The sequence below is a fragment of the Corvus brachyrhynchos genome, unplaced genomic scaffold (genome assembly GCF_000691975.1).
Source record: "Corvus brachyrhynchos isolate BGI_N302 unplaced genomic scaffold, ASM69197v1 scaffold19, whole genome shotgun sequence".
NCBI classification, from domain to species: Eukaryota; Metazoa; Chordata; class Aves; order Passeriformes; family Corvidae; genus Corvus; species Corvus brachyrhynchos.
Window position 1 is genome coordinate 5,670 of NW_008246061.1, and position 70,510 is coordinate 76,179.

General features: G+C 44.3%; 1 protein-coding gene and 2 long non-coding RNA genes across 3 annotated transcripts; all 3 read right to left on the reverse strand.

Annotated features, from left to right (window-relative positions):
• Nucleotides 1-4,216: 4,216 nt before the first annotated feature.
• LOC108449673 lies at nt 4,217-7,231 on the reverse strand. Its single transcript, XR_001865933.1, has 3 exons — nt 6,647-7,231; nt 5,905-6,012; nt 4,217-4,301 (listed from the first exon to the last, which is right to left on the reverse strand). It is a non-coding gene; the product is annotated as an uncharacterized LOC108449673 (long non-coding RNA).
• A 4,359-nt stretch (nt 7,232-11,590) lies between these two features.
• Nucleotides 11,591-32,408, reverse strand: LOC108449697. The gene is made up of 5 exons (XR_001865965.1): nt 31,665-32,408; nt 16,330-16,549; nt 14,960-15,171; nt 13,977-14,156; nt 11,591-12,305 (listed from the first exon to the last, which is right to left on the reverse strand). It is a non-coding gene; the product is annotated as an uncharacterized LOC108449697 (long non-coding RNA).
• A 34,286-nt stretch (nt 32,409-66,694) lies between these two features.
• HSPB8 (heat shock protein family B (small) member 8) lies at nt 66,695-70,373 on the reverse strand. Its single transcript, XM_017746547.1, has 3 exons — nt 69,522-70,373; nt 68,383-68,446; nt 66,695-67,448 (listed from the first exon to the last, which is right to left on the reverse strand). The coding sequence occupies exons 1-3, from the start codon at nt 69,898-69,900 to the stop codon at nt 67,289-67,291; spliced, it is 603 nt and encodes a 200-aa protein (XP_017602036.1). The 5' UTR covers nt 69,901-70,373; the 3' UTR covers nt 66,695-67,288.
• Nucleotides 70,374-70,510: the final 137 nt, after the last annotated feature.

Genomic DNA, 70,510 nt, shown 5'->3' on the forward strand with positions numbered 1-70,510 from the left:
GGGGGTTTTTTGGGGTTGTTTTGGGGGGGGTTAGGGTATTTTGGGGTTATTTTGGGTGGTTTTGGGGTGTTTTTAACCTCCCCGCCCCTCCCCCAGTGTTCGTCAGCAGTTCTGGGCTGGTTTTGCCCATTTTGGGGCGTGGCTTCGGTGCAGAGTGGGCTTCGGCAGGCAGGGCGTGCGGGGCTACAGTGTAGCGAAGGCTCGAAACAACGGCAGGGGCAGGGCAGCCGCAGACCGGCTCCCAGCGGGGGAGGGGAAGGCAGGGGTAGGAATCCCGGGGTTTCTCCCTGAGGCACCCGAGCAGACGGTGAAAAGGTCCCTCTTTTAGTAAGGTGGGGTGTTAGGGTCCCAGTGCAACAGCCGCTGCAGTGAGCAGGCTCCACTCACGGTAGAAGGAAAGCAGCCGAAAAAGCAGAAGCCTGCAGTGCTGACAACTTCCTTTCACCACGATGGCAGCCTCTCTCTCCGTCAGAACGCTGAGAACAACAGCCCACAAGCCCAGGTGAAAGAGAGTAGCCCGTTGGCCCCCTCCCTCTGTGGCCAGGTCTTCTGTTCCTCCCAAGGACCCAGCAATTTGTCACCCTGGCAACATATATGGGAAAGATTCCTCAAGAGAAAAAGGAAAACGGAAGGGGAACTCCCAAAACCCCAACACTGGTATATTGAAACTAGGACTTAGCTGGACTCCCCAGAGCTCACGTTAATAGAATGGTTTTGAATTTCCTTTCATCTGCATGGCAATACACTGGGAAAGAAATACTTTTGTGAGTAAAGCAGCAAATTTTTGGCTAGGCTGCCAGGCGATTGTACCACATGAAAGCGGGAAAAGTGTTGCATACAGTGCAGCTCACTACAGCCTTTTCAACAATTTGATTTTTGGTGTGCTGGTCTAGGAGATTAACCCCTCTGGTTTGCTGAAAGCTATCGCCAGGGGTTGAGTGAAAGAGCTCAATCTATGCTGCCTCCCCACTTTTTGCAGTTTGCAGACGTAATAGTGTAAAACAATGCCACCGAACTACTTGCTTATAGCCTTCCTTATGATGGGTTATGCAACTGAAGTTGAAAGTTAAGATAGTTTACAGCACAGACTGTATAATAATAATAGTAATAATAATAATACTAAAAAAAATTCCATTGAAATTATTCCTGTTAGCAACTGTCCTGCTTTGGAATAGATCTTGAATATTTAAAGGTCAGTAACAGCTTGCTCGGTCTCCACCAAATAAAACAACCTGGCTTTGCTTTACACAAAACCCACAGTCAAGGTGGAATGAATCCCTTGAGATCAAGATTTCCAGCTTCAAAGGGTAAGTAAACTCCAGGCTTGAGTTCTAAATATTTCAATTAAAATTCTGCTAAATCAAAAGTAAGACAACCTCTAGTTCATAATAGGACAAATTCTGCCTTTTAAAACACTTTACAGAAAAATGGCTATATTAAAGAGGAAAGCACTCTCATTTTTTTTTATATACTGCTTCCTCATGATGTACCCAGGATAAGATAAAATCATTGAAGGACAGCATGTTAGAAGCTATTGTAGCACAGCAGACAATCCCAGCCAGTCCCCAGGAGTTCACCTGTGCTGGGAAAGGCTCAGAGGTCACACCCATGCTGGGCTGTTTAGCACCGTCCAGGATGGGACCCTGGAACCCAGCAGTGCTGGCTGCTGCCATAGCCTGGGGTTTAGAGGTCTCAGCCCAAGGGAGAAGGTTGCCATTTATAGTTGGGATGGCTGGAAACAGGCTTTTAATAGGAGGACTCTGCAACTTGGTTTAGCATTCAACAACGTTTCAAGAGTTTATGATGATGTTTCTTTTCTGTAGCTCAGCTGGGCCAGAACTTAGAGCCCAGCCCTGCAGTTGCGGATAAGTAAATGAGAGGATCCCCAGAGGAACGGCTGTATAGCATCCTAAAATCTCTGCCTCTAAATTTCAGATTTGGAATTGCCCCCACCAGACATAATACATGCCAAGTAATTAAATCCAGTTTGGTGTTTGTAGGCAGATAGTGCATATATTTCAAATAATTCTGCATTCTTTTCTTGAAATCCTGGATTTCATGTGAATTTTAGCCTGGAGATTAAGGAAGCTCCTCTTAGAAGTAATGGATGAGTGCAGCATCTATGTAACTAGGTCACGGTGTACTTAGGCATATTTAGTTGTCTGTTCTTGTGTTCTTCCCACTTCAGTGGCACAATAAATAAAAGAGGGAACTAAGTTGGATTTAGCTCCTCTCAAAGGATGGCAGAAGAAATTTAATAGTGGAGGTTTTTTGCTGCATTTTCTAACAATGTTTGTGTTATGTTTTCTTTCATTTTGCATTTTTGTAAGCGAAGTGCAGGAATTAAATGCTTCTCTCACTTTTCATCAGACCATGATAAACAGGGAAATTCAAAGGATTCAAGATGATGATCCGGAAAGAGAAAGAAATTGCATTTCTTTCCTTTCCCCACAGAGTGTCCCCATTTCACTATTCGTTGCTCAACAGACAACCACCTCTGAGTAGGCAGAAGTCCATTTTGCAGAGAAACCTACAAAGGTTTCTTAAAAGTGTATTTGTCCCTTTCTGAAATGTATTCTATTGCAGTTAACACGGCAAACAGAAAGTTCCCTTTTACTTATCATAGAGGTTGTCTCTATCTCGGTGACTTGAAGATAAAATGAGGTTTTTTAATGCATATACACACACACACACACACACACAGGATTTCTTGTGAAAACTTTTGTTCTTTGGTGTATATACAGATGCAAATACAGTAATTAAGTTCCTAGACAATCAATATAATCTTTGTATTTTAATTGTTTAGGTACTAATTAATTTTTATAATTAGTTTTTATATATTGGATATAGAATTTTATAGTTTAAAACTATTGGAAAATCGTAGGTTTTAACACTATAAGTCGTGTGTTGTTGGCAAGAGTATCTGAGTGCATTGAAGCTGCTTTTTTTCTTTTATACTTGAGCATATATTTGTTTTAGATGTAAGCTGAAAAAATTAATGTGCAATCAAAAAAAAATTAATTAGTCTCACTAGGTTTCATAACTAAGAGCTTGCTTTGAACTTGAAAAATTTTGTTCCAGTATAGATATGACACCAGAGTGCCCTTTGTACATCTGAGACTTTTTTTTATCAGTTCACTAATAACATGTCTTGCAAAGCTTCGAAAAATGTGCTTCATCAGCCAATGATTTGCAATGTGGTAAGACAAAGGCATGATCGTTCTCAGACTTCTGTCATATGGAAGAAAATTAATGCTATGGGCTACAGAAAAAAATCTTACATTCTTTCATGGATCAAGTCATAAACCAATATATTTTGCACTTTTTTCCTACAAACAGTTTTGTAATAATTTCAGGTTGAAGTTGAAACATGAATAAACAATCAGTTAGATTTTGTTTTGTACTTTATATTATGTGGCTGAGTGGCTAGTGCAGAAGTTTAGACAGTCCTAATTTTTTGCTGATTAAAAGCAGAAACGTGGGCTGGTGTGAGGCCTGATTTACATCATCAGAACAGATGTAGCGTTCACCGGCAGGCAGAGCAGTTTGCACTGGAATGGCTTCAATGACTTGTGCTCAAACTGTTTCAGTTACAGTTACAACCACTCAGATCGGGGGAGATGCTCTATCCTCTCCATCTGACAGACCCAGAAGGGACCCGTTTAACACACTTTCCCAGAGTAGTATCAGCTGCATAACCAGCCAGGCTAAAAAGGCATAAAAAGCACATCTCGGTGTAACTTATAAACATGCACGTGTTCAGTTTTATTACCAACAAATAGAGGTGGTGAGGAGGAGAACAAATGAGTCTGGAGGAGAGGTGTTACTCCAGCAGACCAACAAACCCAGATCTTGAGTGTTGTCTCAGGCCTGACAGAAACTTCCTCCAGCCTTGATAAAGAGTGGTGCTGTGAAACATGTACAAGGTTATAGAATTAGCACTTAAATTTGTATAACGTGAAAGAAGGCCTTTTAGAAAAACGAATTATTGGGTTTTTTCCCTCATAGCAAGAGGGGGAATCAAATCTACTGATGCTGGAATCCTGTTACAAGTTAAGACTACTGCAATCCAAATTTCCTTAAATGTGTCCCTTTTTTCCAGCTCTGCACTTTCTACCCAGGTGGGAGAGACTGTTGGCTGCTTGACTTGTGTGTCCACATGCCAGGAAACCTGCCCAGGTGCTCCCGGATGCTGTACCTTGGCACTGCTGTTCTGCAGGAGCCTGCTGGTCTCCCAGGTCCGTGTCGATTGCACAGGGGTTGATTTCTCTCTGCCTGTGTGGGAAATCTTCTGCAACAAGCTGGTAAATCAGAGTAAAGCTCTGTGTGTATTTTCGAACATACGTAGCTTACGAGAGAAAAACATCTGTATTTTCCCCTGGTACTAGAAGTGGCAGAGTTACACAGTTTAGCCAACTTCTGGCTTTTTTTCTTCTGATGTCATGCTTTCTTTTTTCTTTCCTGATTTTATTTCTCTGAGATAGCATCTTGGCCCCCATAAAATCAAACAGAACAAAGCTTTCACTTTTTCCTTTTCTGAATTCCTTAAACATCAGTAAAGTTCTCTAAGGTGTTTATATTTTTTCCACTAGCACATTTGCATACATTCTTATGTTGTCAAAATGGGCTTCTATGCTCTTCTACTCTCTGCTCCTGAGATAGGCAGTAGATACATGTGAAATAATGCTATAAAAATCTGTTATGGTTCCAAGTCTCATTGCTATTTCTCCCCTAAAACTGTTAGGTAGCGTTGAATGTTCAGATGCTATGACAACTATTAGTAAAAAAAAACTTCCTTTGCCTTCTGGTATTTTGCACAGAGAGACTCTTTCAGTAGCCTTCTTTTTAACCTGAATTCAGAAGGACAAGAACTTAGAAGTTATCAAACCAGCTCCTCTATACTTAATAACGTGAGTCACATGGTTGAAGTTACTGTTATCTCACCAAAGCCACCCTTGTCACAGTTAGGATGAGTTATACTGAACAACAGTATTTGTTCACAACTGAGTACTGTGGCAGGGAGGAAGAGCTTTCTGTGTGGTTGGTTACTGTCAAAAAGAAGAAAATCATTTCAGAATGACAGAATCATTACAGTTCAAAAGGACTTTGGAGATCTTGACTTTGAGTCCAGCCTTAAGCACAAAGCAAGTTTAATGCCGAACTTGGGCCGGGCTATTCTGGGTTTTGCCCAGCTGGAAGCTCATTTCAAATTATGGGTCTAATTTTTCTGTCACAGTCTTCTGTGAAGAGCTTTCTCTCTTTTCTTGGTGACTTCCACTTAGGTGTTGGAAGGTTGCAAACTAGCTACCCCTAAGCCTTCTTAATTAATACCAGCTTTTGAGAGGAAGAAATGTTGGAGTAATTTTAAGGACAACCAATGAATGGTGAGGCTTATTGGGCGGTGAATAGTGTGTCGTAATGAGAACTTCTGTAGATTTTTGGGGAGTATTTGGGATGCTGGTGTAACAGGCACTTGAGCCAGTGAATTAGTTCCTTTCACACACCACATCAGCTATTTCCAGTGAGAGTTTAGAAGTGTAAAGTCAGTCCAACAGGATTCTCACAGACTGCTCACAAAAGACCTGAGCCAGTTAAAAGCTGAATTTGGATGAACAGCAAAACTGACGTAATTTTTTGCAACCCGAGCACTGGGTTAAATCTAAATTCCCAGCTCACACTTCTGATGCAGACAATCTCCTTGCAGGAACCTTTATAGGCTCAGTGACATCAATCTGCGCATCCATAATTACAGTCTACGTGCCATTACATAGCAGCCATGCACGAAGCTCGTGCAGCCCTAGGAGAATCAGTTGGGCCTGCAGCAAGCTCTGTCACAGAAAAGGCAAATCTCTTCACAGATAAGGCACCACATCTTCCTCCAAATATAGACAAGCTCACACCCACCTTGCTAATAACAGACTCCTCTTCAGTAAGATTACACAAAATCAAGCAGCACATTCCATGAGAATATTGGTGGTGCGCTGTACTTGGAGGTACACGCATCTGGGATCACTGCAAAGTAAGACAAATAAAACCGATGTCTAGGGAAGGGCAGAAATCGACATGAATTTAATTACTTTCTCCACTTTACTTTTGCATTTTGCATGTCTAACTAAATAATAGTCATACTAATATCTTAACGTTTACGTAAATGTAACTTTTTCCCATCAGAAATGTGCCAAACGCCACCTCCAATCTGAAATCAAGAAACTGGGGGGCTGGCCCATGGAAAAGGGCCAGAGTTCGTGTCCAGGCGCCTAACATCCTGCGGTAACCATTTCGTGGTAAGCACTGATGTTGCTCAGAACATACAGCAAGATCTCTCATTCTCACTAAAAATCTAAATTTAATGTATGTACAGGTGGGTTTTTAAACTCAAATTTATGAAGTAACTTGATGTATTATAAAAAAAGGTAAATTATACTGAAGGTGGATTTTTATCATCTTTCATTCCAGTCACATTCTGGGAATAAAGTGCCCTCACATTGAATTGGGATGTACTAAAAATGCTGCAAGGTTTCTGTGGCCTGTTGCTTCTCCTGTGTCAGAAAATGCTCCCTGACATTTGCATGCCAAGTGCTTTGCATGGAGAGAGCTGAGTTTGTACAGCTCATAATGTGCTTCACAACCAGTTTTGTGCCCTTACCCTGCTTTCTGGGCCTCTGCTTCCTTGGTATTACACTCTTGTGCTCCTTAATGAATGGCAAGTTCACTCTGTAGCTCTTCTGGCAACAAACCCTAAGACATAACCAAGTTCAAAATAATGTACACTGTGCCTTCTCCAGCATGTGAGACATTCTACAGGTGTTGATAAAACACTCAATATTACAGACTTGATGGGGCTATCCAGGTACAAAATTTATTTCTCTTGACCTCAAGGGAAAAAAAAAAGCTCCAGCAAAGTCTGTTTGTAAGAATGGTTTGTCACGTTGATCTTATAGCTGTGGAAGCTACCACGGAGCTGAGTGATGAGGGAACATTTCTAATGTTAGCTAGAAATGTTATAGAGAGACTACAGAAAAAAGCACTGGTGGAAATAGAAACAATTCCACTGGAATAAGATAGAACATTGCTTTTTCTACAAAGCTGCTGTAACACAGGATCTCTTCTGTTTGCAAAGGCAAGATCTATGGAGTATTTTCCAGAAAGTACAAACTGCTTGCACAGCAGTAAAATGGTTATTCTGCCGCCCATGCAAAAAAACCCCATACATATTATCTGAATTTACTGAATGCTGAATTAGGAAAGAAGAAAAAAAAAAGGGCATAAATTCTGTTCTGGTAAGTTGCTTCCCCTTGTCATTCAGAAACCCATCAGGTAACATAGCTGCAGTCCAACCTTCTTAACCACCTTTTTGTTTATGGACACCTTTTGACAGCTCTTCATGTTTTACCTGTAGGGATGAAAAAAAATATTCTGCAAAAACTTTCCAGATATGTAGTGATTGCTCTCTCCCTTCCAGAGAGCATGCTGTATATGCTGGCCGGAATGAGACATCCTAAAGAAAGCTGCTACTTCCTATTTCTGAAAATTAAAGTTTCTTCAAGGAAAAGCAGATTTTTTTGAAAGGTTTCAAGATAAGTACCCAAATACAGATGCCCCCAATTCATTAATCACTGTTGAAAATATAAACTTTGTTCTTTCAGCTGTGAAAAAACCCAACCATTAAGTAGAAGACACTAAATATTTTGTACATTAGATGCTTATAAAACCAGTGTATTAGAAAATAAGGTAGATTTGAACAAACTATGCAGAAAGTCTGTTTTCAGGGCCATGCTGTGCTAGTGGCCTCACTTTGCCATTTTTCTTTTAAATGTGGAATTTAATACATTTAACATCAACAGGTATCTAATTACATCTCTGTGTCTCCTTATCAGCATTCAGCACCACTCCAGCCATCCTCAAGTAGCCCCTCACCAGCTGCAGTTTCCAGATTCCCCCTCTTTGAGCAGATCTCTCTCCAAAAAATACCCTTTACTCTTTCTGCCTCCCACTGTAAGGTGAGCACTTTTATTCTCCACTCCCTTGAATGCCTGGAAAGCCAATTTAGCTCCCTGTTTTCCTTCAAATTACCATCTTTTTTTTCCTTCCCACTGCTGTTCCAATCTCTCATGCAGTAAAACACCTGTCAGACTCCTTAGCAGAAGTCCCAGGATTAGCTGTCAAATCCTACATCATCCTCTGAGGTTCTTGGTGTATCCTGCATGGTAGTAAGTGACATTTCACTGAGCATGCAACACCTTGAAGTTGTAATACCCAAATTCAAAATGTCCTTTTCCTATATCTTTGTGAAGCACTGCATACAGAAGAGGAAATGGCTGTTGAATAGCGGCTGTGTTAAATAGCAGCCCAAGCTATTTCTACATGTTGAAACTCAGAACCCCACTTGGAAGAGCCCAATACTTTCATTCATCTCCACCTGGAGAAACTGAAGACAAATAATCAAGCTTGTCTGTATTAATAATAATATTTTTGAAATATTAACCTCCATAGCTGTGAGCTAGTCAGACATTAATTAGAAAAGAGAAAAAAGAAAAGAAGGATTTAGTAATTTCACCTGACTTTGATTTCTATGCTTTAGTTAATCATCTGTGAAATGGGGTACTATATTTGCCTGTTCTGCAGAGATCTAACAATTATAAATCAGTTTAAGAGTCATTGATCAATCTCAAAGAAAAGCCCCAAATTCAGGAATAAGTTTTACAAGGAAGATCCTTCGCACAAATATTTATATCCTCTTTTAAAAAATATTTTTCTTAAGGTGAAGTCAAAGCTAAACTGCTGTCTGGAAAGCTTTGGGGAAAAAAAAAGTCCAGTTACTGTTTAATCTCTCATATAAGTCCCACATTTTCCTTCTCATTGTGAAGAAACTGTGTGTTGTCTGAACTGGTCTGCCCACACACATCGTTCATTACACAGGAACCATGAAAAATTAGGCTCGCATTTTGTACACTTAGATCCTATACTCCCTGTCTGTGGAAAATGAGATTTTTAATTTTTCTTTAAATGTCATGAAGAAAGCAAGCTTAGAACTCTAATCTGCTTTGTAAAACCTTTGACTGATTAGGTGGGGACTGAGTGATAAATGATACCTCCTCAGCAGTGACCTGTTGTTCTACCACAGCTGCCACGACTGGAGCTTCAACATTTACCTCTGTCAACATGATGTAACATTTAAACCTTTGCACAAATGCAGGTCCTCCTTCAGCCACCAAGCACTGAAAAATCCAATTTGTATAAGCAAAACTACCATTGGTCAAAAGGCTTTATACTGAGTTATGAATTCTTAAAAGAAATCTTTCTGTTAGAGTCACGCTCAGCTGTATCTACTGATTATCTGCCAGCTACAGAATCTCTTTCCCAGCTTTGAAATATAAATATGTGCACATGTGGGTTAGGGGTGTGTGTGCTCTCAAAATTATGTCTGTATGAGCTACACAAAGATTTGTGAATTTGGCATATGAGGCTACAAGGCAGCTGTACTTGTAATCCATTAATAGTTTTTCCTTCTATTTTGTTAAATTGTGTTTGCACTTGGCTATACGTCCGGCACTATATTGTAGCAATGAGTTCCTAAGTTTAATCATGCTTGAAAACACTTCCCACTGCTTTAAATTTTCTGCCAGATAATTTAATTTGGTGTGCAGTAAATCTGGTGGCAAGGGAACTTGTGAATAACCACTCTCTAATCACTTTTTTTTCATGCACTCCATGATGTTACAGAGACCTGTCATAACCTTGTCTCCAGCCATTTCTTTCCTGCCCTGAAGAGCCTCAGTCTGTTTAATTGGTTCTCATGTGGAAGTCATTCCATATCTCTACCATATCTCACTTCTTTTTTTCAATCAAACTTTACTGCTTGTGAAACCAGCCTGGGTGAATGGGAAGGACAGGAACTGATAAAGCACTTGAAAAATATTTATATTTTTCCATACCATATTTTCTTCTTTAGTTTCCTTGTCATTCTTAGGGTCTTTCTTGCTTTTTTGACAGCTCCTGAACAGTCCCAGAACCCTCCCCAAATGACTCCAAGAGCTCCTTCCTGAGTGGTAATTTAGAGTGTAGCAGAGCATGCTGTCAGCCTAATAATGATAACATAAATATCAATTAAAAGGTAATTAGCAGTACTAAATGGCAAATGTGCCTTTCTGGTCCAGTTTGACTTGGAAGGAGGTGAAAAGATTTAAGATCACCTAGTTTTGTAGTGAACTGCATTGCAGAGCCAATGGATAAATACGCTGTCAGGTCTATCAAGTGGTCAGAGGCAAAAGGAAGTTTGCAACCAGAAGCTGCAGAACCGGAAAACCTGGGAAAAATCCAGAGCTCTATTCATTTATACTCTGCTGTCAGCCTGTATCTGGGAGACTTGCTGACAAACTCTTCTTTATCCCAGTCTATTGGTCTGTCCCCATATGTAAAGGGATGAAAAAGCCATTCACCATGCACACCAGGACTGGTTCTCTCCTCCAATTTATCAGGCTAATTCTATATAAGCCTACTTTTACGCCTCTGTTATACATACACAGTTTGTCTTGACTGAGACCACAGACAGAAAACAGAACAGCTTTGAAGAGCTTTACCCAGCAAGTCAGAGCATAAACTGTTCACTGTTCTTACCCACCACTCATGAATAATTTAAATACGTTATGTCAACAGTTGAAAACCTAAGTTACTATTTACTTTTAGCAGTATAAAAGTTCAGAAGCAAGACATCTTTTACAAAATACCCATCACTGTCACACATAATTGATAGAATAAAGTCAGCTACTAAATATCACTTAATGGCTGGCTTTGTTCTGTAATGATAATGTATATGGAATTCCTGTTGAGTTCAATGGGATAACCCTCCAAGGGAAGGCTATGGGAATATACATACATCTATTGCTAAATGTATTTAATTTGCATCTTTATTAGCCAAAAGAGAAAAAGAAAGAAAACATGGATTTGGCTGGGATCTCAGGATTTTCTCCTGGTTCTGCAAGCTGCAATGAGAGGAGGATGCTGTGCTGCTGGTTTGACCATACCGCTGCCTGCTGACTGCACAGGGACAAAGTCAATCCAGGATTTGTTTATGGTGCATGACACAGAACTAATAACATTCCACTGAAATGGCTATTTCTTGAAAAAAGAGAAACAACAACATACAAAGGACAAAAGATCCCCAGCACCTCTCTTCTTCCCCTTGGAATCCAGCAGGTCAATATGGAATGGGTCAAACTGTTGGATTTGAGACCCGAAGCTTCCAAAAGCCAGTTGGCTTTTGAGCCAGAGCTGTTGGAAAAGGTGTTCATTGGAAGGAGGAGAAACCAACATGTCACATTCTAGTCAGGGAAAAAGCCCAGCTGGCACCATGTGGGCTCAGACACATCCAATTATTTCTCTAGCAGGAGCTTTTAATTGTCCCAGTGGATTCTAGACACCTCTCGAGGTTTTTCTAGTATTGATACACGTGAAATTTCCAGTGGGCTTATCTTGATGACGTGCGCAGTGCTTTCAAACCCAGGAGAATTCTGGCATTTATCCCATTATGGTGTGGATTCTTGGGGGTTTGGATTCTACAGGAGCTTCTAAGTTTTGCATTTAAGTAAAACCAGCGTGTAAGTTTAAAATGTTGAACCCATCTTTTTCCAAACCAAGATTATCTTCGGCATTCAGCTTGCTCCGTGTGCAAAGGTAAATATATAAAGACACATTTGCTGAGCAATTGATTTAATGAACTTAGAACAGACCAGACAGTGTGTATTACTGACTATTCCAAACTACAGAGAAACAAACATGGTACAAGCACTGCCATCTCCCTCTCTCTTTCACAGGCCCACTTTTACCTTGGCTGATTAAATTTTAATTTTGACAGCCTTTCTTTAAAGCGAGCCCAATCCTGAAAGCTACACCACATAAAACATTTCGTGCAGTTTAGAAGTTGCTGAGTAAATGTCAGCAAGGCAAATGACGTGTGATTGTGCTTCTGCACGTGTGCACGTACAAGGCGTTCTTTCACATTCAATCATTTAGTGTTAAAATTTAACAGATGCTATCAGTAAAAACAGACTACATCACCACCAAGTCCTGAATTTCTCAGAATACAATTTCAGCAGCTGAACAGCAGCTCTGAGTGTACCTGTTAGGGGTCTGTGTCGCTGTGAGTTTCACTCATGTCCTACCACAGAGGGCAGGACATGAATCTTCCTTCAAATTTACGTTTTTGCTCCAGGGTGGCTTGGAATCCATACTGGCATAAACAGTAATCAATGACTGTAAGGTCATCTTTTTTTTCTTCTTTCCCGACTTCCTCATGTGGCTGTCTCCTGTGGGAAAGAAGAAAGACTGAAGTTAAAAAAGTAGCATGGGAAATGAAGGTAGAGCAAATAAAACTGTTTATTGTGTTCATCACACTTCCTCCTCTTCTTAGCTTTTAAAAGAATACTTAGATGCATTTCTAAATTGTTAATGACTGCACTTATTAGCATTTATTAATATTGAAAGTTGGATAGTTCTATGTTTACCAGAATATATCATTTTCATTTATTTCTATTATGCTTACAGTACTTTATAAATTATAAATACAGTACTATTTGTATTCACACATTTTTACTACTGCTTATTATTAGCAATTTAGCATTTATGTGAAATCAGATTTGGAGGCAGAGGAAATAATGTGACTGATTTGTTTGAGAAAAGATGCTGACACACTGGTATTCCATTCCACTTGTTTTCTGTTGGAATCATGCCACTGGAGGTGGTAGGATTATATACATAAGGCCAAAGTTTCAAGATGTGCCTCAAATTCTGTTCAGTTTTTCCTAGGTTACCATACTGTGGGCACAGAAAATAATAAGGATTAAGTTGAAAGGATTTACCCCAATGAAAAGAGTCTTGGCCAAACCAATGCAACAGAAAACTGAGCTTTTTACAGGCTGTGGGTGCTGCTCATTCACTGCCACTAGTCTCTTTGACTTGTTTTCTCCTTCCATCACACTGTCTCTCAGGAACACTTTGTTCCTTTCCCACCTTTTCTAGCTGCTCAATTAGGGACCATTTAGAATGCTAGATACTCAATGTCACTCTAGTAAATATGATACTTTTCTGTTGAGAATTACTCAGCCTGTCTGTGCTACTTGATTGCTTTTTCGGTCTGGTTTTTTTTGTACTCCCAGGAGAGATTTTATTTCTTGTTTTTTATTAATGGTTGTGTAGTGTTGTCTCGATTTGTGACTAGATCATGATGGCATCTCTGATAACTGTGGAGAGTGAGTCTTCCAAGTTGAGAGTCAGTTCATGAGAGGAAGGTGGTACCTGGTACAGCAAAGTGATGATGATGTACCTGGTACAAAAGGCACAGCAAAGTGATGAGGAAAGACTGCTGGAGATGGACGTGCTTTTGATGCACTAAAGCTCCAAAGGTCTGTAACCTCAGAAGAGTCACTCTGTCCTGCTGAGCAAGGATTTAATCATCACCCAGTGAGGGCTGGCAGGTGCAAGACAACTCCAGTGTTACAGTGGGCATTAGAGGTGCAGTGGGAGCCAAAGGACTGAAGACAATTCAGTGATCGAATGGAGAGAAAACCTGAAGAAGGTTGTAAGTAATAGGTGTGGAGTCGTGAAGAAACCCAGCTACTTCTGCTGAGTGTAATTCTATTTTATTCTTAATGATGTGGGGTCCCACACTGGGGGAACAAAAGCATGTCACAAGCTCAGCAGGTTTTTTCTTTTCATTTCTGAGATAGCTATGAAACCTCTCCAGAGTTCCCTCACCTTCTTCCTGCCATCTAAATGTCCTCTTTCTAAATCCATTTCAAACCCTTTTTTCCCCACGCTTGCCAAGTTTACAGCTGCTCACTTACCCAGACTTTAAGCATTATCCCTTTCTAGTCCATCCAAGGCAACTACCTCAATAGCAAGGAATGACAGAAACTGGAAAATGTCACTTCTTGAAACCACTGCCCTCAGATCACCCAAAGCCCTTTGAGCTGACTTACATGTTTATTTGTTCCTTTGACTCCTCCACATCAGAGGAATATATGGGTGGCTGAAACTCAGTTCTTTGTCATGTGCCCCGAGCCTGCTGGGCTGCTTCTGGTGTGCTCTTTCTCTCCAGTGATTCCTGACCAAGTATATGGAAGTAGTCTCCACTTTGCTTCACAGAACTGAGGTGATGCCTGCCAAAAATCATCACAACTTGGGCAGTGTTCCGATCACATACTATTAAATTGATTTCTCTGTTGCCCAACAACTTAATTTTTTGAGGTGATTTCACATTCTTCTGTATACAAGAGTTCAACTTTAGTATCTCCCTCTGCAATATGATAACAAAGGACAACAATTCCCCAGTATGAACTGGGAGAACTTTCCTTTATCTCTTTCAACATGACACAGGTGAACCATTGGATATCTTGAGCTCAGCATCGCTTTGTTCAGTACTTGGTTCAAAACCTCCCTGTCTGATTCTAATTTATAGCAGTACCGGACTCTCTGTGTGAGCTCAGCTGTCACTGCCCTGGAGCTGCCTGTTCACTGCTGAATTCCGCATGCTCTTGGAAGGCCGCACTTTTTCGGAAAAGGGAAGATGCCAGTGCAGCCTGTCAGTGAGCTGGAGGGAGCAGGCACGGTATTACTGCAGGAGAAGGAAGTAAAGAAGCGCCTACACTGTGCTGCCTGTGGGATGACAGAAGAGGTTAAAAAAAAAAAAATAGAAGTAGAAAAAGCAAAGGTAATGGCAGTGAAAGGGATTTGGCACACAGGTGCTCTACAGCCTCGGCATAAAATGTTAGTAAGAATGTAGCAGCTGATCCAAGTCCAAGGAGTATCTTATCCTACTCCACAGGACACATCCCTGCCAGTGAATGTGCTGCTGACTTTTGAATCAGGTGTCATCAGACTTATTGATTCTTTCAAACACACTCCAGGCTCGAAAGCTGCGCCTTATTTGTTTTACTGACAAGTAATAACTCTCTTTTCTTACCAGAGGAGTTAATGCACCCAAAGGCCACAAGGCGCTCATCACTCTCGGGCACAGTGGATGACTCTTGGTGATGGTCCTGTGCAGGGCCAGGAGCTGGACACAGTGATCCCTGTGGGTCCCTCCCAACTCAGGATGTTCTATGGTTCTGTAATTTCAGGCACCAAATTCACCAGTTGTCAAGGCGAGAAATTTACTCCCTCCTTCCTTCTCAACTACAGCAAAAGAAATAAATAACAGAACATTTAACAGGAATGCAGCATATAAAAGAGCTGTAATAACCACCTGATTTAAACAAAAATATCCATTCATAATTCCATATTTCTGGGGTATTTATGAATTATCCGAAAGGTTCATGGGTGCATTAAAAAAAAAAAAAAAAAAAAAAACAGTAAAATAAACTCAAAATGAAAATACAGAGATAACCAATGTACTCTTCTACACTGTAGATTTACAACATATTGCTGGAATATGACATCAAATATTTCTCCATTTAAATTCGGGCATCACAGTACCCTGTTTATACAATAACTTAATAAATTTAGCTGGGCTGCCTATTTGACAAGTAGGTGAGAATCGTTCATTAAAATGCAAATGTAATCAAGGTGAAATTTGGAATACGTTTATTAAAGTAATTGAGCTTCAGTCAACTGTAGTCACAACACAGATATTTCAAGTGCCGTTCAGACAAAAGGATATATCTAATTCTTCTCCATTAATAACTTTATCAGCATGAACATTAAAAGAGTTTTCTGAGCAGTAATAATGTACTGTGGCATAATTCCAGTTTTCTCTGCAGGAATATATTATTACAGATAAGAGTCAAAGACATGCACAAAGAAGTGGCCCAGCAGTGCACTGCACATACAGAAAATTGGTTGCAAGTGTATTTTCAGTGCTTGGTGTAACCATGCGCTTACTAAATTACTCTGTAAATCCTTTAGAGACTCAAGGTCATCAGTTAATTGGCCATTAAAGTGTTCGGGAATTGAACTTTTACTGCTAAGATTTGGGATTCTTGGTGCCTTTGACTAAGAAACTACTCATAAAAATAAAAGAAAATCCTAAATTTGTCTTAGTTATGATTTAAGTGCTAGTAAAACATTAGGAAGCTGTAATAGTAATGTCAGAAACTTTTTCATCCGGGTAAGGACAAGCTAGATATTTACCGAGGTTTTTCTTACATATTTTCTACTTGTTTACGTACCCTGGGTCATCTTCACTGCATTCAAAGGAACCACAGTAAGGATGTATTTGTCCCACAAGATCAAATTTTATAGTCGGTACTGTCAGATCTACAGTGTGCAAAAACAAATCTGGGGAGAGATAGTTATTAGAGGACTGATGTGATGCCAAACCCTTGCCCAGCTCACCTGGTCTGGCTCCAGCCTGAACAGAATAGCCAGGAAAATGGGAAGAAAATTGCAAAGCCCTTGACTGTCCCACTAAAGGACTGTATTTGATGCAATGGGTGGTGTCGCCAGGTATTTCAGGCTCCAGCTCTTCCTGCTCATCTTCCTCTGCCACATTCCCTGAGGCTGGAGTTGCAGACCATTTATACCAGCTTGATTCTCTCTCTAAGGCTGAAGATTCCTGGTGAATATTTAAAGTAGTAAATAAAGTAATTATGTATCTATCAAGCAATGTATACATAGATATTTCTCTGCTCGTGAAAATTGTTGGCCACCATTTCAGAAAATGGCTTATTCAATTTTCTTACCTTAATGGAATCAGCCTTTATATCAGCAAAGCTAATGACAGAACATCTCCTGCTCCGAACACTGTTAGGAAGAATACAGCCTTTTCCAGAGGCCTACAGCCAACTGTAAATATAAATTAAACCCGTCTGTCACTGCTCTGAAAGCCACTGAGAGCACAGTTTAAGGGCCATTTCCTTTATTTTCATAAAAGCATTTCAACGTGCATCTGCCGCAACTCCCTGTTAGACCCATAAAAGCTCATCTTTCGGCACCAGGCTGAGGGTGTTGGGAGGTACCGGCTGGGTGCTGTCTGACTTGCTGCAGTAGTGACAAACTGGAGACAAGCTAAGGCTTCCCAGGTGAAACACAAGTGCAATTTCAGCCACGCTGCAACTCGAACCATACCCAGTAAGTATTCTCCGTAGCAGAAAATGTAGGACAACAATCCATTTTCTTGCAAACCAGAAAGCGCAGGAGGCAACAACTTTGAACTACAGCAAATACAGCTGAACTGTTTTATGAGCAGACTAAAACTGTATTAAAACCAACTATAAATCTTCTAAATGAGCACTTTGCATTATTTGCAGCTGTGCCGTCATGAGCTGTGATCCCATCACAAATCTCAAATGAGGCCGGTGAGAGTCTGGACCCTAAAGATTTCGAAGCAATATCCAGTGAAGGAACCAGAGAGAGCAGGAAGCTGTCTTCAGTTGGATTAAACTTGAAATCAACACCCTTCCATAGTTTTGGGAGCACCATGGTACTGGAGGGTCTGGTTTCTTTGAACATACAGTAAAATGGAAGTTCTGACAAGCTGAAGGATTCAGGATGTGAGGGCAATTCTCTGCAAGAGCACAAGTGTTAACACTACATTAATCAGATTTCAATTGATTATATGCCACTGCCCTCACTGCTGTTTCACTTTTAATAGGACACTATTTTTTTTTAATCATTCCAGTCCCCCAAAGTATATGTTGAATGTATCTGCTTTAGAACACATCAGACTCCACTGGAGCTGTTACTGCATTCTAGTGGCTGAAACAATTCTTACAATGTCCCTTAACTCTCTGACAAGGTGTTGTAACAGCTAAATAGCAAGTAATTGTGAAACTGCAGGAATTGCCAGGATAAAAGAAAAGTCCATATGCACACAGTGCTTTTCATATTTACAGAGCACACACAGAACAATAGGAGAGCAAATCCTGCATCTCTTGTAAAGTATCAACAGTGATACTGATTTACACCAGTGTTCCATTCTCTTATCAGCAAATACTGGAGCTGCTGACCATTTCACTCAGTACCTCAGGGCCTTACATTCAGCGTTGTAATTTATATCCACACCAGTATGTCCCAAATTTATTTCCATTTGGACTGTTCCATCACCTTTCCTGAGCAATGTAAGGCACTCTCATTGTAAATGAGAATTAGGGCATTGTTCACTTAAAACTCATTCAGTGAGTTATTACAGGGCGCACACGTGATCCTGAAATTTATTTCTGAAATTACCAAAAGCCCTGGAGTTAAATTTATATGGTGGTGAGCCTGAGCCAGCAAGTTCTACTATTGAGCTCTGCATTTGGGTCATGCTCTGAAAGCTCAGCATGTGGACAGAAAAAGCTTGCAACTACTCACAGTTCAAACGTAGATACTAATGTGAATTAATTATAACTCCTGGTTTGGTAGCGTTCACAGCTGAGTTAGAGATGTCCACACAAGGAATCAGGAACACAGTGGTGACCGCTCCTATTCAATGCTTGAATAATTACACACTAAGAACCAAATGGGTAATCATTCATCCACCCACTTTTCTTTAACTCAGCGAAGACCAGCTGATAATGACATTAAAAATCTATTAAATGTAGGTACCAACCCACGGAAACTCAGACATCTGTGATCATCTGCCATGCTGAACCATTGATGATTCTGCCAAGGAACTAAAGTAGCACCACATCAACATCTGTCTGGAGCAGTTGAAGACACACAAACAATCTGGAATACCCACATTGCTTCAGATGTTGATTCCCATTCTATTCTCCTGCAGATGAGTACAATATTCTGTACTCAAGTGTCTGTTTTAAAAACAAAACCAGGATTTGCATAATGGGAAAGATGCATATTATCACATGGAAATCTGACCGGGAAATAAGTCACGAAACAAGTTCAAGCAAAACATGAGCAAATTTGCAGTACGTTCACAGGAGGTTGTGTGGCAGGAAATAAAGATCTTCAACAGTCAAAACACCACCTACACTGTGATAGGAGATGTCACAGGTAGATGCATTCATGTAGTACTACATAGTTAAAGTGTCTCAGTGTGGTTTTCAATTAACTACAAAGATGTTAAAACACAGATGCTGCTTCCATTGTGAAATGAGGCAGAACATCTCATTGGAAAATGAGGAGGTTTTGTACCACGGAGAAGCCCAAACACATTTGGCTACTGGGAGTTACAAAAAACCTGTCTCAGGAAGAGTACATAAACAAAAGTGAGTGGGCGAAGTACTTCCAGAGCAGCACTAAAAGGTCAGTTTTGTACTGACGAAGGGCAAAAAAATAGACCTGTGAGATTTCAGGGCTTTGCTTTAAATTTTTCTCCAAAAAGCTGTGGGTAAGCTCTTACTAAAGCATTAAAAGAAAAAAAAATCACGTGGAGATTTCTCGGGTTTCCATTTTCTAGCTGTATGAAGGGCTTTATGTTCATATTACCAATAAAAATTCACTGCTTGTTAGGTGGAATTTCAGCGAGGGCCCTGATCCTCCACCAGGAAATAATGCTACTTCAAGATTTTCATGTGAAAGTAGAAACCAATTCTCACGACTTAATGCCTTGCTTTACTACATAAAGGTATTTACAGAGCAATGACATTTTACTGCTAAATAATGGAAAACTTATTTCACATGTCAGCATCGTTCAAAAATCCAGTGACGATGTGTCATTGGGGTATCAGAAAATGTGGGATTACACTGTTGTGCTTAGATAAGTAGCAAAAATCTAATAAGGATGAACTATTTCCACTTAAGAAATTTCAAACAAATACTTTTGCCTAAAAGGAAAGGAATTGAGACTCAAAGGAACAGCCTCAGGAACGGCAGAAAAGCTGATAGCAATAGCAGTCTTCCCAGTGATTGATGATAGAGATAATGGTTCGTACATCCATACACTTAAATGGCTGTCTTTCCCCATAACTGCTGTCTAATTAATGTGAGCCACCATTCATATAAAAGAAAAATTTTGCTTCTGGAGGAAAAAAAAATGCTTCAAACTGCCAGCAGTGACAGTGCTAGAAACACGCCAATTACAGTGATTGCTGCCAAGCAGCAAAAGGGCACAAAACACTGGTTTCCAAGCAACTGACATTATAAAGTATTAAATACACTGGAAACTAAAATTGGCAGATAAACATTTCACCTTCTCAGCACCGCCTCGCTCTCTCTTTGCTTCTTAACTATATGCTGCCTCTCCTGCCTGTTCCTACAGACTCCACTGTACCTCCCAGTGAACATATGCACTAAGGGATGCCAGCTTATCACACTCCTAACACTAAACATCTTCTGTCTGCATATATTAGAGTAGCACTGGTACAGGTTCACAGGTAAGGACAGACAAGGTCGTAACCAGAACTCCAAAAATAACACATTAAAGTCTTTCAGTACAGGCTGCCATTTCAATCACATTGAAATGGTTTTGCATTAAAGGGAGATCCACAGCCACTATCAGGAAAATAAATAGGAGAAACTGCTCTTCAGGTTACAGTCAGTCTGTTGTTCCAGGCAGAAAGGATGGATTAGGAGAGGCTGGGCTTTCTGCATGCAGAGTGACTTTTACAGATCTGCCTTCAGGAAAGTTGAACCATTTTAAAGAGCAATCCAGCTCCTAATTTAAACCAGAAGAAGCAGCCAGTTGAGCAACGCTGAACTGCCAGTAGTTTGACATTTCGCTTTATCTAACCAGCACAGCCCAGGGAAATGGGAGCACAGGAGGCATTTCCCTCAAACTCTTGGCTAATTCCATGCAGAGGTTCCATGTGCCCTTTGCAGGTAAAGGCTTGGCTGGCTCATGGAATAGCACAGACACTTCCCCTTTGGGCTTGCAGCCCAAAGCTGTCAATTCCTAGACATTGAGGATGACCACAACTTGTCATTTTTACATGGCACCTATGCTTAGATGGCTGTCCTTGCAGAGTTTCCAGTTCCTATCATTTTTTATACCTCCTTTTTACACACACAAAGAAGGTATTTTCAGCCAGTCTCATTTGAAGCAATAGCCTTAATTTTAAATACTATTTTTTTGTGAACAGGAGTACACTTGTATAGTCTTGGTGGGCTGAGTTAGTCTCAGAAGTGATTTATGGCAACCTGCTTTTGTTTGTGGATTAACCACCACAAGTTTCCAATACTTTCGTAATTTCTCTTGTGTGTAACTGTTCTTACATGCTTCTGCAATTTATTAATTATAGAGACTTCTACTTTCTTGGTTCTCATGCAGTGCATCCTCATGCAAGCAAGGATTACTTATTTCTGGATGCCATGTCACTGAAACAAAGCAGTAAGACAGGATCTCCCTCAGAGCTCAATGTCATTTTGAAGTGGCTGTGCTGCTTGAGTTTACTCAGTTCTAGTAACAATAGCAATGGAAATGAAAATATAATTCTTAGCTCAAAGCCACAGGAGTGGCCAAGGACAAAGGTGGTGTCTTTCCTGCTACACTGTATTCCACGCACTGAATCCAACACTGGGAAGTACTAAACAAATTCCTTCCCCTGTTTCCGTGGTGTGTGTGAGTACAACGATATCCAGGAGGGGACATGGGTCTTCTGGAGTGACTGGGCACAACTCATCGGGGAACACTTCATACCTGGGAATAGTGACTGATAGTTTTGAAAGATGAGTAGTTTGCATTCTGTCTCATCATCCTCTTTTATATCATCATGAGTACTCAAGAAAGTGTAAGAGAATATTACTGACAGGAGGTATGAGGTCATAATTATAAGGTTTAGCTTTAGTTTAATTATGTTTTTAATGTGTAAGGCTGAATACTAAAGCCGTATGAATGCAGCTAAATCTGTTCCGGTAATGACTCCTCAAACATTTCTGAGATAATTTTAGAATTCCTACCACACTGCTATGTCACTGTGATCATTAAAAAAACTTCCTCACACTTTGTTCCATTATACTCTTTCATACAAACAAGCTGCAAGATCACAGACTCTATTTCCTGTGAATATGTATCAATTAACATCCAATTAAGACAACTGCTGGGCGTCCTTTTCAATCAGGAGGAAAAGCAGCAAAAACCAAATCCACAAAGGTCATTTGTATTCACTGACTCTCTGTAGTAAGTGTTAGCATGCTGCTCTGCTAGCCTGACTGCTTTAATTGAGAGTAAAAGATGCTGCTCTGTAGAAGAAAACTCCAGTTTTCTTCTTTATTTCTTGCGCTGTCCATTCTGCTTTTTTTCCCCTAATATATCTCCTTTTTTAAAGCCTGAAATTATTACAAGAAGCATTGCTGACATGGCCTTTGAGCCAAACCAGCAGCATAGTCATTCTCACTTAAAATTATCTTCTCCTGCAACTTCCTATTTCAGTATTTAGTTAAAACATCTGTGGGGTTTGATTTCTTTGCTGTTCTTACTGTTCTTTTTTTCTACATGTAGATTTAGCCAAAGTAACAAACACAAAAGGTGAATGGCTAACACGTTTTCATTGTGAAAGTATTTCCACCCAGGCATCATGTGAACTTAGTTTTGAATGCAGTTATGAGTTAAATTTGTGGGACTAGAAAAAGATGGCAGAGGGATGTTTAACAGGTAGGGGGTTTCTTACTTATCGGCCCTTCAAACTCCGCTTGGGGTATTAAAATTGAGTTCTTTCCATCTTCTGCATCAGGAATAAAAAGGATTCTCCAACCCAAATTTTATATCCAAGAACGATTTCACAAAAACCACTGTCCTCTGTGGGTGTGGTGCAGGTACAGCTGATCAGGACTGAACAGACAATTCTGCTGATAATGTACATAAAGGGCCACAGTCGTGTCTGTCCCTTTGGCAGCAGTGGCTACTGTAGGGTGGGCAGGGATGAAAAACTAAACAGGGAGTTTAATCACTGAGGGAAAAGATATGACATCAAAACACATTAAGATCAAATCTATTCACATCATTTAAAAATATACATTTAACATAATACTGCAGATTGCATTACTATTAAAAATTCAGTGGAAGGCAAATCTGCATTTATCATAATGTGGCACAGGAAACAAGTGTTCTCCTCAGTAAAATCAGGCTAAACAGTCCATCTGTTAGAGCAAACAACTGCATTCCCCCAGAGTAATGGGCTGCAGCTCACAAAAAGTCTTTCCCTGGAGATTCTAATTTAGTAGGTCAATTTTGAAATTAGAAATAAAATCAGAGAAACAGAGGCTGCACTGAAGTCTAGAAGAACGACTAAGGTGAGTAGGGTATTTACTTCCCTGAGACACCCAAAGTTCCAACTGCAGCTGTAAAAGTATTAATCTTACATCCCTAATTTGACTTCCATAATTTAGCTCTGAGAGTAATAATATTTATCCACCTATCAGTGCTGCAGAGATGAATAGGACAATGCTTGCACATACTTGAGTACTAGGCATTATAAGATTTATCAGATTAGCATTCCTAAAAGTATAAGAGAGTGGTAATAAGATTTAAAAAAATAACAAATAATTCAATTTAAATGGTAAGAACAAATATTACCTATGTGTAAAAAACCTGTAACTTGCAGTGAAATGAGTGGTCCATCCTGCTTCATCTAAATGCCTACAAATCAATGCGTTACTATTTAAGCCAAGCAAGTCTTTTAATACCAATTAAACAAGGGTAATTTGCATCCTACAGAACCCTTGCAGCTATTTCTCCTTCTACTCATTTAAAAATAAAGAATGCAAAGCAACCAAAAGCAAGCTCCAAGCACCTGCAACTCATAGATCAAGAAGTAAAGTGATCTTTAGCAGGTTATCACCAAAAGAACTTTAACTTGACCTCAAGGAGACAATCTCTCTGAAACTTAGCAGAGAATAATGACTGCAGGCAAACATAACTAACAGTGCATTTATGGCAAAGCCAAGTCATGCTTTACTAAAATGGCTTATCCAGCCTTCAAAATACATAGGATTTATTATTTTGTTTACAGTTTATTACTATTTTCTGTCAAGTTTATCAAGGGAAAATCCACTAAAACTGATTCAGTTGACTAAGTGAATAATAAAATAATTGGGGGCAGAGATGGATAAGAAGGGAAGCATGTGAAATCTAATGTTACCACAAGTAAATAGTATAAAATTTAGAAAATGCTCTCACATAAAAATTTGGGAACATTTAAACCACTTAAATTTCACTTCATTGTGAAATGTAAAGCTCTGCTTTCTCTACAGCAGTACATGCAAAGAAGCTGCTTTACCTTCCTTGACTTTTATGCAGTTAATCTCAAACAATGCAAGAGCTTAATTTTTCTTCAACATATTCTGATACAATATCACATGTTGTCTTAACTGCCGCATTTGCTTAGATTTAACCTAATTATTAAGTTTTTATATAGATGTCTGTCTTACTGCTGCTTGCTTTAATTCAACTATTTTTTCCTAGTGAATGCTCATCAAGGACCTAAAGTCTCAGAAGCTTGTAAACACTCGTGTAATTTGTACCCTGCTGGGGCTGGCAGGGGTAATTTGTCAGCTTTATTTGCAGCAGGCTGTAACTAAGGCCTGGCAGATGAAAATCATCTTTTTGTACTCTTTGCTGTTCAATTGCAAATGAATCTTTTTCCTTAGATTAACACTCCCATCAACAAAGTCAGAAGTTTTCAAAAAAATTTAGAAAACCCTGGAGTCACCTACTGCTAGGCATATTATGCAGTTTAGCAACTGTTTAAGGTAATTCTGAGCAAATAGAGTGTGTGGTCTCTGTAGGCAAGTTTGGAGTACAATCAGATCTTGCAAGTGCCACAGAAAAGCAGAGTGAGGTCTTGGTACTGTCAGCTTCAGCATCACCTGCAGTGGCAATAGTGACACCTGGGTGACAACACCTTTTTACGTATTAAGAGTACAAGTGCCTAAATGGGAGCGTACTCTGCCAAAGCCCGTTCTCGATAGACCTCCCTGTGTGTGGGTTTTTTGTTTTGTTTGCTTGCTTGGTTTCTAATGTTTATTTATTTATTTAAATGAGACCATAAGAAATGTCCTGCTGGACCGGAAGTTTCTTGTGTCTCGTGGCAATAGAAGATGGTTTCTAGGAAAAGAATGTACAGCCTTGTACAGCCTTGCCTGGCTAAAGTTTCTGTGTGCTTTGGGTTCCTTCCCCTGACTCAGATCCATTCCCAGTTCTCTAAAGGGGAAGAGCATCTTCCCTGGTTCCTGTGGATCAGACTGAAAGTCACCAAATTGAAAATAAACATTACAGCATTAATTAAGAACAGCTCAGCACAGAGAAGGTATGTGCAGTCTCAGGGTTCAGTTTCAATCACCAAATATTTTCTGAGCTGGTCATCACCTGTGACAGCATGGTGTCATCTCACAAGCATGGAAATAAGTCTGAGTTCAAGTTTGACAGAGATCTTGCAGGAAGTTGAGCAACCACGACCTTCATGAAACTACCAGGCAGGAAGAAGAGCTTGTTCAATGGCCTAGACTTAAAGAATGGCTGCTGTGAGTGCTCATGGATTAACAAACTAGAAAACTTATGCATAATTTTTCAAAATGAAGTGGTGCAAATCAGTTGTTCTACTGAGATGCAAACTGGAGCAAAAGTGTCTCCACCAGTCTGGTATAGCAAAACTGTATGCCAGCAAGTACCTTTGGTGCACAAATTGAGTCTCGTAGGAAGTACCTGTGCAACATGCAGGTATGCTTTAAAAATGGTTATGCTTAAATGCTTAAGAAATGTAACTTTTCTCTTGGGAGACTGTTATATAGACTACTGTGTCTAACATAAAAAGAATATCTAATTTCCAAACCCAGGAATAGAAAATTACTTACTTGTAACTGCTCTTCCCTGAAGCTACACTGTCATAAACCTCTATTCTGGGTCTGTGCTTTCACCCCCAAGGAAGGCACAGATCCATAAAAAGCCCTCAAGTCAGACACAAGCACAATTTTGGAACTCCCTCAACCACTGGTTTATTCAAGTGGGAAAAAAAGACATATTCCTGCCTATTTAAAAAATTATACAGGTAGATTAATAAAAGACTTCAGATCACTCAGCTGTGTCTGGAACTGAGGCTGAAAAGAACATGAAAACAGTAATTCCTTCCTGCACTAGTTTTAGATCAAAGGGGTCATTCACTGATTCCAAGCAATCCAAAGCTGAGGGCCCCCAGAATTTGTGTTCATGTACTTGAGGTAGAGCAAATGCACAGAAAAGAGGGCCCAGCAGGCTCAGAGCTGTGGATGGAACACTTGCTCTGCTGTGTAGCTTTTGCACAACAGAGCAAAGCCTGAGAACATTCAGGTACCTAAAAAAAAAAAGTTCGAAATGTAAGGAGCAGTGACTGAACTTGTTCACACACCAAGCAAGAGCAGCTGAACAGCCTCAGTGGGCACCCAGCCTTCGCCTGCTGGAAATGCCAACCAGAGATTACTGGACACGATCAGCATGGAGAGTCTCTTACACTGGACTGTAAGGAAAATAATAATTAAGTATTTGTCATTACATAAATTTAATAATCACTGTTTGACCTATTTTTTCCCAGGGATCAAAGTGATTTATTGTAACAATTTGTAATACACAGCAGGTTTAGAATATTCAATGTCTTCATCTGTGAAAACAGGCTTTCAGAAGTAGACTGGATTTCAGAAATGAGTTACCAGACAAAACACTTTAAAAAAAATTATTTCCAGCATAAAAACTTAAATATTTGTAACTTCATTCCCATACACCCAAGAACACAACTGATGTATCTATAAATAGTGCTAGAAGACAAATAATTATTTCCTCTGATAAGCCCTTCTAAATTTCACAGTACTCTTGAAAGTAGAAAGGTGCCAGATGGATGGAACAGACTTTGCAGGTGGAACACCTTCAGAGAGGCTGCTTCAGAAGCAAATTGGTTTTAAAAGCTGATGCTTTCATATTTTGGACAATGTTCAACTCGTATCAGGGGACATGGCTTTTGAGAGTTCCGTGAAAAATCCAATAAATTCTAAGTATTCAAACACCCTTTGATCTTTTCTCTCCTTTTCAGTTACCATTTCCTTAAGGCTGTCTTCCCTAGCATTTCTGTAATCTGGAACACCACCCCCTCAGCACCATCCCACAGCAAAAAACGTAACAACACCCCCAAAATCCATGAACTCATGCCAGCTTTCTCATCACCTCTGCTACGGGAACAGCATGGAACAGATTGACACTGACGGGACTTGTGGGTTTGGGGTTTTTTTTAATTGCACACATTGTATTTAAAGAAAATATTGTAAGACACCTTACTTGGATACTCCCGGGAACAGGGAATTTCCAGTCTGCTTTGTTCATGACACTTACTTGGTTTTGTTTTTCAGAAGCAGCTAAGTGTTGCCAGCAGCCAGTACCATTAGTTCTACCCCTGATGACACAATTAAAACAAATTAAGAGTCTTTCAGGATTGCTCCCCACTGAGGGGGAGGAAGGGTGGGAGAGAACGGAATCCTCAGGTTTCTATGGCGGGAAAGCACCAACATGGTGAGCACGGGCATTGTCTGGAGACGTTTAACCACAATCCTTTGAAGTGTTTAATGCCACAGAGATGGAAAATTTGTTCTCTCAGGCACAACATTTCCTTTTCTCCTGCCTCTGGCCAGGGAGCTCTGCCAGGCCCTGGGAAAGGCAAAGAGCTGTGAACCTCCCCAGCCTTGCTCAGGGAGGGGTCACTCCATCCCCTCCCCTCAGGCACTCATGGTGTGATTCCATCACCTTCGTCTCAGGAAACAGAAGGGAAAAGCTTCCTTTCCTGCAACACTGTCATTACAGTGTCGTGTATTGAAAAGGTGCAATTTGAGCTTAAAACGGGACATAATTATAGAACAGTAGAACTCTCTCTTTTTAATTTGCCATGCAGATATAAAACCAGAAAACATTGCTGGAGTGTCTCATTTGTTAAACTCAACAATACATTATTGTGACAATCTGAACAGTCTTTGCAGCTTGGCTGTTGGCGGGGTTTTTTCAGTGTTTTCAGCTTAAGAAGATTTTCATTATAGCTCATCTAATTTGCTTTAAGCCTATTGCAGTGATCATTTCCTGCTTTCATTATAGTGATGTAAAACAAAAAAAAACCTCATACAACTCCATATGTAAGAAACAATAAATTAAAAAAAAAAAAAAAACACAAAGTAATACATGAGACATCATCATAAAGTGAGATTACATAAGGAAATGACCTGAAAGTTTTCTGTGAGAATGATTATGGTCATTTTTGAGGTGGAATTCAGCAGCTCCAGGTGAGAGCAAGATTTTCATTATAGCTCATCTAATTTGCTTTAAGCCTATTGCAGTGATCATTTCCTGCTTTCATTATAGTGATGTAAAACAAAAAAAAACCTCATACAACTCCATATGTAAGAAACAATAAATTAAAAAAAAAAAAAACACAAAGTAATACATGAGACATCATCATAAAGTGAGATTACATAAGGAAATGACCTGAAAGTTTTCTGTGAGAATGATTATGGTCATTTTTGAGGTGGAATTCAGCAGCTCCAGGTGAGAGCAAGGCAGCCAAGCTGCAGTGCTACTGCAGCAGGTGGAGCTCGATGCCCTCTCATCGTCCAGGGCTCCACACCAAAGGACCTCAAGGTGACCAGAGCACACAGGAAGCCCTGGTATTCCTGCTCCCTGCCTTAGACAACTCCTCCAGTGACCTCCTCACCTCTAGGAAGGAAACTGTGGGTTCCTGAAGTATTTCTGGACATTAAAAAAATTACATGTTTCAGTCAAACCCCCCTTCTGCAGACTCTAGATTTCACCCTAACAATTTCCAAATACTTCCACTTTCTCTTCTAGATAATTCTGGAGATTAAAACCTGCTCAATTCTGACAAATCCGTCTGTTTATTAACATCCCCATGTCACACACCTGTCATCTTTGCAGATGTCATTCTGTAAGTTTTGAGATTTTTCCAATTTTTTTGTTTGTTTAAGCTGGTGAAAGAACCTCTGAACTAATGAAGATTTTTTATTCTGGGTAACTCATTAAGTTTATATGTTATGTCAAAACTAGCAGATTGACACACCTATTCTTCTTCCTTATATCAGTCAACCAGGAGTATTATGATAACATTTGCAAACTGAATGTGTTTTGATGAAAATAAATCAGCACAGCCTCATCATGAGCCAACATTTAGTCATCCAAATGAAAGATCAACCTCAAGAAATACATTTTTTGATTTTATGCAAATGTTTAGGCAGCTTTTGTAAAGCACCACATACAGAGATGAGTGCTGCAGTTCTGCAGGCAGGATTCTAAATGCTGAATTTTAAAGACAGTATTCTAGCCAAGAACTCAGGAATTTTTTTTCCCCTATTTCCTCTTTTATTGCTGCTGCTCAATACTAACCCTTCCTGCCCTCTCACTAGAAAGTGGGAACACAGAACAGATATCAGGACCGAAAGAGAATTTTCAATTAAACGCAAGAGACTCCAAGACAAAGAACGTGACAAGGAATAGACTGCAGAAAATTTAGATTTCTTTCAGAGCAATACTATTTTAGTACTTAGGAAAAAAGGAAAAAAGCCACAACTAAATCTGCAACAAAGACAAGACACCTGATTCGTTAAGGCTGTGCTGTACCACATCAATAATGCAAAGCACCTTGTAGTTGAGGATCTCTGTTGCCAAGGAGAGCACTTGGTAAGAGCTGCTGCCTCAGGTTCCACACTGCTGCTCCGGTCAGAACGGTGCCAGTGCCCATGGAAAGGGGCCTCATGCCATTGTTTTTCCATGAGTAGTTTTAATGAGCAAGGCAGTTCCAGTCCTGTTGGGTCTCCCTCTGCACTCCAATGAACATGTTACTGTCAACAGAGACACATCAGCCAAATGGAAGGAGACAGCTCAGAAGTCAGACAAAGGTTGCCTGCTAGTGAGGGCATGAGGAGGGAACTCGGAATAAATAGATTCAATTTCATCTCTGTCAGGAATTTCCTCTGACACCCTAAATAAAACATTTAGCACCTTATCCCAGGTAGAAGAGGTCTTTTCTTGACTGCAATGAATTCCATAGCTCATTGTGCCTCCACTTCCTGTGCCTGGAATGGGAAATAAAGCACTTGTCTTCCATAAAAATCCACAAAGCATTCTGATATTATGGTGATGGAAAGCTCCTGTGCAGAAAAAGACCCTATTGTTTTCATAACAAAGCCAGCTTGAATAGCTTAGTTTTGTTTATTCCATTCATTTGCTTCCATTTCTCATATTCCTGTGAGAAATCATCTTTTTATTTTCTTGTCTCCAAGGCATATTTACTAATTCTGGTAAGGTTGGAAAGTTTTGTAAAATAAATGGATCAAACTAATCACAGTTGCAATATTATTGCTATCAGTGCATTTACCCTACAGGAACTTCTAACCCTTTAAGGAACTACATAATTTGATCTGCCGTCTTTATAGTCTTTGTAAACTCTTCATTCAGATGATTTAAAAATTTTAAAGTGTGCCCTTAGAAGTCAATACAAATAAGGAAGAAAAAAAAAGTTTTCACTTAGGTATGACATCTCTCTATACCATCTATCTTTGTCTTCTGTTTCTGTCATTTATGCAGTCCTTGGACATTGTGCCTGTAATTTAGATATTTACAACCTTCCCAAAGCCCTTTATGCATATTTTTGATTGCATACTGGCAATGACAATATTGATCAGCCTTAGCTAATATTTTATCTAGATATTTTCCCCCTACTTAAGTCAGAATTACCAATGTTTTGCCAAATCTCCCAGAATACCAAATGTCCCAAAGCCATTCTCAATTGCCAGAAATCCATTCTACTAGAAATTAATGCCATCACCGTTAAACAGAAAAGAAGAAAACCCCATCTGCACCATAGTACTGCTCACTTCCCCCCTTGCTATTAGAGTTCAAAATAGATTACAAAAGTGCTGAAAAGAACCCTTTGGGCACAAAGGACACTCAGAAAGCTGGAACATCCATAAACATTTTAAAAAAAATTTGTTTCTTACTTCTGCTAGTCTAACACAGGATTTCTTATTGCAATGTTATGCTAAACACATGAGAGTTCATGAACCAAGGCAGGAGTACCTAATAAAATTAGCAGATCAATATCTGCTACAGCACAGACCCTCTATTCAATCCAAAAGCAGCAAACAAAAAACGAACATGTTATTCTGTCTTATTTCAGAGTGAGAGCAAAGTTAATTTGAAAAAGAATTGGGGGAAGACACAGCTGGAGAGCAGAGTTACCAGCCTCAGGAAATTCAAGGAAATGTAATTGAGAACAAATTATCTCTTTAATTACTTTTGACCAAATCAGTAAGCATGGAATAAAGAGCATGATGACTGCCACCTGGTAGAGGACAAAGAACACCAAAGTTGAAAAGCAACACAAAACTAAAACCCAGCCATGGTAAGGACGATGAGAGCACTTCCCTTACCAAATCAAAAAAAAAAAAAAAAAAAAAAAAAAAAAAAAAAAAAAAAAAAAAAAAAAAAAAAAAAAAAAAAAAACAGAGAAAGAAGAGAAAGAAGCGTGTGAAGGGTATTAGCTCAATAACCAACAGTGCATGCAGAAGTTAATGGCTGTTTTTGGCCACTTCTCACTGTTCTCAGCTGTGAAGACTGTTAACACTTCACTATGTTGTTCACTTCCAAAAATGTCCCATCATTACTCAGGAATCAGAAAGAAAAATCCCCAAGACCTCTTGTTTCCTCCTGAACCTCCATGGCTTCTCCCATGCTGGCTTTTATTTACTAAACACCAGTGCAGGAATTCTTTACTGTTTGAGTTTAAGGCAAGCACTTACTCTTGTCAGTGTGTTAATAAACCAGAGCAAGATCTTACCTCTCCCTTGGCTTTGTTCCCAGGTCTGAGCAGGAATACTCACACCCAGAGGTCATATGTGTGTAGCTAAGCAGGGCTGGATGGGACAGAATCCTCTGGCAAGGCAGGGATGGAGGGGCTGCAGGGGCCGCACTGGCATCCAGCAGTGGTGAAGACTCTGTCTATCTTTAATAATTAATTAATAATACATGGTCCCCTTTCCCACAGTAGTTCAGCAGTTCACCACCTTTAGGACATTAATCCTCACAGCAGCAATGCGGCATTATCCTCTTTGTCTCTCCGAAGAATGAGGGTGGAACAGGACAAGTGCCTTGAGCCTGGTATTCCAAACAGGGCAGTGAACCAAAAACCTCCATCTTGGCATGGAAGCCCCACATCCCCTTACACAGCCTGACTGAATGTTCCAGCATTTGTCACTGTCACCGAGGAACATGAGAGGACGCAAATTGCTGAACCTCCTCCTCTCTCCTCAGCCATGTTTTAGTTTAACATTCCACAACTGTTCTTCATGTGGCCGCTGGGCGCTGGGGTTAAAGCAGATTTCAGATGTGCTGTCGACACCTAGCCCTCTGCCTTTTTCTCTTTCTTACCGCAACTCCTCAGGGACCTTAAGATCTTCAGAATTTCAAACAGCTTCTTTAAAAGTCTTGCAGCCTATATGTGGGCAGGAAAATCTGTTCATTTTATGGGCTGAGTAAATGAAATTTCACTCTGATGTGACCTTTGCTTGGATTCTTTCCTGGAGGGAAGCAGAGTGGTCATTTTCCATCTCCAGAATCCTGCATCTGCATTCACAGGACATATGCCAGGATGGCTGGCTCAGCTGATCTGTTCACCAGCTCCTCACGAGGTGTCTGACAGTGATCATCTGCTTTATCCCCTTCACAGTACAGCTGCGAGATGAAATTCAAGCAGAAACTAAATTTTACAGCACCAACAAAGAAGCATCAAGCTGGCCTGCAACTGAGCACTAACTTTTTATAGGTCCTTCACACAGGGGTCAAACCTGCAAATGGAGCATCTTTGTTGTCCAAAACCACAGTCACATTAGCCAGAATTTCAAAATAAGTGAAAATTTGATATTACAACACAATTTTTTCCCCTAGGGGTATACATCTTACAGTTTTTGCATAGGTCTTACTGAAGTGCAGATATGCCTAAAACATTATTAATTTTTCAGTGAAACAGAGCTGACTTGTAGTAGAAGTACTATCCTTGGCCCAGAAAAATAAAAAGATTAACAACTTCCTATTTCACTGTCAGACATACAATGGGAAAAAAAAATCCAAGAGCCAACACAATGCACACAGCGCAGTGAGATGTGCTATGTAGCCTGAGGTGAAAGAAAGGGGCTTTGGAGTCCTTTTTCCTGTAAGCTGCTGTACCCCACTCAGCGAGTAAGTGAATTTCTGGCCAAAACCATTGTCATCACTGAGCCCATTCCCACATAAAAGCATTCCCTGAGAGGTCCTCGGAGCAACCATGAACCACCCCACTGGTTTTGTCCATAAATAGAAAAACTCATTCTGCAAACAGAAGTGAACATTTTTCATAACATCTAAAAATGATTTTAACCCCCAACAACAAATAAAAACATATTAAAAAGATAGTTATTCCAGGCAGCCTGTCATTGTGTCTCAAACAACAGCTGGCCAAGTATGACAGATTCACATGGAAGTAAGAGCTGGCTGTGCTTTGTAACAGACATTATTTCAAACAACCCAGATCTCAGAACTCCCCTGATCCAAAGAAAAGTCTTTTTAGTTGGCTTAGCGGGGAGAAAAACTATTGGTAGAACGAACAACTAATTATGGTTAAGTTCACCTCTGGAAGGAACTGGAGATAGAAAACCAGCCCTGTAAGCAGAACACACATCCTTTTAAAAGGATGCCATTTTCCCATCACATCCAGATAGACGGTATCCTAATGCACAAATTATAGATTCTCCCCTCGAAGAACACGGGCAGATGAATCAGAATCTCTCCGCAGATTGGCGAATACAAAATTTGTTTAGTGTTACTCCACATGCAGTGATATACCTAAGGTCAGACTGCAACCCTCCATATGGAGGAGTTAGACAACAGGAATAATGTAGTAGGATCATTAAGGAATTTATCAAATTATGTTTTGGCTAGCAAAACTTCAACTTCTGCATTTATCTTTCACACTGACTGTCTGATCTTTTTGAGATTCTAAACCTATTTTAAAAACTCAGATATTCGAGTTTGTATAATGAGAAATTTAATGACCTGTAAAGTGAGTGCATCTGCCAGCCCTAAAAAAGTCATCTTTTCACCACATGCATGTCATGGGACTGATGGTTCCACTATTACTTTTCCAGGCATCCAGTCTTGTTGCCTCCTTAAAACAAATGTACATTTTGGGATGTAAGTTGGAAGACTAAGAATATTAAAATGCTTAAATATTTCTTACAATATTTTTCCAATAACACATTGTAGAGAAATATTCACATTCTCTAAGTAAACTGAAAACACAGTTTGCAAACAAAAAGATAAGCAAATTCTGAGCCACTGTTTAGTTCCACTCAAGCATATTTTTGTCAAAGGGTCAAATTCTCTGCTGGAATAAAAATCCTGACTGAATATGTATTTTGACAGGGATGAATATGGTCCATATTGCAACAGCAGAATGAGTGTGTATGCAAAGACTGGCTGGCACCAACTCCATCCACAGTAAACACGAGACAGATGAACATATCAAGAAAAAGATCTTAGTGGCTATATTTTGTGCAAGATTACAGAGCATCCTTTAATCCTGATACAAACTCCAAATCACCCTTTATAGCTATATGTGCAGAACATGTTTTAAATGTAACACACAGAATACAATTTAAATGTAACATACAGAACTAAAAATGACCTCTCTTTACTATGTATTTGTAATTTATACTAAAACTTTAGCATTCAGGCACACGCATCCAGGCTGGACATCAGTTTATATTCATTAACATTCTGGCACAGGTTTGTTTGGTTATCTGTAAACAAAGCCCAATCTGTGACTTTAAAAAATATTAGTTTTCAGGTATTACCCTACATTTCTTGTAAGTGACGTTCAGTCCAAACTGCTAAAGGTCTGACACGTAAATAAGGGAGTAAGCCCCAAGCAAACTTGCCTTTCTGAAGGGCAGCTATTTTGAGCTGCAGTTTGTGATGGCCCTGCCAGCTGCACACACAGCCTGCCTTGCATCTGCGGCATAGTCTCTGTGAGCACTGCCTTTGTTTGGATTTCCTAGTTTGTGTCCCATTAGTTTTAAGGCTGGATGTCACACTGCCGTCAAATCACTGTTTTCAAGCAGCGGTGTCTCCCAGCTGACCTCAGAGCAAAGGCACAAAGACTTGCATTATCTCCACTTTCTCTGACAAGCCAGGGGTGCTGAGAGCCTCCAGCTCACACAGCAAACTTGCTCTGACTCACAACACACCAACCCAGATCTCACACAGATAATCAAAACGAACCTTAATTTACAAGAACAGCTCAAAGTGGAAATACCTGAATGGAAAAAATTACATACACAATATTTCACTGAGAGCAGCTTTCTCAAAAGGGAAGGATTCAAACATTTCTGATGAGCTAATGGAAACAGCAAAGTGACCGTTTGGAAAAGGTTTTTAGGGGGTTGGTTTGTTTTGGTTTTTTTTTAATGTTTTAATCTGCTTTCACTAAGAGATTAAGCGAGCTCACTATCAGCAAGAGTGATTTCTGACTGTCAGACAGCAAAGCTAAATGAATTTTGTGCTTCTGAGCTTTTAGAAAAAGTGAGGAAAAACAAAAATAGAGCTTTCATCTGATGAACCTGGACAGGGATCACTAGGATCCTGCCAAGGTTTAATTTCTCATTTTTCATGGATTAACATCATTGTTTATATAGTTCAGGCTGTTGCATAGTGACACAGGCTCTAAACAGGGTGACAAGAAACAAACCCAACCAAACAAATAACAGTTCCAAGATGCAGCAATGCCTCTTATGGGTGTTTAGAATGCGCTTATTTTACAGAAATCCACCTATGAGCTTCCCCAACTATGGCAGCAGTTGTGGAGCAGAGCTTGGGGGGGTGCTGAGGAGCCTCCAATGATATACAGCTGCCTGCACAGAGGAGTCAGCTCCCTGAACTGTGATGAGCAATTTGTCTCACAGCTTTGATCCACTGTCACTGCAGCTGACACTGACTCCAGGAATTAATTTCTAACATTTCAGGGTAACCTAATTTAAAAAAAAAAAAAAAAAATGGAAGCAGTGTGTGGTAGATATCTGTAGATAACCTATCACCCGCTGCAGGTGTTGACACCAAAGTTAAATATCTCCTGTTACGGCACAAAAGCTCTCAGTTTCTTGAGCACATATATACATAACCCTACCCAAGACAAAGTATCAACAAGGTAAAGCAGCATAAAGGACAAAATATTTTAACCATATGCTCTAAGCTAATACTGTGTTGGTCCTACCTATGTAAGAGGCTTCCTGAGAGGAAGAACAGATCCTTTATTTCAACTATCTGCCCACTGGAAAAGGACATCAGCTCCTTCACAATGGAATCGGACTAGAGTATGTTTGGGGTTTAATTACAGGACAGTTGCTATAGAGCTTTAAACATACTGTTAATTTGATAAGTGCACTGCATGAAAGCCATAAATATTTCCCGCTCTGGCTGAACTGATCAACACCAAACAGAGCAGAAAATACTGGCTTTGGAAGACATTTAGGAAGGCCGTATAAACTCTCATTAAATTCAGCCCTACTGTTTTGCTGTCATTATGCTGCAGATGGATCACAAACCCTCTATTTCGGTATGTTTTGGGCAAAAATCTTTGTCATTAGCAAGCTGACACTGAGCTGTGGCTTAGCTTAAGGTTGTTGTGCTTGGCCATCATGACCCGAAGGCAGTCACACCATTCTTCGCCAGCCAGTGAAACTGCCAAGGTCATGACACTTGCAAGAAGGTACTGATCCTAAGAGTTCTCAGTGAGCAACCTCTGGTCCTTTCCTGGTTCTATCCCCCTGTATCCAAGCTTGAGGCTCACAGGAGGTGACAGGAGAGGAACATTGCTGGCCCACAAATATACAAGTTGTCGGTTGAATTGTGGACAAATTTAATCACATGTGAGAGTTTTATTCTAACAGTGTCAGATGGGACAGGTTTGACTTCCTGCCATTAGCTCCCACATCATAAAGGCAAAAGTTTGTTCTTTAGTTTTAGGCCCTAGCTGTGAGGTAACTTCACTTATTCTTAAAATAAATAGCTCCCCAAATGGCAGGGTAAACAATGAGCCCTGAAGATCAATTGTTATCTAATAAAGCTGTAAGTCTTCCTCTATCTAACCGGCAACTATCAGGTTCAAGGGGTACAAGCACTAGAGAACAGCTTTGGGAGAGAAGGAGGAATCATCTGAGAGCAGAAATCAAACCCACTGCATTCCTGAAACATTGGGAAGGAAATGTTGACAAACACTGGGACTAAATGATGCCACCGGGACAGATGAGGATCCTCAGGCTGGCAGACAAATGAGGCTCTCTGATCACTGTTGTACCTGCAGGGGAGAAATGAACCACTGAGGCCAAAACCACTGACGTAAATTCACTTCAGACTGAAGGACTGCAGTCCAAGGGCTGCTCTAACTGATCAGGAATGATATGATTTCACCCTCCCAGCAGTGCCACAGGCCTTAGCTCAAGGCTAAAGACACAGCAGAGAGCACGTAGTGACCAGCATTGGCTTCAGTGGGTTCTGGAACCTACTGCAACCTGACTTTAATTGCAGAAGAGAAAATATTACAAATAACCCCAACAGCTTTGCAATCCCTTTATTTCAAACACATGGATTGTTTTCTGGAGCCTGATGTAACACAGCTAGAATGTGCCTTTTATGAGTAAGGAAACTTAGGAAAAAGAGTCATTCTTCAAAAGGGAAGATTTGTAATGGATGCAGTGTATGAATGAGCCATTATGAATTTAAATGTGTCATATCAGCTTTATGAAGCATCTTTTGACCCCGAAATGAAATTAAGCAGGTGTGAATGAAGTGAAATGCTCACAGACCAAAATCTAGCAGTGTTTCACTTGGAGAACTGTGCCTTACTCCACAATTACTCCTCTGAGGTTGATAGACAGGCTTATGAAATATCTTGGTTCTCCATGCCAAGAAGGATTGCGGAATCTGTCTTTTCTGCCCATTAGATTAGCAGAGAGGATGCCTAAACCTTTTAGCAGCAAGTCATTGAGGAATTAAAAGCTGAAACCTTCCTCTTAATACACCGGAAAAAAACAGGTCCAGGCTACAGTACTTGAAACAACGTCACAGCCCAGATTTCACAATAAACACAAAGCAACTCCTTCAAAATGAATGGAATGCAAAGCAACATTAAACCCCCATTCCCCATACCCTGCTTTTGAGCTCTCAGTGTAAAGAGTAAGTTACAGCTGACTAATTAACTTGACTATTGCCCCCTAAAAATACTTGCTATCTTAGCTCTCCTTCTGTGCAAACAGCATAATGTTAATTTAATGGAAAGGTCACATTATGCTACAAGGGAGTGACATTCCATTATGTCCTTCTCTCCCTGCTCACAGTCCTCCCCTTACTGCTGCCGTGCATGCAAGGCATTTTCCATAGGCATTTCATAAATAATGAGAAACCATCTATCCAGGGAAAGTGCTGCCTTCCACCACTTGCTGTTGCACATCATTCTGCAGTCTCAAGGAAAGTGAAACACCACCCACTTAATCGTACACAAATGTTTTTTCCTCTGCAAGCCAAACTCAAGATTCAATTATTACACTTTCCCCATCACTCCTGAATGCCTTCATTCACTTTGCCTGCACAAGGAAATATTCCAATCCAAGAACAGGTTTCAAAGTTCTTGCATGTGGAGCTAGATACCCTGAAACTCGGTTCTTTTTATGAGGGGAATGATTCCTCATCTGCCATGCAGTGTTTGAGGGGAATTAGCAAGGTGTCCTGGCTAAACTTCAACTTGCTTCAGCTGCTGTCTGCTCACTGAAGTTCACCTTTCCATTTCAGCTGGATCCATCATTCTTCATCATTTTCTACCCTGCTCTCTCAGGTAGCTTTGCCCTGCTCTGTTGGTCACAGTTAACCAGGGATGGCTGATGCGACCTCTACATTCAGCCTGCAAAGCGCTTGTGGCATCATTTGGGGCAAAACTGATCTATGCATATATGATTCTTCCTAGAAATGAGCACAAGCCAACCTATCTACAGTTCTGTATCAGTTCTGATTTTCTTGGAATATAAAAATCTCTGCATTGATCATGTTCCCCTGCCCCTAATTAAATACTTATCACTTCCTGCTAGTGATCACAAAGCAGTTTCTAAGTTCTGTATATGCAAAAGAGCTCAGCTTTCCCTCCTGAAACATTTTCTTAACATTTCAGCTATGCACACATTCATTTCAGACATAATTCCACTGAACATGACATTGGAGAAATCCACCAGTGTCTGGTAAGATCAGCATTAACATTCCTTTGTGCTGAGTGACACAAAGGAACCAGAAGCTCATCCATAAATTCCCAAGTGTTAACCTTACTGTCCAGTACAAGTTCTAAACCGAGCCTACCCAGAAACAGGAACTACCATTTATTTCCTACGTAGAAATTTCAGTCAAATACGAAAAGGTTTTTTCCCATTCTCACCCAAAAGCAGCCGTTCGATGCAGTTACCAAAAGTAATTTTTAGCTGCCACACTGCAGCTGGGGGAGCAGATTCTCCAAAATACAGGGAATAGCTTAGTGCCTGTTTCTCTTAAACGGAGCATACAAATGCTCTGTAGCTCATACAGTGAAGGCACTAAACTATTCCCTGTATTTGGAGAATCTGCTCCCCCAGTGTAACCTTTGTAGTGCACTTCCCTCCTACCCCAGGCAGGATATTGCAGCTCAATTCCCAAAGCCAGGTGAGCTCTGAGGACAGCTCAGCTTTAATCACAGCAGTTAATGCACCATGACTGGACTAGCAGCTTGACATTTGGCAAGTTTACTGAAACCTTCATAACAATGCATTATTACATTTGATATGCCTCCCTTAATTCATTACGGAAGCAGCCTTTAGGAACAGAAATTGAACTTCTGGCATTGATTAGAGTATTTTGAGCTTTAATAGCATGGAGATTGTGTGGTCCTTCCTGGGTAGCTGCTGTTTCACAGATATGTCAAACTAATTTGGTGATCATAAACCATTTATTTTTATAGAACATAACATTTTCACCTTGTTAGACTCAGGTCAGGAGTACCACCTTGCATTTAATATTCATGTTAGACAGTAAAACTAACACTCTTAACCAAATTTAAGAAGTCCATTCTTAAAACCATAGTTCCATAAGCATGAGCCCCATCTCGAGTCTGATTTTTATCACCATTTTTGTTTCACACTCTAAAAGACAAAGCAAAACACTTGCAAGAAAAACTGAGAGCTCGGGATCACAAAGCTTTTTGCTATAATACCAGTTTTACACTTTTCATATGCAATCACCTAAAGATAATTCACTTTTCTGAGTCACTTTGTGTACAAGTACAAGAAAGGCAATGACTGTCAGTCTCATGAGAGCATGAAGAAAAACACTTCAACAAAACTCTCAGTACATGCATGCTTAAATGTTATGGTTAACAGTAATAGAACCAACTACTTCAGCACTGAAGGACTGCTGCTCTTCTAAAACAGTCAAGAATTTCCAATACAGGCTGACTACAGTGGCAGTAGATCACAGTTCAGAATAAAAGATAAAAATTCAGAAATTCTGCACCACCAGCTTCACTATGCCTGCTAAGTAATCTCAGATATTTGGCTGTCAGTGTTGTTATTTTCTTGTTAGAATTACTGCAGTATGATGTCGTATGTCCCCATTTTGTCCATGCAAGTGGGCAAATAAGAAGTTTACTTCCTCAGATATGGTGTCACTGACACTTTCCAACTTTTTATTAAGGGTTTTTGAAAATTAAACCCAAGTTAGAAGAAATACATTTATGGTTCAGGCTATCAAATGAGCGTAATTAATAAGACCAACATTAGCCAGTGTACAGTCTAAAAGCCTAATATATTGTCTGTTGAAAGAGGCAGAAAGTTCTCTGCCATTGAAACTTAAACATGTATCCAAGTTTGATGAAATCTGTCTAAAATTGAACTTTTCTTCTTGCATCATTTTCTCTCTTCCAGATCTATGACCACCTCACTTCACAGCTTCTGTTTATCTTTTATCATTCCACTCCTCCTTTTACCAACTCTCACAAACCAAACTGCTGCAGACCACCAGCAGTGGTCTCACCTAAAGCTTAACCTTTTCTTCTATTGCACAGCCAAATTATCCCCATCTGCTTACTCACCACTTCCTAATACACCTTCATACCTCATGCATTCAGGCTTACTAAGATTTAACAAGAGGACATAAAAGCAGAAATACAACAGCACTTTATGGTAACATTGCAAATGTCTGGTGGGTCAATGCCTCCTTGGACAGGGGAGAATAAAGTCACATATGAGAGGGAGCCCAGGCCATTAGACTGTTTATTTCCAAAGAAAACCCCTCCTAGTTCTTCTACAACAAGAAATGCATCTTTTGCTATTTTAGAAAAGGAAAAGTAGTGTAGTGTTACCCTGCTAATACAGTTAAAAGCGACAGGAGACAGTTGAAAACTGTCTGAACGAGTTGAAAACTCGTTCTGTTTGCTGGAAATGACATTCCCCATTAAACAAGTACAGCCAGGGTTCCACTGCTTTGTTGAGAGCTGGAAGAGCACATCAGTTTTCATCATAAGAAGTGAAGCAGAGACATCACCTCAAATGGAGATTGTGCATGAATCCTGTCCTGCCTGGAGTTACCACCGGGCACACAAGTAAAATGGAGCTTGGAGGGAAAGCCATTGGTGCAACACCCACAGCTCATCCTGCCCACAAACACTGAGCAGAACAGCTGCGTCCCTCTCCCTTCACTCCAGAAAGGAAAAAAACCAAACAGCACACAACTTGTTAACACCAAAAGGAACAAACAAACAAACAAACAAACCAACAACCCAAAGAAACAAACCCCAAACAATAAGAAAAACCACAACATCCTTTTGTTCCCCCTCAAAACAAAACCAAAGAAAGCAGTAAAGGAATGTAGAGATGGTTAGGCAAAGAAAAACTATCTGCAAAATCCACCTATGGTAACGAGGGACAAGAAATCTCCATGGAAACCTAAGCCAGGCACACCTGTGTCCCCACTGCACGGCAGAGCTTTCAGAAGGAGGCATCGTACACCGTGACAAAGTCTTTCTGACATTCCAGGTCTCTCAGAGGCACCAAACAATGCACCCTTTCACTGTACAAGCAGTAAGAGTCTTTCCTTCAGTGTGACACCACCAACTCTGAATTTGCAACCACACACGGTGCCAGTGTGCTTGCACCTGCTTTTGTTTGTTTTACATACTCCAAACTCACCATCACTAACAGGTTTAGGCAACAGCAAGGTGAGAAACTGCAGACAATTGACAAAGGGCAGTTTTCCTACTACTGACTTTTTTTGCACTCAGGAAATTTATTTTGTTTGTGGTCTGCAAGATTGTGCAAGCCACGACACAATCATGGGGTAAAAACAAACCTGTTTTGCAGATGCTTTTAGTTTTCATACTGGTCTACATGGGGGGCACATGCAGCAGTCACAGCTCCAAATAAAATAAAATAAAAAAAAACAAAAACAAAAAAACCCCCACACAATTATGACCAAGTTCCTTTTCTTCATTCCCAGTGCTTCATCAGAAATGCACAAGGACAAACAAGATAAACTTGGATGACTGGGGAAGCTGAAAGCATGACTCTCACTACTACGATCTCTTCTGAACACTCCCTATTTTGTCTTGTTCCCTTCATTCTGTCCAAAACACCAGCCCATACTAACACTGGAATTCTTGAGATGACAGGCTGTCACGTGAGGAGCCTGGCAAAATAATACAGCAGGAAAAAAAAACCAAACAGCCTTAAATCAGTTCTAAATTAACCCCTGCAAACAAAGCACATCTCAAAACTGTCACTTCCATGCTGCCAATATGCATTTTTTTAATTGTTAAAAAGATACTCACGTGTTTATCAATGAAGACTTTGAGACCACCTCTAGGAACCAGTGGAAAGATAGGGAAGGGCCCAATTTCACCTGTCTACGAGCTACCAAAATACCCCAAGAGATACTTGAATCTGAACATCTCACCATATTTGGATCTACCTCATATAGCTAACATAGAAAAATACTCTAGAAAATTATTCTGTGCCTTTTCACTTCCAAGGACATTTTATGGAGAGAAATACTGGGTTATCCCTTCTCAATAGCATTTTGTTGAAATTTCATGTTCTTTAAATAGGAAGTTTCAAGGCGTGTCTGAAGCTGGAGTGTTTTTGGTTTGTTTTTCAAATGACTTAGGCACTTCCCAGATACAGGCATGAGACCCATGATGATCAATGACCACGTACTGGTTCTCAATTCAGAAAGGATTGGGAATTTCACCACACCAGTGTAGTCCAGCCAGACTAGTTTCTTTATTTTGGAGAACATAGGAAGACCATCCACCACCAATGTTTTCCTGTTGTTCCCATAGCAATAAGAAATTATGACTAACCTTCACATAAGTGAGATGACAGGGAAAAAAAGGTCTTTGCATTAGAAGTTCTGCCTTGAAATACATGTTTTTAGTCTTCTAGAAAGCAAGGTTTTAAATTGGAAACACTGACAGATCCCTAACTGCAGCAATAACAAATAACATCAGTATGATTTCTCTTGAAAGAAATTGCTCTGCTTTCTCATCCAGTTTCCAGCTTAAAACCTTTCATTGCTGAGGCTGTTGTCAATCTCATCTAGTGACCCATTTACCCAAAGCACAGAATTACAGAACAGAATATTATGACAAGTACAGAGCTGGCTTTGACACTAATAACACTCAAGATTTTGTGCACTCAGATTGTTTTTAGTGCTTGGTCAGAAAGGCCACCTTCCTTCCATGCAAAAAGTCAACAAGCCACCTCAGAGGTTTTGCAAATGAATTTGTCACGGCAATTAAGGGGAAGAATCTATCGAGCCATGATAAAAGGTGACTGACAACACCGTGCACCGCTACATTACGGAGTAAGAGAGAGACCTTTAACACATTGTTCTGAACACTTAGGAAATCAAAAATACAGTCTGGACAGCTACATTCCATGACTTTCAATGAATCAGTGGTGTCTGCAATGCACACGCGACCTTTGAGGTAGAGGGAAACAAAACTCAGACTGAGCCAAGTAACTTCCAGTGATCTGTACCAGAGGGTTGAAGGGCTCCATCTCACATGGACTGACATGAGCTGATATTAACCTATGGAATGCGGGCTTCGGTGGTTCGATGCCGCGTTTATTCCTACAGAGTCCCTCGTGGAGGCACTTAGGCGGCATCTCCCAGCACCTATGCGTGCACACAATCCTGCCTTCGCACGTAGTCGCAAACAGCCACTCACACACACAGTCTGTGCACGAACCAGAGACGAAGAGGCAAGAGGGGTTCTCTGCATGCAATTCCGAGGCGTTTAATGGCAACACACCCGAAGGCGGGGGGCAGAGGCAAGAAGAACCACAAAACCGGAAGCCCGCACCAGTTTTATCCCGAAAACTCCCAAACGCGGGCAGAGCATCCAAAACCAATAGTCTGAGGGCTAGGGGCCAGAGGCAAGGGTGAGTGACATAACAGGGACCAATGGGGAAAGAGATGGGAGGGGGGAGAGGGCCAGTGACCAGCAGAGTCTAGACAATGGGAGAACTTTCTAGCACAGTGTTGTAAGGAGAGGCCGCTTTTAGGGCAACTTGTGGGGTGTAAAGTGGACTTAGCCACCACAACGTTAACCCAACACAGAGCCAGGCAGCCCTGCAGGGAGCCCCCTCCCCAGCGAGGTTTGGAAAATACAAGGACCTGAAATCCACTGGGAAGATGCCTGGGCTATCAGTTCTGGTTAAAAAACATGGTCTGTCCAACTCTCCAGACTTCTCCTGGAGAGCGGAGTGGCAGTGAGCAGATGTAGAAAAGCCACCACGTGGGATAATGGGCAATCTAAAGCCATGAGGGTCAAAAAATCCACATCATTGTGAAAAATGGCCACTCCATTCTGCTTGGATACTGCTGTACAGGGTGGGCAAAAGAGGCCTCCTTGTGGTGGGGTTGGAGGATTTTTATTTTTTTGTGGGGTTTAGGGAGGATTTTGTTGTTTGGTTCGTTTTTCAAACACACCCTGATCTTTCCCTGTCCCTCACTGGTATTGCCAGTGGGTTGGACAGGGTTTATTTTGTTCCAGTGTGTTGCAGTGGAATGCAATTCTTCCACTGTGCTGGCCCAGCTAAGTGTTTTCCCTGTAAGACAGCCACCACATGCCCGAGGGGCTACAAAACAACAACTTCCAGTGTAGCAGTGAGAATATTCAAGTATCAGCTCTGTGTTCCTTGACACCAAATTTACTTAACAAAGATATAAAAAACATCCATGAACATACAACTTGTCTGAACACATTTGTTGCTATAAAGTATATTACAAAGCATCCTCAACATGCAATTATTCCATATAATGCCCTATGGCCATATTATTTCGTTAAACCATCCACAGTCCCTCAAGTGGTTTTAGCTCTTAAAATCTGTTTTTTTAATACTATCAGTTTAGAAAGCAGCATTTGCTAGCAGATACTAACATACTCAAGCCCTGTTGAATTCACAGGGCTTTTATGATCTTCTTGTTGTTTACAAATTTTCCTGTCATTCATGACTGCAAATCATCAGCTGTACTTGTGACTGAAGAAAACACTAACTCAGAAGGCAGAAATGAGTGCAAATGCATTAATCAGAGATTGTGATTTTTCTACCAGAAATGTTATGCTCTCAGACACCTATAATTAGACATATCCAGCATCTATAATCTTCTCGGATATTCAAAATATTATGGGGACTGCTCAGTGTGGGTAGGAATGGAGCAAATTAACAATAAAAAGCAAAAATACAGGTAAAACAAAGTATTTTTAATCTTGGGCTATGAAAACACATTTCTGTTCTAGAATTTCTGAAAAAAACTACAAACAAATATCTCTGCAGAGAACACTGACAGCCTAAATAGTGAGACCTGATGGGAGAGCAGCATGAAATCCCTGGGCCTTCCCCAGACTGGGGGAATGGAGGAAAGCAGAGGACAGGTCAGATTCCCTTTTTTTTTTTCCTTCAACTCAGTAACCTTTCAGTAACAGAGAAAAGAATAATCAGTCTGAGACTTCCAACACTATGTTGCTCTGCACAAAAAGGAACAGCAGGCAAGACCATTCATCTCTGATTGCTTCATGAACCTCAAGCATAAGCCACAACCACACATTTAGTAATTGACATCATTTATTTTCTATTTCAATTGTGTACTTTTAATTTGGTCAAGTTAAACGGCCAAGTTTCAACTCGGTTTCAGAGCACCCTTAAGGATCAAACCCTGACGTCATTGTTCAATACCAAAACAATAATCACTACCTTGAATTAACCAGTATTTTCAAGATCACCAGAACTTAAAAGGCCATATTTACTGTTAAAAATTCTTGAAAACAACTTGTAATATTCAGCAGAAAAGATATTTTAGAATTTAAGGGACAAGAACACTGGAAACACTTGCTGGATGAGGACAGGCAGCCAGATGCTGCTTCAGGTAGAATATAAAAATGAAGTGAATGCACCCGTTGTCTGGAGCCAGGACTGATGGCACAAGCAGGCTGCAGAGATTCCCACTCTGCTTTTCCAGGGAAAATTGCTCAGTACAAACCAGCCCAGACACCTCAGAGAGCCTCAGCTCTCTGTACATGAGCCAACAGCACCGAGGGTAAGAAAACAAGCAACAGAACACTGCAAGCTCATCTCGAGATCAGTGACACGGCTCTTGTCCCTGTGGTTTGTAAGTCAAGCTTGACTTGGAAGTGACTTGAGACAGTGCAAGATTCACAAAGTCAGTGGGTATTGCAGGACTGAGGAGACCAGGAAATAATCAGTTTGTTGTTTGTGTGGGTTTTATCACAGAGAGTCCTGACTGGTCCTGTGACACCTTCTTGAAACCCAAATGCAGAGGTGAAGCAAAATGTAAAACAGTTGATTCGCCATCTCTGAAGCCATCCCTACTTATCTAAGCTGTATTGCAAAAACTTTACTTTTATACTATTCTTTTGCTCAGCTTTTGAGCTGTTTACCCACCCCTCAACTACCAGCATTTATTATTCCTGCTTCTTAATCCATCCTTTACCCTCAAGCCCTCACTACGATTCCTTTCCTTCCATTTTCAAGACTTGCTACCTTCTCTGAGTATTCTCCCTTAAGTGCATCCTCCTTATCTCACATTTTCCTTTTCATTCAGCCTGGTCCATTATTTTAAGTGCTCTCATTAAGAACTTTAAAGATCAGTTTCAAAGAGCCAATTCCCAAGCCACAGTGTACCCATCAAAACAGCCTTACTTTACTTACAAACACTGTGTACCGCCATCAAATATTGTATCCTGTGATACATTTCCTGTGATTACCCACAGGAAGGCATGGAAGATTGTTCCAAGCATTTATTTAAGCAGAAATAAAGATTTATTTTCCCTGGAAACAGGAGCTTACTTTGAAGAAAAGTCTCTCCTGCTTTAAAGGGGAGCCAGGAAATCTGGGCATGCCTGTGCAAGCTGCCCCAAGGAGCAGAGATGAGTTTCCTTAGATCTGTGTGGAGAATCTCTCCAACCTCTTGATAAGGCTTCCCAGGAGTTTGAAGCACCTCTGAACAAATTATTGTCCCCTCCTTATGGTCATTTTCCCAGAACTTGCTCCCTTGGACATTTGCTGCTCCAGGCCAAGACCTTTCCTTCCTCCCAAGCAGAGCCAAGCAAAACCTGAATGAGCACAAAAATCTCAAGGATTCAGCACTTTAGTGGCTGCTGGCACCTTTATTCTGCTGTTCCAAACTCGATCTGGGACCACAGGTGCCTCGAGTTTGCTGTTCCCACCTGCATTTGCTATCACAAGTGCCTTGAGTTTACAATTTTTAAATGCATCTGGTACTGGCATTGTTCCAGAACAGGAGCCTTGGTGGTTTTTATTCCCTAAGTTATTAAAGCCAGTTGTTTCCCAGTTATGAAAACAAACACAGCTGTCCAAACGCTGAAGCAAGAGTTTTTCATTTTCTAAAGGGTAGCCCAGCAGAAGGATTTGCAGCTAACTAACACTACATGAGGTCTCATTCCCCTCAGCAGCCCCTCGACAATAGAAACAAATCCTGAGAGGCCAGGACACCTTAAACCTAACCAGCCTCCTAGGGACCACCCAGAACATCTCCTTTGTATTTATATGTCAAATAAAACATATTTATATCTATTTCTAACTGTAGCACCACCTCCCCTGCCTGCAGCCCTCATGCCAAGGGCCTCCCACCACCCAAATTCCAGGGACTGGGGTGAAGTTTCCTCATCCCCTCCTGGGGCCAAGGGAGCCATACACAAGCACAAGTGGTGACAGACTTGCCAAGGGTCAGGGGGCTGTGGCAAAATGTGGAATATGTAAAAATTTTCCTAGGAAAGGATGCTTTTGATGTTTGATAATTGTATATTTCCAAGACTGATCAACAGATAGCAGCGAATGACCAAGCTCATGCATTAGGAAAAAACCCCAAAATTACGAATTGGTAGAATTGCCTTGTTAAGTTTAGGGCTTGACATGTTTCAGTGATCTCAGGCTTAGGGGGAGGTTAACAAGGCTTGGGGGAAATGGATGCCCGCTGATAGTGGACACAAAGAATGCAGAATTTATGGGCCATCTGGCAGAACTCCCAAGATAAGGAAGGAACTAATAAACCCAACTCGGCAACTGTTCTGGAATCAGCTCTGACATCTCCCTGTGCCCCACACGAGGTGCCCTGTGCCCCAGAGCAGAGCTGCAAGGGGGTTCCTCCTGCAAAACCCACACTGGGGGACACCAGGAGGCAGCAGCTGGTTTCTCCAAGCATGAAGGTTGCCCCTGGAAAAGGATTTTTTCACCTTTCTTTCAGCTGAGGGTCAAGCTGGCATGTCCCCCTGCTGAGGGACACCAGAGCTGTGGCCAAGGGACATGGCCATAAATGTGTTTTGCATTTAGATCAACAGAACTTCATCACTTCACAACACTGATGGAGAGCCCAGTAATTAAAGCACTGGGAAGGAGAAGACCCTGAGTGTCATTATAACAGTAAGGGCAACATTAATCAGTATTTCAATTAATTAAATATAATCCTTGGCTACTCTCTCATGTGGCAGCTTGGGGTACAGGACAGAGCACCCCTAGCCTCCCCAGCCCCTGATGCTGCTCAGCCCTTGGGAAAACTCATCAAACCTCGCTCCTCCCACGACTGTTTTCAGTAAAAGCCTTTTAAACTCCACTCAAACCTTGCCAAACAGGCTGTAACTGGTGCAAATGAAAACTCGAGATGAATTTAATACTGTACCTATTCAGCCCTAAAATACAGGGCCGATCAGCAGCAATAGCACATTATTTGAGGTATATGATTTCTGGCAGATTGGGTTTTTAGCCTGCCAAGATCACTCCAACGATTTGAATCCTGTGAGTTCTCTAAAGGAACAAGGTATCTGGAAACATCTCCTCCCTCCCTCCTCCCTGTCTCTCCTCTCAGCCAGGAAAAAAACACCCTTGCTATCATTTCCCTGCATTTCAATCTGTCCAACTCTTCTTTGCTATTACAACTTTTCATTTAGAGGGATGCAACCACACAGGAGAAGTGGGGAGCCACAGAGGGGTTGTAGGACTCCAGAGGCTGCAGGAGAAAGCAGGGGGCATTTGCAGCTGGGCAGGTTTCCCCCATCTCATTTTCTTCCCTGGCTTTATATTTTCTACGGGCTGATTTTTACCCTTAAACCTCATGCATTGTTCTGCTTTTCTTTTCAGGAAAAACTTCTCAGGCACGTGGTGGTCGAGGCCAGAGGTGCTCACCCACTGACCTATTAAACTGGGGAGCTGGAAATGCAATTTCGGCTACTTTTCTCACTGGATGAAGTTTAATCATAGATGTTTCCAGCTGAAAGGAAGTATTCCGACACCCAGTGTTTTAGACAGCCACGAGAAATATCACCATTTGGTGACAATGACCCTCTGAGCACCTGCTGGTTTTGGGCGTGGGCATACAGGAGTGATTTCAACTGAAATACCGGAGAAAGAACTGGTTTCAATTAATTCCCTAATACAAATTAATTCTCTAATACAAATGATGACATCTCATCTGGAACAGCTCGGACAACCTCTGTCTGCAGCAGGGTGGAACCTCCTGGGGCTCTGGCTCCTGGAGAGGGGGGACCCAGCTGAGACACATCACCCTTGCACCCTCTGGGCCTGTGAGTCAATGCAGGAGCTGCAGAGGAGTGGGTAGGCATATAGGAGCCATCCCACACCCTCACCCTGCAGGCATCAATGCTGTCACCCTCTGGAATTGTGCCCAAAACTCACTCTGCTTCCCTGGCAGGTCCATTTTTTAATGGCTTTAAAACAACCTAAGTGCCATTTGGCTCAGGAGCCTGGGGGCCAGGAAGGGCACAGAGGGGATGGAGGGGATGTGTCCTCCTGAGGCTGGACACTCCCTGTCCCTCCTGGTCTCCCTTCCTGCAATTTGTCTCCCATCCCACTGGCACCTGCACCCCAAGGGCAGCCTCCAAGCCTTGGGACAAGGCTCTTGCACAGATCATCATGTCTGTCTCCAGGCTCCTTGCAATTCGTTTCTCCCTGCTCTGTCCATGGGGAGCCCAGCCTGCAAACTCCTTCCTGGCATGGGGTTCCCTCTGGAGCACTGAGCTCAGAGAGGAGCACGTGCCTGTGCCTGGCTCCTTAGTGCCATGTCCACAGAAATGAGCTCCTTCCAAGACACAGGGGGATGTATTATTCAGAAACAAACAAAAAAGATCCCAAAAGATGGATTTACAGGTTTATGTTTTTGCAGACACTCCCACTTTTTTCTTCCCGCAGCCCGCGTAGGCTCACGGAGATGAGCCGGGTGGGATCTCCCAGCTCTTCCCTTCCTCAGCTCCATTTCTCCTCCACCCTGTTCATCTCTAGTCCCATTTTTGAGCAATACTCCAATAACAACAGGTCTGCATTTGTTTCTTTTTTCCTTCTGTGTCATTTCTCCATCCAGCTTACAATTTTGGCAGCAATTTAACAGCCTTTACAAATTACATTCCTATCTTTTTCACAGTTATTGTTAGAAGAGAAAGTCCCATTTTTCCACTGTGATCCTTCAGGTTTCTGCTGTCACTGTACTTAAGACTTTCTTTTTTTGTCCTTAGCTTTTATTTTCTTATCCCTCAAGGGCAGCCTTGGAAATTCAAAGCTGTTCCCTGCCTATCCACCGATCTGGTATTCTCTTTTGGCAGTTCCACAGTGACTGTCTCTCTTCCTTCCATCCTTCCACCTAAATCACACCTTTTCTCAATAAATTACCCTTTATGTCTCAGAGCAATGGTTCCATTTGTGACAGTTTGGATATGTAATAGTTGCATCCCAGAGGATACCTCCAGAACCGTCAACTAACAGACCAATACAAACCCACTGGTGCAGAAAATAAAGAGATTTATGTATTTTGGGCTTTATTTCCCCCCCGGTAGTTGAGCTGTGCTCTGCATTTTCAAAGTTTCAGTTTAAAGGCATGGTCGCTCATTGGCAAAAAAACCCTCTCCTGAACTGGAGGGATGGCTGAACTCAGCAGAATTCCCTTTTTCGCAACATGATCCTTGGGATCCCTGGAAAATGCCTGGGAGCAGCCAAACCCACTCAGCTATGCTCCCCCCACACCAAATCCAGCCCTGAACCCAGGGCTTCATGGATTGTTTATGCTACGGAGGAAACACTGGTTTTTGCAAACATTTCCTAACAATAACAACAGGGATCGATTTGTGATGCTGTTGCTCATGGTTTTGCTAACGGAGGATAAATGTGTGGATCAGCAGTTTTGAGGTGTCCCTCGGCTGCCTGTGGGAAGGGAGGGCTCCTGGACGGACACATTCACACCCAGCAGTGCTGGAGAAGGGATGCAGCACATCAATCTTGAGACATTTGGATGCTCACACCCTGCTCCCATCAGATGACAATGGAGATATCCAAGCCCATGGCTGGCACAACACGATCCTCCCTGGTTCCTGCAAGCTGCCCAAAAGCAACAGATTGAACATTTTTATAGAAATTGTCAAGATCCAGCCCTTGGCTTTAGCAGCCTGATACTTTTTTCTCACAGCTCTGCTCCTTCTGTCTCCTTTCCAAACACCAGACAAGCCAAACATTATTTTCCAATCCCAGCATCTGGCACAGAGCTCTGGGCAAGCCTCTCAGCCTGTCGCTGGTGAGATAAATGAACCTGTTTCAGCAGCTGACTTCATAAAAGTATATGAAAAGTAGTTAACAAAAGGGTACTTCACAAAGAGGGGAATGCAAATGCTACCTCCTAGATAACTAATTAACTGAAGGAGGCAGACAAAGGGGAAGCAGCTTCCCATCTGTGGAAAGAGATGTCATTTTGTAGAGGCTCTAATTAGTTCTGCCCCGTACCGCAGCCATTTGGTCATGGTGCTCACAGGCTGCTCCTGCTCCGCAGCTCCCTGGGCCCTCCACGTGAACAGGGGGAGAGCAAAGCTGGGGGGAAAAGCTGCTTCACCTTGCTAAAGTCCCCAGGAGGGTCGTGTTTTCAGCAGGGATGCAAGAAGCAAACAAAGCTGGGGTTGTTTTTCGGAGGTGGCCTGCACAGCCCTGCAGAGCCATCCAGAGCCACCCAGCACTGGCCCCGAGGAGATCACAGAATCACAGAACAACTCAGGTTGGAAAAGACTTCTAAGATCATCGAGTCCAACAATTAATCCAGCACTGCCAGGTCCACCACTAAACCCAGTGGTGTTCAATGTAATCTCTTCTGTGGATAGGGATTTTTTTCAGGTTGCTGTGGATGCCCCATCCCTGGAAGTGTCCCAAGGTCGGTTTGGATGGGGCTTGGAGCAACCTGGTCTAGGGGAAGGTGTCCCTACCCATGGCAGGGGGGTTTGACCTCAAGAATCTTTATATTCCCTTCCAACCCAAACCATTGTCAGATTTTCCCCCCCTACTCAAAGCTTTCCAGCCAATTTTGGGCACAAGTATTAGATTTTGCTACACCCCGAGATTTGGGCTGTACCCCTGCTTTGGACTAAGGCACAGCTCACATGGATGTGCTCTCCAGGGAATGTGGCACCTGGAAGGAGCACCATGGGGTCCATCCCCACTCTGCCACCACCCTCATCTGCCCCTTTCAAGCTGTTCTCTTGCAACACCCAGCTTTTCTTTTGCTCCTCCGCCTGCAAGGATCCCTTGGCAACCCCCAGCCTGCAATGAGCTCAGCAGGGTTAATGCTGAAATGGGGTGTACCACGGGAATTAGTCACCACCAGGACCTCAGTCAAGTGTTTTATTTAATGCCCTTTTCCAAAGACATTTGTACTTGGAGAATACAAACTCCCTGCTAACAGAGGTGACTCAGAGGAATGGTGGGCACACACCACTTAAGTGAGAAGTGTCTTCTGCAACGTGAGTGAGGAGGAGAGAGGGGCTGCTGACAAAGTGGGTTTTGCAGGGAAGAACACCCAAATGGCTTCAGTTTGCGCTGCCAACAGCTTTGCTACAGCAGGAGTGGCTCAGATCACCGATGGGGATTGCCCACCAGTGAAACTGCACCCGGGGACTTGGCCAAGGTTTGATGTGCCCTGGTGCCAATGACCAGAGCAGCTCTGGCATTCAGTGCACGGAGCAAATCCGTGCCCAAAACATGGAGCAGGACAATGCTCTGCTACCAAAGGCCATGCTGTCCCTCACGGTCCTGCCCCACCCCCGTGAATGCCGGGAACTCACTCAGCAAGAAGTCCATGGGACATTTCCAACCCCCTGGAGATGGCTTTGGACACCACATACCTTCACCAGGCCTTACCTGTGACCTGCCTGGTGCACAGGCTTGTGCAAGGAGCACCAGGAGCACAGATATGTGGGGGTAGCCCAAGTCCCTGTGCCAACCATGGCAGGTCACTATGGGGACATTGTAGGAGCTGGGAAGTTTACAGGAAAAAAATTATAATTGGAGTCATCCCTTCTCAACACATCATCTCCCACCTGCATCCAGCACTGTCATCACTAGAAATTAACAGACTGGGCATTGTCAGCAGCCAGGAGATGCTGTGCAGAGGGAGAGGGACCAGAAATAAAGTTTATAGGGATACAAGCCTTGAACTTTCTCCAGATTGACTTCTAGTGCATTACCAGAATGGTGGGGATTGTCTGCCAAGCAGAGGTATTTGGAAATCCTCCCAGCCCTTTCCCAAAGGGGACAAGGAGGAGGAGTTATCTGAGCTGAGCTGGGTTCCTCCAAACCCTGCGAGGCCCCCGAGGGACCGGCTGGGAGAGGGGACGTGTGAGACCTGGACGGCTGGGACAGGAACAGTGACTTTGCACAACGCTGTGCCTTGGTGATTCGTGACACTGCAGCAACTGGCAGAGGCTCTCTGGAGCTGCACCCGGGTATTATTAGACCTGAAGGTTTTATTTCTGCTCCAGCCAAAGTTCAGCTGGTGCAGTTTGAGCTCTGACGCTGTGATGGGCACTGGATGCATCCTGTCCCTCCAGAAATACTTGGTGCCGAGGGTCTCCATGTCCCCTGCATGCCACCATCCAGCCACGTAGCTTCCCACAGCGGGGTATTTCCTAATCCTCCTTTTGTTGTCACTAAAAAATAAGAAAAGCAATGACCACAAGTGATACTAAGCCAGGGCACGCAGGGCACCAGCTTCGCCAGACCATATAACCCTCCTCATTTACATTCCCTAGGGAAATTTCCTTCCCACTTTGCAGAGCTTCAGCTCTCACAAATCCCTTTGCTACTCTCCTACCTAGCAGGGACGCTGGGGGAAATGAAATAAGAGCCTACAGATCATCTGTGTCAAGCTGCAGCACATTCCTCTACTCCTCTGGGGTCAAGCACCATCTCCCCCTGCAACTGGCCTGGCCCAGGCTTGCAGAGGAGGGAAGCTGGGAACAAGCAGGGCCAGGAACTGGCAAGGGAAAGCAACCAGGCAAAGTGAGCACTGCCAGGAGCCCAGAGAGACAGGGGATCGCTCTGTGCCATCCCAGCACCTGGGGCATGGGGGGCATTTATCCGAGCCACTGAGCAGCAATTCCCAGCAGGCACAGAGCCAGTTCCTCGGAGCTGCTCAAAACTTCCCCCAGTGCAACACTGAGCCTGCGCCCTGGGCTCAGATAAGTGAAAACAGAGAGGGAAAGTCATTAGGCGCTCTTCCATTAACACCATTCCTGCCAGGCCCAGGGAGGCTGGGGTTTTGTCAGATTGTGTTATCACCATGACTTCGCTGTTTCCGAACCGTGAAGAGATTCTTCCCAAAAGCACAACCGCCCCCTCACCTGCTTCCCTTTCAATCTCCAGCTATTTTTATTTCACTCCTTGAGATAAAGCTACGTGTGTGGGGGAGGTATTTATACACACATGAGAAATTATCAACGCACATAAAAATAACTGATGATTTGAGAAAGGCATTTCACTTCCACAGAGCTCTCTGTTCCCCATTCCATTATGAACAGAAAATGCTGGCGTTATTGAGGCTTGCAGGAGGTTCGTCATTGCTCTCTGTGTGGATGCAGAGAACATTTGCTCTGCTCATGCACAGGGTCTGCAGCTGGGGGAAACAGGCACTGGGTATGTGCTTAAGGGCAAAAAAATGTGAAATTTTTATGTTCTTAAGAAGTTTATGGCTCACTGTGGAGCAGATACAGCAGAGACAAATTCCTGCAGAAAACCTCCCATATCCTTATTTCATTCATGACACATTTCCAGATGTGTAAGTGCCTGTCTTCACATTGCTTTCATGTTTGAAATACCTTTTTTAAGGGAAAAAGGGAGGAGAAGGATAAGCACCCAGTGCCTCCAGCTACAAGCTGATGCTGCCTGCTCTGGGAGCTCACCTGTGCCCAGGTGTGGGGGTGATGTAGCATCTGCCCATCCCATGGGGTGAGTAGCCGAGGGGCTCACACACCTGCTGCTCCCCCTGCACACCCCATGGGATGCATTTAGCATCCACCGATCCCCAAATTTGGGATCCACTGGGCAAGACCACCCTCTAAGCAGCACATGGAATCAGGAGAGAGTGAGCTCACACAGCAAGGCAGGCGGGCAGCCGGGGCAGGCCCAGCCTGGCTCAGGGAAGTATCTCTGCCAAAACAACTCCTGAGCCCTGGGGCCATGCTCTCGCTGTCCCTACAAGCCACAGCATGCCAGAACATCGCTGCATCGGGGCTGCACCAGCCAGGGAGCAGAGCTGAGCAGCACAAAACATCCTCAGCAGGCTGTGCTCAGGCTGGCTGCTGCCAGCCTTGTTGTGACTCTCTTTTTAACAGGCTGCCACATGCAGCAGTCTTGGGGACAAGTGAAAGCCTCGTTGCATTAACAGCGCTCCACCACATGGTATTACTATTATTATCTAGGTTTGTGGGTATAATAGATAACACGCCAACCCCCCTCCAAAACAACCTGGCGTTGGGAGCAATTTGGAACAAAGACGGGGATATTTGCTGAGCACCCCACACTGTGATAAACAAGGCAGCGCTGTGTCCTGCCAGCAGCATGGCTGTGAATTGCACATCCCTCAGCTGCGGGGAGCTGAGCCGCAGGACGGCTGCCTCCAAATCACTCTGTAATTGCAGGAAGAGATAACAAGAAAAGGCAGCGCTCTGGCAGAGCCTGCCTGGCCAAGGTTGTTTAAAAATACCCCGTCCCAGCCCCCGTGGTTCCTGCAGCTCTGCTGGGAGTCGGGAAGCCCATGCTGGTGATGAGCAGGTGCTCCTTGCAGGCTCAGCCCTTTGAAAAAGCTGCTGGGATCTTGCCCAGGATCTCTTCTCCCAAAATTTAAGCCAGATCCCAGCTGGGAAGCGGTCTAAAAAAACACAACCACATGCCCTGACAGTGACCTCCATTTGGTGTTAAGCACAAAGCCACCTCACCACTCATGGGGAGCATCACCCTGCCTGCTGATGGACCCATCTGCTAGGATGAATCCGACAACAGTGGAAAGAATTTTAAAAGGAGTATTTAAAAATAGCTTGCCCAGAGATGGGCTGAAGGCTCAACTGCCCCAGGGGGACCGGCCTGGATGGGGCTCGAAGCAGCAGCTTCTGACCCAGCTGTGGGTGTAGGTGCTGCCCATCACCAAGGCTTCCCACGCCACTGGTGCCCACCAGCATGAGCAGGGAGGAAGGGATGGATAGGGAAAAGGCTTCCTGGGAATGCCAACACTGCTCCCCTGTCATCCCCAGCACATTCCCCCGGCAGGAACACAACCAAGGCTGGCATATTTGCTGCTATTGCTCACGGTGTCCCCTGAGCCCATCCCTGGGAAATGGGACACTTCTGAGGGGACAAACCAGCCCGCACAGGTTTCCTGGGCCGTGACTCACCCAGCTTAAGTAAACGGCCAGGTAAACAGGCTCGTTTTACTTTCAAAACAAAAACAAGGAGCCGTGAAGCCCAGTTCTTCCTCCTAGAAGACAGTGTGTAATCATTGGCATTTGGCCTCCGGGTGCTTCCGCGAGGTGCCAGTGCTTTAAAGCCTGGCAGCTGCTACAAGACAAAGTGACATATTTAGCACAGGAGTGAAAATGCTGCTCACCTGTGAATGCCAAGGAGCAGGAAAACAAAAAGCACCTGCAAGGGAAATGCCTGCTGTTGGGGAGGCTCTGAAACCTCACCTCGAAGAGGCATAGAGAGACTGTCCCTAAGGCAGAACAGCTCTGGGCATGGTGGGAATTAGGGGGATTTATAGCCAAATACACTATTCATGCATTTGAGGGTCTCTGCATCCTGCAGGAGGTGGCTTTTGGAGGAGAAATACAGCTCCAGACACAGCACTGCACTCACATTGCAACCCCCAAGGCTGAGCCCTGACACCTGAGGTTTGCCTATGGCTCCTTTGTTAGAAATGAGTTTGGACAGCCCCTCCAGAAATCCCTGTCCCAAAAGGCACCTTCCCAGGGAGTAGGTGTGGAGGAGCCCTGACCTGACCCTGCTGGGTTTGGAATCCGTGGGTGTTAAATGCCCTCCAGTGAAGCCATTTCCCAAGCCACGTGCTATAAGGATCTCACTGTTTGATGGCTCCTCTTATGTCATTTCAGTAGCAGGTGGTGGAAGTGGGGGGGACGAAAAACCTATAAAATGTTTAACATCCCTTTAGCTTCGATTTATCTGAAGAGAATTCAAACAGCACAATTTCCTCCCGCCATCTGGGTGCCACTTTAAAAGACGTTTTCTCATATCATTGCAATTTCAGAAAATCTTGTTGTACATCTATGGAAACGCAAGATGCTTCCCCTAAATTGTGCATCAGTGTGAAGCTTTTTAAACCTCGACAGCAGCTGATGATATATTTTGACAGCTCCCAGACGGCTCCTGAGAGAATTTCCCTGTTCCAGTACTAGCCATGCAGGGGAGCCCAGCTTCGGGAGCTGCAGTCCCACAAGGCAAAGCTTTCTGCTTGGTTTTGTACCAATTTCTGCTTGGTTTTGCCTTGTTTTGCTTCAGTACTGGGAAGAAGTTTCCCTTGCAGATCTCTGAAGCTGCTTGCCCAAACACTTGGAGCTGCAGGCAGTTGCACAGGGATGCACACAGGCACACGTGTTCATGGTGTGTATTTCCCACTCATGCACCCAAAATAGCTTAGAAACACATTGAACTGCTCCAAAACCTTAGAGACATCTCAAAGGTCCTGATAAACATCCTGCAAGTGGGGAATCTGGAAGAGGAGAAAGGCTCTAGCGATGTCCCTGCTGCTCTCAGCCTTTCCTAGTCACCCCAAACAACTGCAGGGAAAGCTGCTCTGTGCAGACAGACAGCCCCAAAAATCCAGCTTCACAGGAGAGGGGAGGCATTTTCTTCAGCACCCCATTCCTAGGGGAGACTCCCAGCCCTCGGCCAGGTGAGAGAGACACCCCAGGCCCCAGCTCCAATCCTTGGCTTTGCTGAGCTCCCTGAGCCTCAGCCCTACCGGCCACCTCCCAAAGCATCCAAACTCAAACACTGATTCACAGCCAGAGGAAGTGCCCCAAGAACTAATCAAAAGGTTAACACAGGCCAAGGGGTGTTTGGTGTCAGTCACCTTAGAGCTTAATAATCACACAAACACAGCAGGAGTAACTCTGGAGCAGCCAGTTCATCCAACGGGTGAGCTGTGCCTGGCCAGAGATGGGATAGGGGGTGACTGCCCACTTGTCCCTGTGCATGTCCTGCATGGGGAGAAGCCACAAGGCTCAAGGGGTTTTGGGGAGCCCCAAACAGCCCCCCACTGCTGCCTGTGTCCCACATCCCCAGCCTCAGCAATGGGACAGTCCCAGGATGGAGGAGTCATTCTCTCCCACTGGGACATACCAGGAAGGGAAAGACAGGCATTTGAAAACAGTAGATTTTGATCTAAACCCAGTGGGTTTGCTTATTTTTGAAGATCCCAGTGAGTTTTCCCACATGGCTCCTGCACAGCAGAGAACGGCCCCAGAGGAAAAGCTGGAGTTGACACTGAGCCAGACCCCTGCCACAGACAAGCAAAGTTTTTGTCATCAAACATCCCCAGATTTTGGAGGGGTCTGGCAGCTCACCTAGGGCATGAACTAAACTTGGGTTTGGAAAACCCAGGACTGGGTCTAAACCTGGCAAATCAAACCTGAATGGATCTAAACCATGATCCTGTGTCATCTTAGAGCAAGAAGCCCTGTCTCGAGCAATTCCTGCCATGCGCAGTTCTGGGAAATCAGGGACATTTCCAATGGAGAAATAGGTTGTCCCTGTAGGACCAAAAAGCCCACAGCACTTCACAAGAGCCTCTGTTTCCCCAAGGACACCTTGAAACACAGGATGCATCTTTCAGGTTTGCACCAATACCATCAGAAACCAGTCCTGGGGACTCAGGTGGATGCTGGTTCTGTGGTGTTCTCCCCAAATCTGGCTCCTGCTGGATGGAGCCTCTTGCAGCTCACTGGGAAGAGTTGAAATGCCGAGCACGCCTTCCCGACGTTCGCCCTGATTTTCAGAAATTGCATTAAATCAGTATTGCTGCAAATTGCCCTCTTTTTTTGGCTCCAGCTTGACGTAAAGGGAAAACAAATGGAGTTTTAAAATGCAGCTAATCAAGGAGTTAAAGAGAGGTTAATCCTAATGGATTAATCAGCTCACAGGAGGATGGGAAGGAGGCTCGGGTGAGAAGGAGCAGAGAAGCAGCCAAGCCTGGGTCCTCCTCCCAGGGGTGATGGAAAGGTTCAGGGAGAGTCTGGAGACAGCGGGGATATTCCTTTCTCCACCTGGCTGCATCCAGCACGGGGACCACAGAGGAATAACGTGTCCTCGGCTTAGGTACATCTTCCCTGAGAAAACAGAGCCCTCAATGCACCCAACATCGCCCCCTGAGGAAAAGAGTGAGGAGTGTTTGACTTCACCACCCTCACCTACCAAGAGGTGATAAAACCCAGGATGTGGGGAGGCCCTGACTGGTGTTAACCCCCCTGCAGAACTCAGGATGGGATTGGGAAAGGGGTTTTGAACAGAGCAGAGTCATCCCAAGGCTTTCAACCTCTGCCTGCACCCACCAGGGCTGCCCTGACCCCCCTGCAGGGTCTAGCCCATGGCTCTTGCCACCAAATCCAAACATCCTCCTGCCCAAAACATCAGCATCTGCCTCCCAGCACAGCCAGGCATCCTCCATGGGACAAAGCCTCTTTATTGTCAGCTAATTGGGTTTAGGCATAAGAGGGGCTTGAACATCATTAGTGACAGTGAAAGCAAGGAGGTTTAAAGAAGGTTATTAATGATATACACACTGTATACAACAGCATAATCACAAAAAAAAAAAAAATTAGCTCCATTAAGTATCATTAACAAGGCCTGGAGCTAATGATTTAAGCTTAATTAAATCAATACATTTCTCCAGCACATTCTGGCAGCAGTGCTCATCCCTTGGAGGGAGGTGGCAGCCGGGAAGGCTCAAGCCGTGCTATTCCTGCATCTTCACTGCTGTCCCAGTGCCCTGCTGACTCTGGGCTCTGTGTTCCCCAGAGCTGAGCCCCCTTCCAGGTGCTTTCAGCAGTGATTCACCCTCTTCAGCATCAACCTCTTGCTTTGGCAGCTCGAAGATATTCTGGTCAATGACCACAGAATGGTTTGGATGGGAAAGGAACTTGAAGACCATCTCATTCCAACCCCCTGCCACGGGCAGGAACACCTTCCATTGCCCAGAGCCCCATCCAGCCCAGCCCTGGCAGGCCACTCATCCCGCTGTCTCCACCCACACCTCCTTCCTCTCCCTTGTTTTGAGCAGCTCTTTGGAGACTGGAGGAGAAATGATTCGGAGCCATGGCAGCTGCAATGGTCTCCCTGCTAATTATGGAGAGAAGTCATTTTTCTGTGGCTGCGATGATGAAGTGAAAAGAGAGGAGTAAAACCCCACAGCCACTTTGTGCATCACAAATTAAACAGAAATAAAATCCAAAGTGAGCAAACGCAGCACCTTGACCTCTGTGAGCCACTGTGGGTGCTGTGCTACCCCCAAACCCACTGCAATTAGGGACAGGCGGCTCAGGCTGGGACACAATTCAAAATCCCATCAGCTCTGCTTTCCTCTTTGTTCATGTCTCTTTTCCACCCTGGAATCATTGCTGCAGCAAGACTCACCATCATTTTAAAGGGGAGCTTGGGATTAGCACCATCCTTATTAAAACCACTCACTCACACCTCATTTTACCTTCCCACTGGAGATGATTTAGCTTGATTTATTCTAATTACTTGTAATTTATTGTTTTAATGAGCTCTTCTGCAGGCTTTTTGTGCTTCATAACCACCCTCCTTGGCTGCTACAATGCATTTCAAGGAGGTCTTTTAGTAAGGAAAGGTTTCCAATGCTGCCTCAGATAGGGAGGTTTTTGTTGGAATAGGAAAGAATCAAAATTAAGCCAAAATTTGCCTCTCCTCCAGGATGGGTTTGCTGGGGAGCATCTGGCTGGGAGTAGGAGGCTGCACTTCAGCACTTCACCCAAATGGCAAGAGTGCCCTTAATTATCAGCAGCATTTGCAACTGGGTTTAAAGACTGACAAAAGAAAACAATTAGGAGAAAAATCTCCTTCATCCAGCTGCAGCTCTGGAGACAGGAATTTGGGGCTGGGAGGTGTTGCTGCCCAGAGGCAGCTGAAATTCCATGGATAGGTCAGGGATGCTCAACACCAGGGTCACCCACACTGTCCACCCAGGAGGGTCTGTGCTGCTGGAGGCGGGAGGGGGGGGTGCCACAGGGCCTCAGAGTCCACCCGGTCCCCTCCCAGGGTGGACACAGGCAGAAGCATCCAAAACACAATGCCATAACCAGCATTGCTTTACCCACAGAGATCTCTCCTCCCCTTCCCTCTGCTGGGATGGGTGAAGCTTCAGGAACTTCTTGATCTGCTCCCAGGGGTGGCTGGGCCATTTCACAGCTTTCCAGCCCTTAATTTGGAAGGGAGAGAAAGGCCATCTGGTCAGCCAGGGTGGGTTATTTCTGTGACACTGGGTTCCTCCATTAGAAAGAAAAGCAACTTTTTTGCTTCTCTGTCCCCACGGCCATCATGTAGTAAAGTGTTCCCTTTGGAGACATCCAAAATAAAGCAGATAAGATTCACTTTGCAAGCGGAGACAAAAACTTCATGAAAACAAAATCTCCAAAGGAGACGAAACTCCCAAAGAGAAGCGTGAAAACCCCCAAATGGCTTCAGCTACAACAGAGAAACACCTGGGTGGTTACAGGATATTTTCTCAAGGAAAAGGGACTGGCTTGTACTGAAGCAGCCGAGATTTGTGTGAGAAATAGTGAGAAACCCTCGGGGAGACAGGGACGCTCCGGAGGGCTCTGGGAAGGAAAAACACCTGGAAGTGTTATACCAAATCCCCCATGCAAACCCAGATGGATTCACTGCAGGAACACGAACCAGCTGCCAAGTGAGAGCCTGGAGACTGCACATTTCCTGGTGGGGCCAGGGGAGCTCTGCAGCCCCAGGGACTGAGCAGGAGGATGCTGGAGGTAGTCAGGCTGAGCTCCTGCATGTGCAGAGCTGTGCAGAGGCTCCCAGAGGGGCTGGAAAGCACAAACAGCCTCATCAAACAACAAAAGGATCTCTGTGGGCACCCCAGGACCCCACAGCATGACCCAACAGTGAGATCCAACAGGGAGCAACGAGACACATCAAGTGCATCCCTGCAGGGCGAGCCAGCAAGGGTGTCCCAATCCACGGGCACATGAGGGTGTGTGAGAGCGATGCTTCCCAGAACAGGGATGGACACAGCTCTGGGAGCTGCTGTGCCAGACACTGGCCACATCTCTGCCCAGCCACCACCTGCTCCTGCCACAGGAGTGGGCAGTTGGAAAATAAGACCAACCCCGTTCTTCTAGGAGAAGAGACCAGGTTTCTGGAGATGCCTGGTGGATCTGGACAGCTCTGGAGGTTCTTGTGGATTATTTACCCGGCTCCACATGCTGCCAACCAAAATAAATCAATTCAGCTTTTGCTTCCATTTTAGGAAAATAAATCCTCTGGGACAGGCTGGGAGCTGGTGTCCTGCTGGGAGCCACGTGCTCCCCATCCCAGCCCTGATGGGATGTAAACTGGACTCGGAACCCCTTGGCCCCACTGACCCATGTTCCTGCCTTGCAGGGGGTAGGGGGTGCTTCCTTGGCAGCTCGGGACAGACAGCAGGACACAGCCAGGAGGTTTATTGAGGCTCCTGCCACTGAGCTGCCTAGAGAGCTCTCCCACAGCTTGGGTGACCTTATCTTTATCTCCTCATGTCCTGCAGCCCCTCACAGCAGCCAGCTGGAGAAGCAGGTCCTCTGAGGCTGGTTTGCCATGATGTAGCCCCTTACCTCATGGTGCTGAGCCCTCCCCATCAGCCCATCCCAGCTCTGTGTTGGCAGCACTGGGAATCACCCACTTGTGCTGCGGGAGGGATCACCAAAATTTTTTCCCAAAACAAAAAAGCTGCATGGACCACCCACATTTCCCTCCAGCTGTCCAGGAGAGCTTTGCTGGGACTCAGGGCTGAGCTTGCAAGGCTCATGGTCCTGAGATGCATCAGGAACTGCTGGATTCCCACCTCAGCCCCAACCCCAGAATCCATCTCCTGGAATAGGCACACTCCTCACACTCCTTTCTCCTGCTGTTGCCCCATCAGTGCCAATTGCAAATTGCCCAGCATTCAACTACTTAATCCCACCAGCTCTTTCAGATGTGGTTGTGTACTTGATCGGAACGGGCTGCTTTGAAAGAAAAAAAAAATAAAACCTTCCAAGCACCTGCTTCTCTCTCCTCCCCATCCAGGAACAGCCCTGTACTGGCAGCATCAGTGCTGCTCCGAGAGCAGGATATGAAAGGCCAGATTAGGATGGTTCCTCTGTCTCCTTCAGCAGTGAAAATCACTTGGTCTTGAATGATGTGGATATTGGCAAGTCTAATGCTGCTCCAGGAGAAAAAAGGGAGCACTGTCCTCCTAGAATGATTGGGACAGGGCTGGCAGAGAGGTGCTGCTGTGGCTGGGGTGCCTCCATGCAGTGTGAATTGCTGATAAACTCAATCCTGCCCTTTCTCCCTTGTGTGAGAGGGGTCCCAAAATGCACAGCGGGGGTCTCAGTCCCTCCTGGGCTCCCTCAGGCAGCCCCAGGGTCAGACTCACAGGATGCCCACTCCTCCCCTCCTGGAGGATGCTCCCCTCAGTCACAACCTGCACAAGGTCTGTCATGCAGTGTGAATTGCTGATAAACTCAATTCTGCCCTTTCTCCCTTGTGTGAGAGGGGTCCCAAAATGCACAGCAGGGGTCTCAGTCCCTCCTGGGCTCCCTCAGGCAGCCCCAGGGTCAGACTCACAGGATGCCCACTCCTTCCCTCCTGGAGGATGCTCCCCTCAGTCACAACCTGCACAAGGTCTGTCCCTTAGAGCTGGTATTAAGCCATGCACCATCATGTGTTCTGACACCACCTGATGTGCTGTAATTGCTCTGGACCCATAGATGTGATGCCACTGCAGAGTGGCCGCTACTGCTCTGTGTTACGGGGCTGGTGGCTCCAAACCAACATCTCACACATGAGTGAGGGTGAGCAAACAGTTCCCACCCCCCACCAGCCCCAGCTCTGCTCACTCTAGAACCCCAGATCAGACACGGGGGGAGAGGGTAGTGCAAAAGTGCCCCAGTGTTTCCAAACTGATTTTTCCACTTGCAGAAAAGAAACACCAGTAGGGATTACTTTAAAACCTCCTTCACATGTATAATCAGCTCTTACTTGAAAAGAACCTCCAGATCTCCAGTTACAATTATTTCATTAGGATGTGATACTCCAGACCATCCAAGAGCTTGGGAAGCTGCTGTCTGCACAGGTCCAAGCACGCTGCCCATGGAAGTGGTCCTTAGTGCTAATTGCTAATGCCAACCCCAGCCATTAGGAAATTATTGCTAACGCAGCTGACAACAGCTTTTATAAGACACTATCAAGGAACTCATCAGAAAGCAGAACCAAATAAAGCAAAAAGCAATTAAAGAAAAACAAAACTCACCCCAAAATCCAGGATCAGCAGGATGTTGGGTGAGTGCAGCAGCCCCAAAGGTGAACCTGAATCTCCCTTTGTCCCAGCACTGCTGGGGCGCCAGCTTGGGGCTCTCCCCAGATACCCCGGGATGAGAGAGGGGCACAGCTGTGGCTCATTCCCCCCTGGCAGTTCCCTATGGAGTCACAGCTGGTCCCCTGCACTTGCAGCCCTGCTCAGGGAACCATCCTGTGCCAGACACAGCTGCTGGGCCTGAGCATGTCCCCAGGGTCTCCTGGGGTCCTTCTATGAAAGGGGAAAAAACTGAGGTTGGGCCTGGGGATATTTTTTCAAAAGGCTGATAAAAATAACTCTTTGAAGGAGTGAGGAAGAGGAAGGACAGTTTGTGCTGGAGAGGTGTCATCCACAGGGCCTGACGGCTCCAAGTGGCACAAGGACACAGGGCTGGAGCTGTGACTCATGACTTTTGGCATTCCATCCCAGTGTCAGTATCCCATTTTGAGGATTATATTTTATTCATAAAAATTGCTGTGCTCACAGCCATGCCTGGCAGATCCACGGTGGCTGAGCTTGGGGCTGGCTGTGCTCTGCACTGTTAGGGGCTCCCAGCTCTGTAACAACTGGTGGAAGTTAAATATAATCTGCAAAACTGGGTGAGAGTCCCCAGGTTCCCGTCCATGACCTGGAACGTGGGTGCCTTCATGGCAGGGGGGTGCTGTGCCAGGGTTTACAGCATGTGGTGGGTGTTGTTGGTAACCGCATCCCAAATGAACCAGAGTGAAACATGTGAGGCTGTATTTTTAACTCTGAGGTCCTGGTGACATAGAAAACTGGGTGCCTGGCCCAGGTGCTGCACAGGTCAATGGAAAATTTCCTACCACCTATCACCACCTCGGCTTTGCTAACTCCAGGCACTGCAGCGTGTTAGCGAATGGTGCTTTGCCCCCAGGAATGGTTTTAAGGCTGTGCCCAGAACCCAGCAGAGACCATCTGCCATTCCACTGGGAAGTGCTTCCCCATGGAGCTGCAGGTGGGGAGCTGGCATGGTGAGATGGAAATGGGGATGGGGCAAACCTGACTTTCCCAGCTCAGAGCCTGGTTTAGCATCCCCAAGCAGGAAGAACATTTTCAACCCGCTGCGAGGGTAAGGACGAGATAAGCCCATGGTCCTCGCCAGGCTCAATGCCTCCCCAGCACAGTGTTAGCTAGGATTAGGAATTCACCTCCAGTGCAGGCATGCCCACACAACTCTCTTATCCTTGCCTTCATGGGGACAACCTGTGCCAGGCTGGGAGGTGGCACATGGTGACATCCCCCCTCCTCCCCACCACCCTCCCACAGCCTTTCGCGCACCCCACTGGCTCAGTCGAGACAAGCAGAGGCTAAGAACATCAACTGGGTTTTATTCCTCAGGTCTGACAAGTAAAAGCACAAATTCTCTTTGGAAATAAGGAAAAAAAAAAAACCAACACCAAAACCCCAAACCAACGTTCAAAGCACGCAGATGATTTCTCAGGATGGAGGCCACGCCATCAAGCTCCACCGCTGGACACGTGTCCTTTGCAGAGATGTAGTTTAAAAAAAACAAAACAACTCATGGAGGAGGAAAAGACACAGAGCTGCAGGTTTCCATGTCAATTTTAAAGAAAAAAAACAGGCCCTTTTTTGTAATTGTTATAAATACCCCATCTGAGTGACTCGGAGCAAACAATAACCATAAGGAGGAACATCCTTTCTGCTTGGCCCCGTGGGCACAAAATCTCTACCGGCACCTCAGACTGCTACAAGCCCTTGGGGACGGTGGCCTGGCACCCGGTGTATGCCTCAGCCCTCAGCTGGGGTGGCGGGTGCTGCCATCCCTGCGAGCGGCACCCGTCACCCTTGCCGGAGGCTGTCAGGACACCGCACCGCAGGGGACCGGGGGAAGGGGACAGGGGACAGGGGTGCCGGGCACGCGGGAGGGCCGCGGGTGGCTGCTCAGGTGCAGGTGGCCTCCTGGCTCTCGACGGGGATCTCGCTGCCGCTGCTGCCCTCGCCATACTGCTGGTAGGGGGGGATCTGGGGCGCCTCGATGATCAACAGCCCCTCCGGGGACAAGGAGGCGAACACCGTGATGGGATCCACCTCGTAGGGCAGCCTGCAGGGGGGCAGGAAAGATGGGAGGGGTTAGGATGCTGCATCCCTCGTGGATCCCGACCCTCGGACCCCCAGCACGCCGGAACCAGCGATGCCGAGGCAGCAGCCCCGGCGCCCCAGCACAGCCTCTGTTATTATTGGAGCGCCTGGGAATGTGCGGGGGATATTTAGAGCAGGCTTCTGGCCAGCCTGGCCCCCGTGGGAGCTCTGTTTAATCTCCCCAGCAGATGTGTTTGACGGGATGTCACCGCCGCTTGTGCTGCCGCGGAGCAGGAGTAAATCCCGGCCGTGCCGCAGCCCACGTCAGGCGCGAGCCTTGCCCGTAAAAGGAGCCCGAGCGCCGAGCAGGAGGGAGCACGGTGCTCGCCCCAGCTTTCCCGTGGGAGTTCGGGATGCACGGGGCTCCTTCGGGGTGAAAAAGCAAAGCTGAGCTACTGCCAGCCGAGGAAACCCTTCCCATGCCCTGGGCTTTGATGCGAGCCCCGTGGGTGGGGTCTGCCCCCCACATCGGTCAGGGCCCGCCGGCCTCTGGGCTCGCCTTTGCGGTTGTTGTTGCCAAAGTGAGCCATGGGGTGAGTCAACGTGATAGCGATCTCCCTGACATCATGGAGATGCGGGGATACGAAGGGATGTGCTCGAGGCTGGCGATGGTGCCAGCCCACCGGGCTCGGCTGCACCCCGGGGGACGGCTCCTCCTCGCCCCCCTCCTGCTCCCCGGCCGTACCCAGACGCAGCCCCGGGGGCCCAGGAGACTGACAGAGCGCCTCCAAAATGGCCGCCTCCTCCTCCTTTCCCTCCCTTGGGAAATCACTCTGTGGCCCGACCCAGCCAGGCACGTGCTGCAGAAGGGCAGATTTTGGGGCGGAAACAGTCCCTGCGAGTGTGAGCTGGGGCACGGGGACTGGCAAAGCTCAGCCAGGCCGACCGGTACCTACTGGATTTTCTTGGTGAAGTTCTTGGAGACGATCCCTCCTTCCACCTGTTGCTCCTCGTGTTTGCCTACAGGAGAGGCCAACACGCCACATCAGCACCTTACCAGAAGATTATTTTTTCCCCAACAACAACTAAACCCAATAGGAAAGTTTTCCGAGCAGCTGTTTCCCTGCCTCAGTGCAAACCCTTCCTCTGGGGAGGACTCAGGAAGCCTCTCCATGTAGGGGAAGGAGATGCTGGATACAGCACAGCCATATTTCCAGTGGGAAACTGGGGTCTCACAGGCTGCCAAGAGCTGGGGCTTAAGAAAATAAACAAATAATAAAGCCTTTGTAGGTGGTACCATCCCCCTTGGCCCCACTCCCCAGGATGGGCTCCTTTCCACCACTCTGTCAGGCTGGGGGTCCCTGTGCCTGGAGCATCAGCCAGAGGCTGCCTGGACCCCCCTGAGCTGTGGCTTTTTCCACTGCGGTGCAGTGAGCTCCAAACAAACACCCAGAGCTGTGTTAGGTGGCAGCCCCCCGCCCTCCCTGGTGATCCCAGCCTGGAGGACCATGGGACAATGGGGAGTGTCAGTGCCACGCTGATGGGACACTGAGGGCAGTCGCGGGCACCCCGAATATGCTGGACCACACACCCACTTTCTCTCCATTAATTGACTCTTCAGGGACCTGTTTCTGGCCGACTCAGAGCCGGGCTGAGCTGGGGGCTGTGCAGGGGGCTGTGCAGCAGCTGCTCCCTTCTTCTCAGCCTCTCCCTCGGCCCCTTTAAAGGGAATCTCCCTCCCTGCCGGCCTCACCCTGGCTATAATTAACTGAGCAGAGCTGGGGCCCCTCTTGGCCGCTCGCTGCAGGGTGCCGCCAGCCAGGGCAGAAAGCAGGGATATTTACCCCGAAGGACACGTGTCCTTTCTCATTTTAGCAGCAAACCACCATGGCTTGTGAGCCAGATTCCCCCACGACACCCAAACTGCCTCTGGAGATGCCCCAATGCCCTGATGCAGCCCTCCCCTAGCCCTCCCCTGCTCCCGAGCACAGGGCTGCTGCTGCTGATAAAAATAAAATAAAATAAAGCCGATTTTGGCATTCTGCGGCAATTCCTTGAGCTGGCAGTGCCACCTCCCCGGTGCCTTGGCTCTCACCTGACACCTCGACGTAGCCGTCCTTGGTTTTGACTGTCAGCTCCTCGGGTTTGAAACTATGCACGTTGACACACACCTTCCAGGGCTCGCGGGGAAACGGCGCTGGGCTGCGGCTCTCGGGGTACCCCCCGAAGTGGGCGCCGTAGGCGGGGGCCATGGGGGGGGTGCGGCCGAGACCGGCGCGCAGGGGACCCGGCCAGGTGGTAGTGAGCCGGGGCCGAGCCCAGTCGGGCCAGTCCGCCGTCAGATCCCCAGGGAAGGGCGATAAGCCGAAGTCTTCATCCAGCAGGCGTGAGGTCAGGCCGGGGTCCCGAAAAGGGTCGCGGAGGCTGCGCCTACCGGGATAATGGCAGGAGAAGGGCATCTGGCTATCGGCCATGGCTTCCTTCGGAGGGGTCTGAGCGTGTCCCCGGGGCTCTCCAACGGATTCTCAGCCTCTGTGTGGCTGCTCCTGGCTGCAAACTTCCTCCGGGAGCCTGTCCCGGAGGAGACGCATCCACCCCGGGTGGGACGTGGGTGCGCGGGGACGATCCCTCCTTCCCGGCACCAGGTGAAGGACAATGAGAAAATCAATTCAGGCTGAATCACCGGGAGCTGGAAGATCACAGGAAGGACGGAGGGAGCTCTCTGGCCGCGAGAAAAAGCTTCCTGTCTGGCTGCGATCCCAGGACTGGGGAGAGGAAAATAAAACTTCTTGTCAGGAGAGAGAAACAAAAAACCAAATATCCTGAGATTAAAAGGCTTCTCTCTCACTTCTCACTCTCCAGCACTTTATGTGCAACTTTCCCTGCTGCTCCTGGGTGAGAGCTGCAATAAATGCCTGAGCCTGGAGCCCAGAAACTTCTCTAACCTTCCAGCCGTTGGGCGAGTACTATTTATATGGATTTCAGAGGAGGGGGGTGTGTGTTTTGCAAGTCCTGCCCTGTCAGACGAGTATTTTGGAGAGGAAGAAACAGCAGTGGAGAATTTGGGCAGTGGCAGGAGGACGC

Coding starts and splice junctions, on each gene's coding strand:
- HSPB8 (XM_017746547.1), bottom strand. CDS start 69,900: ATGGCCGATAGCCAGATGCCCTTCTCCTGCCATTATCCCGGTAGGCGC. Junction 68,447..69,521: donor CGGCTACGTCGAGGTGTCAG/GTGAGAGCCAAG, acceptor CCTCTCCTGTAG/GCAAACACGAGGAGCAACAG. Junction 67,449..68,382: donor AACTTCACCAAGAAAATCCA/GTAGGTACCGGT, acceptor GCCCCCCTGCAG/GCTGCCCTACGAGGTGGATC.